Source organism: Schistocerca gregaria, chromosome 9, assembly GCF_023897955.1.
Source record: "Schistocerca gregaria isolate iqSchGreg1 chromosome 9, iqSchGreg1.2, whole genome shotgun sequence".
Taxonomy (NCBI): Eukaryota; Metazoa; Arthropoda; class Insecta; order Orthoptera; family Acrididae; genus Schistocerca; species Schistocerca gregaria.
This window is the reverse complement of record NC_064928.1, coordinates 45,445,393-45,517,481: the sequence shown is the minus strand read 5'-3', so window position 1 is coordinate 45,517,481 and position 72,089 is coordinate 45,445,393.

Sequence of the window (72,089 nt, the reverse complement as noted above, 5' to 3'; positions counted from 1 at the left end):
GAGAAAATAGCGGCTGGTGACTGTTGTATTCAATCCTGATGCAATTTCTGTGTTTCATCAACACTCTGATAGTCCACAGATTACACAATGCCTCCAGATGTGCATCGGAAACTACTACTGGTCTTCCAGGGAACGATCAAAGAGAAAACTGTTCGAGACATTACTCCCATAGAAGAAAGTGGGCATGGTGACTGTTGTCTTAAATCCCGATGCAAATTCTGTGTTTCATCAACACTCAGATAGTCCACAGATTACAGAATGCCTCCAGATGTGCATCGGAACTACTTGTTGTATTCAATCCCGAGGCAATTTCTGTGTTTCATCAACACTTTGAAGGTCCAAGGATTACAGATTGCGTTCAGATGTGCATCGGAAACTACTACCGGACTCCCAGGGAACGATCAAAGCGTAGACTGTATGAGACATTACTCCCATGGAGGAAAGTGCGCAAGGTGACTGTTGTATTCAATCCGAATACAATATCAGTGTTTCATCAACACTCTGATAGTCCACAGATTACAGAATGCCTCCAGATGTGCATCGGAAACTACTACTGGTCTTCCAGGGAACGATCAAAGCTTAGACTGTTTGAGACATTACTCCCATGGAGGAAAGTGCGCATGGTGACTGTTGTATTCAATCCCGATGCAATTTCTGTGTTTCATCAACACTCTGATAGTCCACAGATTACAGAGTGCCTCCAGATGTGCATCGGAAACTACTATTGGTCTTCCAGGGAACGAACAAAGCGTAGACTGTCTGATACATTACTCCCATGGAGGAAAGTGCGCGTGGGGACTGTTGTATTCAATCCAGATGCAATAACTGTGTTTCATCAACACTCTGATAGTCCACAGATTACAGAATGCCTCCAGATGTGCATCGGAAACTACTACTGGTCTTCCAGGGAACGATCAAAGCGTAGACTGTTTGAGACATTACTCCCATGGAGAAAATAGCGGCTGGTGACTGTTGTATTCAATCCTGATGCAATTTCTGTGTTTCATCAACACTCTGATAGTCCACAGATTACAGAATGCCTCCAGATGTGCATCGGAAACTACTACTGGTCTCCCTGGGAACGATCAAAGCGTAGACTCTTTGAGATATTAGTCCCATGGAGGTAAGTGCGCATGGTGACTGTTGTATTCAATCCCCAGGCAATTTCTGTGTTTCATCAGCAATTTGAACTTCCAAGGATTACAGAATGCTTCCAGATGTCCATCGGAAAGTACTACTGGTCTTCCAGGGAACGATCAAAGCGTAAACTGTTTGAGACATTACTCCCATGGAGGAAATAGCGGCTGGTGACTGTTGTATTCAATCCTGATGCAATTTCTGTGTTTCATCAACACTCTGATAGTCCACAGATTACAGAATGCCTTCGGATGTGCATCGGAAACTACTACTGGTCTTCCAGGGAACGATCAAAACTTAGACTGTTTGAGAAATTACTCCCATGGAGGAAGTGCGCATGAGGACTGTTGTATTCAATCCCGATGCAATTTCTGTGCTTCATCAACACTCAGATAGTCCACAGATTACAGAATGCCTCCAGATGTGCATCGGAAACTACTACTGGTCTTCCTGGGAACGATCAAAGCGTAGACTGTTTGAGATATTAGTCCCATGGAGGTAAGTGCGCATGGTGACTGTTGTATTCAATCCTAATACAATTTCTGTGTTTCATCAACACTCTGATAGTCCACAGATTACAGAATGCCCCTAGATGTGCATCGGAAACTACTACTGGTCTTCCAGGGAACGATCAAAGCGTGGACTGATTGAGACATTACTCCCATGGAGGTAAGTGCGCATGGTGAATGTTGTATTCAATCCTGATGCAATTTCTGTGTTTCATCAACACTCTGATAGTCCACAGATTACAGAATGCCTCCAGATGTGCATCGGAAACTACTACTGGTCTTCCAGGGAACGATCAAAGAGAAAACTGTTCGAGACATTACTCCCATAGAAGAAAGTGGGCATGGTGACTGTTGTATTAAATCCCGATGCAAATTCTGTGTTTCATCAACACTCAGATAGTCCACAGATTACAGAATGCCTCCAGATGTGCATCGGAACTACTTGTTGTATTCAATCCCGAGGCAATTTCTGTGTTTCATCAACACTTTGAAGGTCCAAGGATTACAGATTGCGTTCAGATGTGCATCGGAAACTACTACTGGACTCCCAGGGAACGATCAAAGCGTAGACTGTATGAGACATTACTCCCATGGAGGAAAGTGCGCAAGGTGACTGTTGTATTCAATCCAAATACAATATCAGTGTTTCATCAACACTCTGATAGTCCACAGATTACAGAATGCCTCCAGATGTGCATCGGAAACTACTACTGGTCTTCCAGGGAACGATCAAAGCGTAGACTGTTTGAGACATTACTCCCATGGAGGAAAGAGCGCATGGTGACTGTTGTATTCAATCCCCAGGCAATTTCTGTGTTTCATCAGCAATTTGAACTTCCAAGGATTACAGAATGCCTCCAGATGTCCATCGGAAAGTACTACTGGTCTTCCAGGGAACGATCAAAGCGTAAACTGTTTGAGACATTACTCCCATGGAGGAAATAGCGGCTGGTGACTGTTGTATTCAATCCTGATGCAATTTCTGTGTTTCATCAACACTCTGATAGTCCACAGATTACAGAATGCCTTCGGATGTGCATCGGAAACTACTACTGGTCTTCCAGGGAACGATCAAAACTTAGACTGTTTGAGAAATTACTCCCATGGAGGAAGTGCGCATGAGGACTGTTGTATTCAATCCCGATGCAATTTCTGTGCTTCATCAACACTCAGATAGTCCACAGATTACAGAATGCCTCCAGATGTGCATCGGAAACTACTACTGGTCTTCCTGGGAACGATCAAAGCGTAGACTGTTTGAGATATTAGTCCCATGGAGGTAAGTGCGCATGGTGACTGTTGTATTCAATCCTAATACAATTTCTGTGTTTCATCAACACTCTGATAGTCCACAGATTACAGAATGCCTCCAGATGTGCATCGGAAACTACTACTGGTCTTCCAGGGAACGATCAAAGCGTGGACTGATTGAGACATTACTCCCATGGAGGTAAGTGCGCATGGTGAATGTTGTATTCAATCCTGATGCAATTACTGTGTTTCATCAACACTCTGATAGTCCACAGATTACAGAATGCCTCCAGATGTGCATCGGAAACTACTACTGGTCTTCCAGGGAACGATCAAAGAGAAAACTGTTCGAGACATTACTCCCATAGAAGAAAGTGGGCATGGTGACTGTTGTATTAAATCCCGATGCAAATTCTGTGTTTCATCAACACTCAGATAGTCCACAGATTACAGAATGCCTCCAGATGTGCATCGGAACTACTTGTTGTATTCAATCCCGAGGCAATTTCTGTGTTTCATCAACACTTTGAAGGTCCAAGGATTACAGATTGCGTTCAGATGTGCATCGGAAACTACTACTGGACTCCCAGGGAACGATCAAAGCGTAGACTGTATGAGACATTACTCCCATGGAGGAAAGTGCGCAAGGTGACTGTTGTATTCAATCCGAATACAATATCAGTGTTTCATCAACACTCTGATAGTCCACAGATTACAGAATGCCTCCAGATGTGCATCGGAAACTACTACTGGTCTTCCAGGGAACGATCAAAGCTTAGACTGTTTGAGACATTACTCCCATGGAGGAAAGTGCGCATGGTGACTGTTGTATTCATTCCCGATGCAATTTCTGTGTTTCATCAACACTCTGATAGTCCACAGATTACAGAGTGCCTCCAGATGTGCATCGGAAACTACTACTGGTCTTCCAGGGAACGAACAAAGCGTAGACTCTCTGATACATTACTCCCATGGAGGAAAGTGCGCGTGGGGACTGTTGTATTCAATCCAGATGCAATAACTGTGTTTCATCAACACTCTGATAGTCCACAGATTACAGAATGCCTCCAGATGTGCATCGGAAACTACTACTGGTCTTCCAGGGAACGATCAAAGCGTAGACTGTTTGAGACATTACTCCCATGGAGGAAAGAGCGCATGGTGACTGTTGTATTCAATCCCCAGGCAATTTCTGTGTTTCATCAGCAATTTGAACTTCCAAGGATTACAGAATGCCTCGAGATGTCCATCGGAAACTACTACTGGTCTTCCAGGGAACGATCAAAGCGTAAACTGTTTGAGACATTACTCCCATGGAGAAAATAGCGGCTGGTGACTGTTGTATTCAATCCTGATGCAATTTCTGTGTTTCATCAACACTCTGATAGTCCACAGATTACAGAATGCCTCCAGATGTGCATCGGAAACTACTACTGGTCTTTCAGGGAACGAACAAAGCGTAGACTGTCTGATACATTACTCCCATGGAGGAAAGTGCGCGTGGGGACTGTTGTATTCAATCCAGATGCAATAACTGTGTTTCATCAACACTCTGATAGTCCACAGATACAGAATGCCTCCAGATGTGCATCGGAAACTACTACTGGTCTTCCAGGGAACGATCAAAGCGTAGACTGTTTGAGACATTACTCCCATGGAGGAAAGAGCGCATGGTGACTGTTGTATTCAATTCCCAGGCAATTTCTGTGTTTCATCAGCAATTTGAACTTCCAAGGTTTACAGAATGCCTCCAGATGTCCATCGGAAACTACTACTGGTCTTCCAGGAAACGATCAAAGCGTAGACTGTTTGAGAAATTAATCACATGGAGGAAAGTGGCGATGGTGACTGTTGTATTCAATCCCGATGCAATTTCTGTGTTTCATCAACACTCTGATAGTCCACAGATTACAGAATGCCTCCAGATGTGCATCGGAAACTACTACTGGTCTTCCAGGGAACGATCAAAGCGTAGACTGTTTGAGACATTACTCCCATGGAGGAAAGAGCTCATGGTGACTGTTGTATTCAATCCCCAGGCAATTTCTGTGTTTCATCAGCAATTTGAACTTCCAAGGATTACAGAATGCCTCCAGATGTCCATCGGAAACTACTACTGGTCTTCCAGGAAACGATCAAAGCGTAGACTGTTTGAGAAATTAATCACATGGAGGAAAGTGGCGATGGTGACTGTTGTATTCAATCCCGATGCAATTTCTTTGTTTCATCAACACTCTGATAGTCCACAGATTACAGAGTGCCTCCAGATGTGCATCGGAAACTACTACTGGTCTTCCAGGGAACGAACAAAGCGTAGACTGTCTGATACATTACTCCCATGGAGGTAAGTGCGAGTGGGGACTGTTGTATTCAATCCAGATGCAATAACTGTGTTTCATCAACACTCTGATAGTCCACAGATTACATAATGCCACCAGATGTGCATCGGAACTACTACTGGTCTTCCAGGGAACGATCAAAGCGTGGTCTGATTGACACATTACTCCCATGGAGGTAAGTGCGCATGGTGAATGTTGTATTCAATCCTGATGCAATTTCTGTTTTTCATCAACACTCTGATAGTCCACAGATTACAGAATGCCTCCAGATGTGCATCGGAAACTACTACTGGTCTTCCAGGGAACGATCAAAGAGAAAACTGTTCAAGACATTACTCCCATAGAAGAAAGTGGGCATGGTGACTGTTGTATTCAATCCCGATGCAACTTCTGTGTTTCATCAACACTCAGATAGTCCACAGATTACAGAATGTCTCCAGATGTGCATCGGAACTACTACTGATCTTCCAGGGAACGATCAAAGCGTAGACTGATTGAGACATTACTCCCATGGAGGAAAGTGCGCATGGTGACTGTTGTATTCAATCCCGAGGCAATTTCTGTGCTTCATCAACACTCTGATAGTCCACAGATTACAGAATGCCTCCAGATGTGCATCGGAACTACTACTGGTCTTCCAGGGAACGATCAAAGCGTGGTCTGATTGACACATTACTCCCATGGAGGTAAGTGCGCATGGTGAATGTTGTATTCAATCCTGATGCAATTTCTGTTTTTCATCAACACTCTGATAGTCCACAGATTACAGAATGCCTCCAGATGTGCATCGGAAACTACTACTGGCCTTCCAGGGAACGATCAAAGAGAACACTGTTCAAGACAATACTCCCATAGAAGAAAGTGGGCATGGTGACTGTTGTATTCAATCCCGATGCAACTTCTGTGTTTCATCAACACTCAGATAGTCCACAGATTACAGAATGCCTCCAGATGTGCATCGGAACTACTACTGGTCTTCCAGGGAACGATCAAAGCGTAGACTGATTGAGACATTACTCCCATGGAGGAAAGTGCGCATGGTGACTGTTGTATTCAATCCCGAGGCAATTTCTGTGTTTCATCAACTCTTTGAAGGTCCAAGGATTACAGATTGCGTTCAGATGTGCATCGGAAACTACTACTGGACTCCCAGGGAACGATCAATGCGTAGACTGTATGAGACATTTCTCCCATGGAGGAAAGTGCGCAAGGTGACTGTTGTATTCAATCCGAATACAATATCTGTGTTTCATCAACACTCTGCTAGTCCACAGATAACAGAATGCCTAAAGATGTGCATCGGAAACTACTACTGGTCTTCCAGGGAACGATCAAAGCGTAGTCTGTTTGATACATTACTCCCATGGAGGAAAGAGCGCATGGTGACTGTTGTATTCAATCCCCAGGCAATTTCTGTGTTTCATCAGCAATTTGAACTTCCAAGGATTACAGAATGCCTCCAGATGTGCATCGGAAACTACTACTGGTCTTCCTGGGAACGATCAAAGCGTAGACTGTTTGAGATATTAGTCCCATGGAGGTAAGTGCGCGTGGGGACTGTTGTATTCAATCCAGATGCAATAACTGTGTTTCATCAACACTCTGATAGTCCACAGATTACAGAATGCCTCCAGATGTGCATCGGAAACTACTACTGGTCTTCTAGGGAACGATCAAAGCGTGGTCTGATTGACACATTACTCCCATGGAGGTAAGTGCGCATGGTGAATGTTGTATTCAATCCCCAGGCAATTTCTGTGTTTCATCAACAGTCTGATAGTCCACAGATTACAGAATGCCTCCAGATGTGCATCGGAAACTACTACTGGTCTTCCAGGGAACGATCAAAGAGAAAACTGTTCGAGACATTACTCCCATAGAAGAAAGTGGGCATGGTGACTGTTGTATTAAATCCCGATGCAAATTCTGTGTTTCATCAACACTCAGATAGTCCACAGATTACAGAATGCCTCCAGATGTGCATCGGAACTACTTGTTGTATTCAATCCCGAGGCAATTTCTGTGTTTCATCAACACTTTGAAGGTCCAAGGATTACAGATTGCGTTCAGATGTGCATCGGAAACTACTACTGGACTCCCAGGGAACGATCAAAGCGTAGACTGTATGAGACATTACTCCCATGGAGGAAAGTGCGCAAGGTGACTGTTGTATTCAATCCGAATACAATATCAGTGTTTCATCAACACTCTGATAGTCCACAGATTACAGAATGCCTCCAGATGTGCATCGGAAACTACTACTGGTCTTCCAGGGAACGATCAAAGCTTAGACTGTTTGAGGCATTACTCCCATGGAGGAAAGTGCGCATGGTGACTGTTGTATTCAATCCCGATGCAATTTCTGTGTTTCATCAACACTCTGATAGTCCACAGATTACAGAGTGCCTCCAGATGTGCATCGGAAACTACTACTGGTCTTCCAGGGAACGAACAAAGCGTAGACTGTCTGATACATTACTCCCATGGAGGAAAGTGCGCGTGGGGACTGTTGTATTCAATCCAGATGCAATAACTGTGTTTCATCAACACTCTGATAGTCCACAGATTACAGAATGCCTCCAGATGTGCATCGGAAACTACTACTGGTCTTCCAGGGAACGATCAAAGCGTAGACTGTTTGAGACATTACTCCCATGGAGGAAAGAGCGCATGGTGACTGTTGTATTCAATCCCCAGGCAATTTCTGTGTTTCATCATCAATTTGAACTTCCAAGGATTACAGAATGCCTCCAGATGTCCATCGGAAACTACTACTGGTCTTCCATTGAACGATCAAAGCGTAAACTGTTTGAGACATTACTCCCATGGAGGAAACAGCGGCTGGTGACTGTTGTATTCAATCCTGATGCAATTTCTGTGTTTCATCAACACTCTGATAGTCCAGAGATTACAGAATGCCTCCAGATGTGCATCGGAAACTACTACTGGTCTTCCAGGGAACGAACAAAGCGTAGACTGTCTGATACATTGCTCCCATGGAGGAAAGTGCGCGTGGGGACTGTTGTATTCAATCCAGATGCAATAACTGTGTTTCATCAACACTCTGATAGTCCACAGATTACAGAATGCCTCCAGATGTGCATCGGAAACTACTAATGGTCTTCCAGGGAACGATCAAAGCGTAGACTGTTTGAGACATTACTCCCATGGAGGAAAGAGCGCATGGTGACTGTTGTATTCAATCCCCAGGCAATTTCTGTGTTTCATCAGCAATTTGAACTTCCAAGGATTACAGAATGCCTCCAGATGTCCATCGGAAACTACTACTGGTCTTCCAGGAAACGATCAAAGCGTAGACTGTTTGAGAAATTAATCACATGGAGGAAAGTGGCGATGGTGACTGTTGTATTCAATCCCGATGCAATTTCTGTGTTTCATCAACACTCTGATAGTCCACAGATTACAGAATGCCTCCAGATGTGCATCGGAAACTACTACTGGTCTTCCAGGGAACGATCAAAGCGTAGACTGTTTGAGACATTACTCCCATGGAGGAAAGAGCGCATGGTGACTGTTGTATTCAATCCCCAGGCAATTTCTGTGTTTCATCAGCAATTTGAACTTCCAAGGATTACAGAATGCCTCCAGATGTCCATCGGAAACTACTACTGGTCTTCCAGGGAACGATCAAAGCGTAAACTGTTTGAGACATTACTCCCATGGAGGAAATAGCGGCTGGTGACTGTTGTATTCAATCCTGATGCAATTTCTGTGTTTCATCAACACTCTGATAGTCCACAGATTACAGAATGCCTTCGGATGTGCATCGGAAACTACTACTGGTCTTCCAGGGAACGTTCAAAGCGTAGACTGTTTGAGACATAACTCCAATGGAGTAAAGTGCGCATGGTGAATGTTGTATTCAATCCCGATGCAATTTCTGTGTTTCATCAACACTCTGATAGTCCACAGATTACAGAATGCCTCCAGATGTGCATCGGAAACTACTACTGGTCTTCCAGGGAACGATCAAAGCGTAGACTGTTTGAGATATTAGTCCCATGGAGGTAAGTGCGCATGGTGACTGTTGTAATCAATCCCGATGCAATTTCTTTGTTTCATCAACACTCTGATAGTCCACAGATTACAGAATGCATCCAGATGTGCATCGGAAACTACGACTGGTCTTCCAGGTAACGATCAAAGCTTAGACTGTTTGAGACATTACTCCTATGGTGGAAAGTGCGCATGGTGACTGTTGTATTCATTCCCGATGCAATTTCTCTGTTTCATCAACACTCAGCTAGTCCATAGATAACAGAATGCCTCCAGATGTGCATCGGAAACTACTACTGGTCTTCCAGGGAACGATCAAAGCGTAGACTGTTTGAGCCATTACTCCGATGGAGGAAACTGCGCATGGTGACTGTTGTATTCAATCCCGATGCAATTTCTGTGTTTCATCAACACTCTGATAGTCCACAGATTACAGAATGCCTCCAGATGTGCAACGGAAACTACTACTGGAGTTCCAGGAATCGATCAAACCTTAGACTGTTTGAGGCATTACTCCCATGGAGGAAAGTGCGCATGGTGACTGTTGTATTGAATCCCGATTCAACTTCTGTGTTTCATCAACACTCTGATAGTCCACAGATTACAGAATGCCTCCAGATGTGCATCGGAAACTACTACTGGTCTTCCAGGGAACGATCACAGCGTAGACTGTTTGAGACATTATTCCCATGGCGGAAAGTGCGCATGGTGACTGTTGTATTCAAACCCGATGCAATTACAGAGTTTCATCAACACTCTGATAGTCCGCAGATTACAGAATGCCTCCAGATGTGCATCGGAAACTACTACTGGTCTTCCAGGGAACGTTCAAAGCGTATACTGTTTGAGACATAACTCCAATGGAGTAAAGTGCGCATGGTGAATGTTGTATTCAATCCCGATGCAATTTCTGTGTTTCATCAACACTCTGATAGTCCACAGATTACAGAATGCCTCCAGATGTACATCGGAAACTACTACTGGTCTTCCAAAGAACAATCAAATCGTAGACTGTCTGAGACATTACTCCGATGGAGGAAAGTGCGCATGGGGACTGTTGTATTCAATCCCGATGCAATTACTGTGTTTCATCAACACTCTGATAGTCCACAGATTACAGAATGCCTCCAGATGTGCATCGGAAACTACTACTGGTCTTCCAGGAAACGATCAAAGCGTAGACTGTTTGAGACATTAATCCCAGGGAGGAAAGTGCCGATGGTGACTGTTGTATTCAATTACGATGCAATTTCTGTGTTTCATCACCACTCTGATAGTCCACAGATTACAGAATGCCTCCAGATGTGCATCGGAAACTACTACTGGTCTTCCAGGGAACGATCAAAGCGTAGACTGATTGAGACATTACACCCATGGAGGAAAGTGCGCATGGTGACTGTTGTATTCAATCCCGAGGCAATTTCTGTGTTTCATCAACACTTTGAAGGTCCAAGGATTACAGATTGCGTTCAGATGTGCATCGGAAACTACTACTGGCTCCCAGGGAACGATCAAAGCGTAGACTGTATGAGACATTTCTCCCATGGAGGAAAGTGCGCAAGGTGACTGTTGTATTCTATCCGAATACAATATCTGTGTTTCATCAACACTCTGATAGTCCACAGATTACAGAATGCCTCCAGATGTGCATCGGAAACTACTACTGGTCTTCCAGGGAACGATCAAAGCTTAGACTGTTTGAGACATTACTCCCATGGAGGAAAGTGCGCATGGTGACTGTTGTATTCATCCCGATGCAATTTCTGTGTTTCATCAACACTCTGATAGTCCACAGATTACAGAGTGCCTCCAGATGTGCATCGGAAACTACTACTGGTCTTCCAGGGAACGAACAAAGCGTAGACTGTCTGATACATTACTCCCATGGAGGAAAGTGCGCATGGGGACTGTTGTATTCAATCCAGATGCAATAACTGTGTTTCATCAACACTCTGATAGTCCACAGATTACAGAATGCCTCCAGATGTGCATCGGAAACTACTACTGGTCTTCCAGGGAACGATCAAAGCTTAGACTGTTTGAGACATTACTCCCATGGAGGAAAGAGCGCATGGTGACTGTTGTATTCAATCCCCAGGCAATTTCTGTGTTTCATCAGCAATTTGAACTTCCAAGGATTACAGAATGCCTCCAGATGTCCATCGGAAACTACTACTGGTCTTCCAGGGAACGATCAAAGCGTAAACTGTTTGAGACATTACTCCCATGGAGGAAATAGCGGCTGGTGACTGTTGTATTCAATCCTGATGCAATTTCCGTGTTTCATCAACACTCTGATAGTCCAAAGATTACAGAATGCCTTCGGATGTGCATCGGAAACTACTACTGGTCTTCCAGGGAACGATCAAAACTTAGACTCTTTGTGAAATTACTCCCATGGAGGAAGTGCGCATGGGGAATGTTGTATTCAATCCCGATGCAATTTCTGTGCTTCATCAACACTCAGATAGTCCACACATTACAGAATGCCTCCAGATGTGCATCGGAAACTACTACTGGTCTCCAGGGAACGATCAAAGCGTAGACTGTTTGAGATATTAGTCCCATGGAGGTAAGTGCGCATGGTGACTGTTGTATTCAATCCTAATACAATTTCTGTGTTTCATCAACACTCTGATAGTCCACAGATTAAAGAATGCCTCCAGATGTGCATCGGAAACTACTACTGGTCTTCCAGGGAACGATCAAAACTTAGACTGTTTGAGAAATTACTCCCATGGAGGTAGTGCGCATGGGGACTGTTGTATTCAATCCCGATGCAATTTCTGTGCTTCATCAACACTCAGATAGTCCACACATTACAGAATGCCTCCAGATGTGCATCGGAAACTACTACTGGTCTTCCTGGGAACGATCAAAGCGTAGACTGTTTGAGATATTAGTCCCATGGAGGTAAGTGCGCATGGTGACTGTTGTATTCAATCCCGATGCAATTTATTTGTTTCATCAACACTCTGATAGTCCACAGATTACAGAATGCATCCAGATGTGCATCGGAAATTACTACTGGTCTTCCAGGGAACGATCAAAGAGTAAAGTGTTTGAGACATTACTCCCATGGAGGTAAGTGCGCATGGTGACTGTTGTATTCAATCCCAATGCAATATCAGTGTTTTATCAATACTCTGATAGTCCACAGATTAGACAATGCCTCCAGATGTGCATCGGAAACTACTACTGGTCTTCCAGGGAACGATCAAAGCGTAGACTGTTTGAGACATTACTTCCATGGAGGAAAGTGCGCATGGTGACTGTTGTATTCAATCCCGATACAATTTCTGTGCTTCATCAACACTTTGAAGGTCCAAGGATTACAGAATGCCTACAGATGTGCATCGGAAACTACAACTGGTCTTGCAGGGAACGATCAAAGCGTAGACTGTTTGAGACATTACTCCCATGGAGGAAAGTGCCGATGGTGACTGTTGTATTCAATCCCGATGCAATTTCTGTGTTACATCAACACTCTGATAGTCCACAGAATACAGAATGCCTCCAGATGTGCATCGGAAACTACGACTGGTCTTCCTGGTAACGATCAAAGCTTAGACTGTTTGAGACATTACTCCCATGGTGGAAAGTGCGCATGGTGACTGTTGTATTCATTCCCGATGCAATTTCTCAGTTTCATCAACACTCAGATAGTCCATAGATAACAGAATGCCTCCAGATGTGCATCGGAAACTACTAGTGGTCTTCCAGGGAACGATCAAAGCGTAGACTGTTTGAGCCATTACTCCCATGGAGGAAACTGCGCATGGTGACTGTTATATTCAATCCCGATGCAATTTCTGTGTTTCATCAACACTCTGATAGTCCACAGATTACAGAATGCCTCCAGGTGTGCAACGGAAACTACTACTGGAGTTCCAGGAATCGATCAAACCGTAGACTGTTTGAGGCATTACTCCCATGGAGGTAAGTGCGCATGGTGACTGTTGTACTGAATCCCGATTCAACTTCTGTGTTTCATCAACACTCTGATAGTCCACAGATTACAGAATGCCTCTAGATGTGCATCGGAAGCTACTACTGGTCTTCCAGGGAACGATCACAGCGTAGACTGTTTGAGACATTACTCCCATGGCGGAAAGTGGGCATGGTGACTGTTGTATTCAAACCCGATGCAATTAAAGAGTTTCATCAACACTCTGATAGTCCGCAGATTACAGAATGCCTCCAGATGTGCATCGGAAACTACTACTGGTCTTCCAGGGAACGTTCAAAGCGTAGACTGTTTGAGACATAACTCCAATGGAGGAAAGTGCGCATGGTGAAAGTTGTATTCAATCCCGATGCAATTTCTGTGTTTCATCAACACTCTGATAGTCCACAGATTACAGAATGCCTCCAGATGTGCATCGGAAACTACTACTGGTCTTCCAAAGAACAATCAAATCGTAGACTGTCTGAGACATTACTCCGATGGAGGAAAGTGCGCATGGGGACTGTTGTATTCAATCCCGATGCAATTACTGTGTTTCATCAACACTCTGATAGTCCACAGACTACAGAATGCCTCCAGATGTGCATGGGAAACTACTACTAGTCTTCCAGGAAACGATCAAAGCGTAGACTGTTTGAGACATTACTCCCATGGAGGAAAGTGCCGATGGTGACTGTTGTATTCAATTACGATGCAATTTCTGTGTTTCATCATCACTCTGATAGTCCACAGATTACAGAATGCCTCCAGATGTGCATCGGAAACTACTACTGGTCTTCCAGTGAACGATCAAAGCGTTGACTGTTTGAGACATTACTCCCATTAAGGAAAGTGCGCATGGTGGCTGTTGTATTCTATCCCGAGGCAACTTCTTTGTTTCATCAACACTTTGAAGGTATAAGGATTACAGAATGCCTCCAGATGTGTATCGGAAACTACTACTGGTCTTCCAGGGAACGATCAAAACGTAGACTGTTTGAGACATAACTCCCATGGAGGAAATAGCGCCTGGTGACTGTTGTATTCAATCCCGCTGCAGTTTCTGTGTTTCGTCAACACTCTGATAGTCCACAGATTACAGAATGCCTTCTGATGTGCATCGGAAACTACTACTGGTCTTCCAGGGAACGATCAAACTTAGACTGTTTGAGATATTACTCCCATGGAGGAAAGTGCGCATGGTAACTGTTGTATTCAATCCCGATGCAATTTCTGTATTTCATCAACACTCAGATAGTCCACAGATTACAGAATGCCCCCAGATATGCATCGGAAACTACTACTGGACTTCCTGGGAACGATCAAAGCGTAGACTGTTTGAGATATTACTCCCATGGAGGAGAGTGCGCATAGTGACTGTTGTATTCAATCCCGATGCAATTTCTGTGTTTCATCAACACTCTGATAGTCCACAGATTACAGAACGCCCCCAGATGTGCATCGGAAACTACTACTGGTCTTCCAGGGAACGATCAATGCGTAGACCGTTTGAGACATTAAACCCATGGAAGAAATAGCGCCTGGTGACTGTTGTATTCAATCCCGATGCAATTTCTGTGTTTCATCAATACTGTGATAGTTTACAGATTACAGAATGCCTTCAGATGTGCATCGGAAACTACTACTGGTCTTCCAGGGAACGATAAAAGCTTAGACTGTTTGAGATATTACTCCCATGGAGGAAAGTGCGCATGGCGACTGTTGTATTCAATCCCGATGAAATTTCTCTGTTTCATCAACACTCAGATAGTCCACAGATTACAGAATCACCCCAGATGTGCATCGGAAACTACTACTGGTTTTCCTGGGAACGATCAAAGCGTAGACTGTTTGGGACATTAGTCCCATGGAGGAGAGTGCGCATGGTGACTGTTGTATTCAATCCCGATGCAATCTCTGTGTTTCATCAACACTCTGATAGTCCACAGATTACAGAATGCCTCCAGATGTGCATCGGAAACTACTACTGGTGTTCCACCGAACGATCAAAACGTAGACTGTTTGAGATATTACTCCAATGGAGGAAAGTGTGCATGGTGACTGTTGTATTCAATCCCGATGCAATTTTGGTTTCATCAACACTCTGATAGTCCACAGATTACAGAATGCTTCTAGATGTGCATCGGAAGCTACTACTGGTCTTCCAGGAAGCGATCAAAGCGTAGACTGTTTGAGACATTACTCCCATGGTGGTAAATGCGCATGGTGACTGTTGTATTCAATCCCGATACAATTTCTGTGTTTCATCAACACTCTGATAGTCCACAGATTACAGATTGCCTCCAGATGTGCATCGGAAACTACTACTGGTCTTCCAGGGAACGATCAAAGCGTAGACTCTTTGAGACATTACTCCCATTGAAGAAAGTACGCATGGTGACGGTTGTACTCAATCCCGATGCAATTTCTGTGTTTCTTCAACACTCAGATAGTCCACAGAATACAGAATGCCTCCAGATGTGCATCGGAACTACTACTGGTCTTCCAGGGAACGATCAAAGCTTAGACTGATTGAGACATTACTCCCATGGAGGAAAGTGCGCATGGTGATTGTTGTATTCAATCCCGAGGCAATTTCTGTGTTTCATCAACACTTTGAAAGTCCAAGGATTACAGATTGCGTTCAGATGTGCATCGGAAACTACTACCTGACTCCCAGGGAACGATCAAAGCGTAGACTGTTTGAGCCATTACTCCCATGGAGGAAACTGCGCATGGTGACTGTTGTATTCAATCCCGATGCAATTTCTGTGTTTCATCAACACACTGATAGTCCACAGATTACAGAATGCCTCCAGAAGTGCAACGGAAACTACTACTGGAGTTCCAGGATTCGATCAAACCGTAGACTGTTTGAGGCATTACTCCCATGGAGGTAAGTGCGCATGGTGACTGTTGTATTGAATCCCGATTCAACTTCTGTGTTTCATCAACACTCTGATAGTCCACAGATTACAGAATGCCTCCAGATGTGCATCGGAAACTACTACTGGTCTTCCAGGGAACGATCACAGCGTAGACTGTTTGAGACATTACTCCCATGGCGGAAAGTGCGCATGGTGACTGTTGTATTCAAACCCGATGCAATTACAGAGTTTCATCAACACTCTGATAGTCCGCAGATTACAGAATGCCTCCAGATGTGCATCGGAAACTACTACTGGTCTTCCAGGGAACGTTCAAAGCGCAGACTGTTTGAGACATAACTCCAATGGAGAAAAGTGCGCATGGTGAATGTTGTATTCAATCCCGATGCAATTTCTGTGTTTCATCAACACTCTGATAGTCCACACATTACAGAATGCCTCCAGATGTGCATCGGAAACTACTACTGGTCTTCCAAAGAACAATCAAATCGTAGACTGTCTGAGACATTACTCCGATGGAGGAAAGTGCGCATGGGGACTGTTGTATTCAATCCCGATGCAATTACTGTGTTTCATCAACACTCTGATAGTCCACAGATTACAGAATGCCTCCAGATGTGCATCGGAAACTACTACTAGTCTTCCAGGAAACGATCAAAGCGTAGACTGTTTGAGACATTACTCCCATGGAGGAAAGTGCCGATGGTGACTGTTGTATTCAATCCCGATGCAATTTCTGTGTTTCATCAACACTCTGATAGTCCACAGAATACAGAATGCCTCCAGATGTGCATCGGAAACTACGACTGGTCTTCCAGGTAACGATCAAAGCTTAGACTGTTTGAGACATTACTCCCATGGTGGAAAGTGCGCATGGTGACTGTTGTATTCATTCCCGATGCAATTTCTCAGTTTCATCAACACTCAGATAGTCCATAGATAACAGAATGCCTCCAGATGTGCATCGGAAACTACTAGTGGTCTTCCAGGGAACGATCAAAGCGTAGACTGTTTGAGCCATTACTCCCATGGCGGAAAGTGCGCATGGTGACTGTTGTATTCAAACCCGATGCAATTACAGAGTTTCATCAACACTCTGATGGTCCGCAGATTACAGAATGCCTCCAGATGTGCATCGGAAACTACTACTGGTCTTCCAGGGAACGTTCAAAGCGTAGACTGTTTGAGACATAACTCCAATGGAGGAAAGTGCGCATGGCGAAAGTTGTATTCAATCCCGATGCAATTTCTGTGTTTCATCAACACTCTGATAGTCCACAGATTACAGAATGCCTCCAGATGTGCATCGGAAACTACTACTGGTCTTCCAAAGAACAATCAAATCGTAGACTGTCTGAGACATTACTCCGATGGAGGAAAGTGCGCATGGGGACTGTTGTATTCAATCCCGATGCAATTACTGTGTTTCATCAACACTCTGATAGTCCACAGACTACAGAATGCCTCCAGATGTGCATGGGAAACTACTACTAGTCTTCCAGGAAACGATCAAAGCGTAGACTGTTTGAGACATTACTCCCATGGAGGAAAGTGCCGATGGTGACTGTTGTATTCAATTACGATGCAATTTCTGTGTTTCATCAACACTCTGATAGTCCACAGATTACAGAATGCCTCCAGATGTGCATCGGAAACTACTACTGGTCTTCCAGGGAACGATCAAAGCGTTGACTGTTTGAGACATTACTCCCATTAAGGAAAGTGCGCATGGTGACTGTTGTATTCTATCCCGAGGCAACTTCTGTGTTTCATCAACACTTTGAAGGTATAAGGATTACAGAATGCCTCCAGATGTGTATCGGAAACTACTACTGGTCTTCCAGGGAACGATCAAAACGTAGCCTGTTTGAGACATAACTCCCATGGAGGAAATAGCGCCTGGTGACTGTTGTATTCAATCCCGCTGCAGTTTCTGTGTTTCGTCATCACTCTGATAGTCCACAGATTACAGAATGCCTTCTGATGTGCATCGGAAACTACTACTGGTCTTCCAGGGAACGATCAAACATAGACTGTTTGAGATATTACTCCCATGGAGGAAAGTGCGCATGGTAACTGTTGTATTCAATCCCGATGCAATTTCTGTATTTCATCAACACTCAGATAGTCCACAGATTACAGAATGCCCCCAGATATGCATCGGAAACTACTACTGGACTTCCTGGGAACGATCAAAGCGTAGACTGTTTGAGATATTACTCCCATGGAGGAGAGTGCACATAGTGACTGTTGTATTCAATCCCGATGCAATTTCTGTGTTTCATCAACACTCTGATAGTCCACAGATTACAGAATGCCTCCAGATGTGCATCGGAAACTACTACTGGTGTTCCAGGGAACGATCAAAGTGCAGACTGTTTGAGACATTACTCCCATGGAGGAAAGTGCGCACGGTGACTGTTGTATTCAATCCCGAATAAATTTCTGTGTTTCATCCACTTTGACGGTCCAAGGATTACAGAATGCCTCCAGATGTGCATCGAAAACTACTACTGGTCTTCCAGGGAACGATCAAAGCGTAGACTGTTTGAGGCATCACTCCCATGGAGGAAATAGCGCCTGGTGACTGTTGTATTCAATCCCGATGCAATTTCTGTGTTTCATCAACACTCAGATAGTCCACAGATTACAGAACGCCCCCAGATGTGCATCGGAAACTACTACTGGTCTTCCAGGGAACGATCAATGCGTAGACTGTTTGAGACATTACACCCATGGAAGAAATAGCGCCTGGTGACTGTTGTATTCAATCCCGATGCAATTTCTGTGTTTCATCAATACTGTGATAGTTTACAGATTACAGAATGCCTTCAGATGTGCATCGGAAACTACTACTGGTCTTCCAGGGAACGATAAAAGCTTAGACTGTTTGAGATATTACTCCCATGGAGGAAAGTGCGCATGGCGACTGTTGTATTCAATCACGATGCAATCTCTCTGTTTCATCAACACTCAGATAGTCCACAGATTACAGAATCACCCCAGATGTGCATCGGAAACTACTACTGGTTTTCCTGGGAACGATCAAAGCGTAGACTGTTTGAGACATTAGTCCCATGGAGGAGAGTGCGCATGGTGACTGTTGTATTCAATCCCGATGCAATTTCTGTGTTTCATCAACACTCTGATAGTCCACAGATTACAGAATGCCTCCAGATGTGCATCGGAAACTACTACTGGTGTTCCACCGAACGATCAAAACGTAGACTGTTTGAGATATTACTCCAATGGAGGAAAGTGTGCATGGTGACTGTTGTATTCAATCCCGATGCAATTTTGGTTTCATCAACACTCTGATAGTCCACAGATTACAGAATGCTTCCAGATGTGCATCGGAAGCTACTACTGGTCTTCCAGGAAGCGATCAAAGCGTAGACTGTTTGAGACATTACTCCCATGGTGGTAAATGCGCATGGTGACTGTTGTATTCAATCCCGATACAATTTCTGTGTTTCATCAACACTCTGATAGTCCACAGATTGCAGATTGCCTCCAGATGTGCATCGGAAACTACTACTGGTCTTCCAGGGAACGATCAAAGCGTAGACTCTTTGAGACATTACTCCCATTGAAGAAAGTGCGCATGGTGACAGTTGTACTCAATCCCGATGCTATTTCTGTGTTTCTTCAACACTCAGATAGTCCACAGATTACAGAATGCCTCCAGATGTGCATCGGAAGCTACTACTGGTCTTCCAGGGAACGATCACAGCGTAGACTGTTTGAGACATTACTCCCATGGCGGAAAGTGCGCATGGTGACTGTTGTATTCAAACCCGATGCAATTACAGAGTTTCATCAACACTCTGATAGTCCGCAGATTACAGAATGCCTCCAGATGTGCATCGGAAACTACTACTGGTCTTCCACGGAACGTTCAAAGCGTAGACTGTTTGAGACATAACTCCAATGGAGGAAAGTGCGAATGGTGAAAGTTGTATTCAATCCCGATGCAATTTCTGTGTTTCATCAACACTCTGATAGTCCACAGATTACAGAATGCCTCCAGATGTGCATCTGAAACTACTACTGGTCTTCCAAAGAACAATCAAATCGTAGACTGTCTGAGACATTACTCCGATGGAGGAAAGTGCGCATGGGGACTGTTGTATTCAATCCCGATGCAATTACTGTGTTTCATCAACACTCTGATAGTCCACAGACTACAGAATGCCTCCAGATGTGCATGGGAAACTACTACTAGTCTTCCAGGAAACGATCAAAGCGTAGACTGTTTGAGACATTACTCCCATGGAGGAAAGTGCCGATGGTGACTGTTGTATTCAATTACGATGCAATTTCTGTGTTTCATCAACACTCTGATAGTCCACAGATTACAGAATGCCTCCAGATGTGCATCGGAAACTACTACTGGTCTTCCAGGGAACGATCAAAGCGTTGACTGTTTGAGACATTACTCCCATTAAGGAAAGTGCGCATGGTGACTGTTGTATTCTATCCCGAGGCAACTTCTGTGTTTCATCAACACTTTGAAGGTATAAGGATTACAGAATGCCTCCAGATGTGTATCGGAAACTACTACTGGTCTTCCAGGGAACGATCAAAACGTAGACTGTTTGAGACATAACTCCCATGGAGGAAATAGCGCCTGGTGACTGTTGTATTCAATCCCGCTGCAGTTTCTGTGTTTCGTCAACACTCTGATAGTCCACAGATTACAGAATGCCTTCTGATGTGCATCGGAAACTACTACTGGTCTTCCAGGGAACGATCAAACTTAGACTGTTTGAGATATTACTCCCATGGAGGAAAGTGCGCATGGTAACTGTTGTATTCAATCCCGATGCAATTTCTGTATTTCATCAACACTCAGATAGTCCACAGATTACAGAATGCCCCCAGATATGCATCGGAAACTACTACTGGACTTCCTGGGAACGATCAAAGCGTAGACTGTTTGAGATATTACTCCCATGGAGGAGAGTGCGCATAGTGACTGTTGTATTCAATCCCGATGCAATTTCTGTGTTTCATCAACACTCTGATAGTCCACAGATTACAGAATGCCTCCAGATGTGCATCGGAAACTACTACTGGTGTTCCAGGGAACGATCAAAGTGTAGACTGTTTGAGACATTACTCCCATGGAGGAAAGTGCGCACGGTGACTGTTGTATTCAATCCCGAATAAATTTCTGTGTTTCATCCACTTTGACGGTCCAAGGATTACAGAATGCCTCCAGATGTGCATCGGAAACTACTACTGGTCTTCCAGGGAACGATCAAAGCGTAGACTGTTTGAGACATCACTCCCATGGAGGAAATAGCGCCTGGTGACTGTTGTATTCAATCCCGATGCAATTTCTGTGTTTCATCAACACTCAGATAGTCCACAGATTACAGAACGCCCCCAGATGTGGATCGGAAACTACTACTGGTCTTCCAGGGAACGATCAATGCGTAGACTGTTTGAGACATTACACCCATGGAAGAAATAGCGCCTGGTGACTGTTGTATTCAATCCCGATGCAATTTCTGTGTTTCATCAATACTGTGATATTTTACAGATTACAGAATGCCTTCAGATGTGCATCGGAAACTACTACTGGTCTTCCAGGGAACGATAAAAGCTTAGACTGTTTGAGATATTACTCCCATGGAGGAAAGTGCGCATGGCGACTGTTGTATTCAATCCCGATGCAATTTCTCTGTTTCATCAACACTCAGATAGTCCACAGATTACAGAATCACCCCAGATGTGCATCGGAAACTACTACTGGTTTTCCTGGGAACGATCAAAGCGTAGACTGTTTGAGACATTAGTCCCATGGAGGAGAGTGCGCATGGTGACTGTTGTATTCAATCCCGATGCAATTTCTGTGTTTCATCAACACTCTGATAGTCCACAGATTACAGAATGCCTCCAGATGTGCATCGGAAACTACTACTGGTGTTCCACCGAACGATCAAAACGTAGACTGTTTGAGATATTACTCCAATGGAGGAAAGTGTGCATGGTGACTGTTGTATTCAATCCCGATGCAATTTTGGTTTCATCAACACTCTGATAGTCCACAGATTACAGAATGCTTCCAGATGTGCATCGGAAGCTACTACTGGTCTTCCAGGAAGCGATCAAAGCGTAGACTGTTTGAGACATTACTCCCATGGTGGTAAATGCGCATGGTGACTGTTGTATTCAATCCCGATACAATTTCTATGTTTCATCAACACTCTGATAGTCCACAGATTACAGATTGCCTCCAGATGTGCATCGGAAACTACTACTGGTCTTCCAGGGAACGATCAAAGCGTAGACTCTTTGAGACATTACTCCCAGTGAAGAAAGTGCGCATGGTGACAGTTGTACTCAATCCCGATGCAATTTCTGTGTTTCTTCAACACTCAGATAGTCCACAGATTACAGAATGCCTCCAGATGTGCATCGGAACTACTACTGGTCTTCCAGGGAACGATCAAAGCTTAGACTGATTGAGACATTACTCCCATGGAGGAAAGTGCGCATGGTGATTGTTGTATTCAATCCCGAATCAATTTCTGTGTTTCATCAACACTTTGAAAGTCCAAGGATTACAGATTGCGTTCAGATGTGCATCGGAAACTACTACCTGACTCCCAGGGAACGATCAAAGCGTAGACTGTTTGAGCCATTACTCCCATGGAGGAAACTGCGCATGGTGACTGTTGTATTCAATCCCGATGCAATTTCTGTGTTTCATCAACACACTGATAGTCCACAGATTACAGAATGCCTCCAGATGTGCAACGGAAACTACTACTGGAGTTCCAGGAATCGATCAAACCGTAGACTGTTTGAGGCATTACTCCCATGGAGGTAAGTGCGCATGGTGACTGTTGTATTGAATCCCGATTCAACTTCTGTGTTTCATCAACACTCTGATAGTCCACAGATTACAGAATCCCTCCAGATGTGCATCGGAAACTACTACTGGTCTTCCAGGGAACGATCACAGCGTAGACTGTTTGAGACATTACTCCCATGGCGGAAAGTGCGCATGGTGACTGTTGTATTCAAACCCGATGCAATTACAGAGTTTCATCAACACTCTGATAGTCCGCAGATTACAGAATGCCTCCAGATGTGCATCGGAAACTACTACTGGTCTTCCAGGGAACGTTCAAAGCGTAGACTGTTTGAGACATAACTCCAATGGAGGAAAGTGCGCATGGTGAATGTTGTATTCAATCCCGATGCAATTTCTGTGTTTCATCAACACTCTGATAGTCCACACATTACAGAATGCCTCCAGATGTGCATCGGAAACTACTACTGGTCTTCCAAAGAACAATCAAATCGTAGACTGTCTGAGACATTACTCCGATGGAGGAAAGTGCGCATGGGGACTGTTGTATTCAATCCCGATGCAATTACTGTGTTTCATCAACACTCTGATAGTCCACAGATTACAGAATGCCTCCAGATGTGCATCGGAAACTACTACTGGTGTTCCACCGAACGATCAAAACGTAGACTGTTTGAGATATTACTCCAATGGAGGAAAGTGTGCATGATGACTGTTGTTTTCAATCCCGATGCAATTTTGGTTTCATCAACACTCTGATAGTCCACAGATTACAGAATGGTTCCAGATGTGCATCGGAAGCCACTACTGGTCTTCCAGGAAGCGATCAAAGCGTAGACTGCTTGAGACATTACTCCCATGGTGGTAAATGCGCATGGTGACTGTTGTATTCAATCCCGATACAATTTCTGTGTTTCATCAACACTCTGATAGTCCACAGATTACAGAATGCCTCCAGATGTGCATCGGAAACTACTACTGGTCTTCCAGGGAACGATCAAAGGGTAAACTGTTTGAGACATTACTCCCATGAAGGTAAGTGCGCATGGTGACTGTTGTATTCAATCCCGATGCAATTTCTGTGCTTCATCAACACTCTGATAGTCCACAGATTACAGATTGCCTCCAGATGTGCATCGGAAACTACTACTGGTCTTCCAGGGAACGATCAAAGCGTAGACTCTTTGAGACATTACTCCCATTGAAGAAAGTGCGCATGGTGACAGTTGTACTCAATCCCGATGCAATTTCTGTGTTTCATCAACACTCTGATAGTCCACAGATTACAGAATGCCTCCAGATGTGCATCGGAACTACTACTGGTCTTCCAGGGAACGAACAAAGCGTAGACAGTCTGATACTTTACTCCGATGGAGGAAAGTGCGCATTGGGACTGTTGTATTCAATCCCGATGCAATAACTGTGTTTCATCAACACTCTGATAGTCCACAGATTACAGAATGCCTTCAGATGTGCATCGGGAACTACTACTGGTCTTGCAGGAAACGATCAAAGCGTAGACTGTTTGAGAAATGAATCCCATGGAGGAAAGTGGCGATGGTGACTGTTGTATTCAATCCCGATGCAATTTCTGTGTTTCATCAACACTGTGATAGTCCACAGATTACAGAAAGCCTTCGGATGTGCATCGGAAACTACTACTGGTCTTCCAGGGAACGATGAAAACTTAGACTGTTTGAGAAATTACTCCCATGGAGGAAAGTGCGCATAGTTACTGTTGTATTCAATCCCGATGCAATTTCTGTGTTTCATCAACACTCAGATAGTCCACAGATTACAGAATGCCTCCAGAAGTGCATCGGAAACTACTACTGGCCTTCCTGGGAACGATCAAAGCGTAGACTGTTTGAGACATTAGTCCCATGGAGGAGAGTGCGCATGGTGCCTGTTGTATTCAATCCCGATGCAATTTCTGTGTTTCATCAATACTCTGATAGTCCACAGATTACAGAATGCCTCCAGATGTGCATCGGAAACTACTACTGGTCTTCCAGGGAACGATCAAAGTGTAGGCTGTCTGAGACATTACTCCCATGGAGGAAAGTGCGCATGGTGACTGTTGTATTCAATCCCGTTGCAATTTCTGTGTTTCATAAACACTCTGATAGTCCACAGATTACAGAATGCCTCCAGATGTGCATCGGAAACTACTACTTGTCTTCCAGGGAACGATCAAAGCGTAGACTGACTGATACATTACTCCCATGGAGGAAAGTGCGCATGGGGTCTGTTGTATTCAATCCCGATGCAATATCTGTGTTTCATCAACACTCTGATAGTTAACAGATTACAGAATGCCTCCAGATGTGCATCGGGAACTACTACTGGTCTTCCAGGACACGGTCAAAGCGTAGACTGTTTGAGAAATTACTCCCATGGAGGAAAGTGCGCATGGTGACTGTTGTATTCAAGCCCCGATGCAATTTCTGTGTTTCATCAACACTGTGATAGTCCACAGATTACAGAATGCCTCCAGATGTGCATCGGAAAGTACTACTGGAGTTCCAGGAAACGATCAAACCGTAGACTGTTTGAGGCATTACTCCCATGGAGGAAAGTGCGCATGGTGAATGTTGTATTGAATCCCGATGCAACTTCTGTGTTTCATTAACACTCTGATAGTCCACAGATTACAGAATGCTTCCAGATGTGCATCGGAAACTACTACTGGTCTTCCAGGGAACGATCAAAGCGTAGACTATTTGAGACATTACTCCCATGGCGGAAAGTGCGCATGGTGACTGTTGTATTCAATCCCGATGCAATTTCTCTGTGTCATCAACACTCTGATAGTCCGGAGATTACAGAATGCCTCCAGATGTGCATCGAAAACTACGACTGGTCTTCCAGGTAACGATCAAAGCTTAGACTGTTTGAGACATTACTCCCATGGAGGAAAGTGCGCGTGGTGACTATTGTATTCATTCCCGATGCAATTTCTCTGTTTCATCAACACTCAGATAGTCCATAGATTACAGAATGCCTCCAGATGTGCATCGGAAACTACTACTGGTCTTCCAGGGAACGATCAAAGCGTAGACTGTTTGAGCCATTACTCCCATGGAGGAAAGTGCGCATGGTGACTGTTGTATTCAATCCCGATGCAATTTCTGTGTTTCATCAACACTCTGATAGTCCACAGATTACAGAATGCCTTCAGATGTGCATCGGAAACTATTACTGGTCTTTCAGGGAACGATCAAAACGTAGACTGTCTGAGACATTACTCCCATGGAGGAAAGTGCGCATGGTGACTGTAGTATTCAATCCCGATGCAATTTCTGTGTTTCATCAACAGTCTGATAGTCCACAGATTACAGGATGCCTCCAGATGTGCATCGGAAACTACTACTGGACTACCAGGAAACGAACAAACCGTAGACTGTTTGAGGCATTACTCCCATGGAGGAAAGTGCGCATGGCTACTGTTGTATTAAATCCCGATGCAATTTCTGTGTTTCATCAACACTCTGATAGTCCACAGATTACAGAATGCCTCCAGATGTGCATCGGAAACTACTACTGGTGTTCCAGCTAATGATCAAAGGGTAGACTGTTTGAGACAATATTCCCGTGGAGGAAAGTGAGCATGGTGACTGTTGTATTCAATCGCGATGCAATATCTGTGTTTCATCAACACTCAGATAGTCCACAGATTACAGAATGCCTCCAGATGTGCATCGTAAACTACTACTGGTCTTCCAGTGAACGATCACAGCGTAGACTGTTTGAGACATTACTCCCTTGGGGGAAAGTACGCATGGTGACTGTTGTATTCAATCCCGATGCAATTACAGTGTTTCATCAACACTCTGATAGTCCGGAGATTACAGAATACCTCCAGATGTGCATCTGAAACTACTACTGGTCTTCCAGGGAACGATCAAAGCGTAGACTGTTTGAGACATTACTCCCATGGGGGAAAGTGCGCATGGTGGCTGTTGTATTGAATCCCGATGCAATTTCTGTGTTTCATCAACACTCTGATAGTCCACAGATTACAGAATGCCTCCAGATGTCTATCGGAAAATACTACTGGTCTTCCAGGAAACGATCAAAGCGTAGACTGTTTGAGACATTACTCCCATGGAGGTAAGTGCGCATGGTGACTGTGTAATACAATCCCGATGCAATTTCTGTGTTTCATCAACACTCAGATAGTCCACAGACTTCAGAATGCCTCCAGATGTGAATCGGAAACTACTACTGGTCTTCCAGGGGACGATCAAAGCGTAGACACTTTGAGACATTACTCGCATGGCGGAAAGTGCGCATGGTGACAGTTGTATTCAATCCCAATGCATTTTCTGTGTTTCATCAACACTCTGATAGTCCACTGATTCTAGAATGCCTCCAGATGTGCATCGAAAACTAATACTGGTCTTCTAGGGAACAATCAATTCGTAGACTGTTTGAGACATTACTCCCATGGCGTAAAGTGCGCATGGTGACTGTTGTATGCAATCCCGATGCAATTTCTGTGTTTCATCAACACTCTGATGGTCCAAGGATTACAGAATGCCTCCAGATGTGCATCGGAAACTACTACCGGTCTTCCAGGGAACGATCAAAGCGTAGACTGTTTGAGACACAACTCTCAATTAGGAAAGTGCGCCTGGTGACTGTTGCATTCAATCCCGATGCAATTTCTGTGTTCCATCAACACTTTGATAGTCCACAGATTACAGAATGCCTTCAGATGTGCATCGGAAACCACTATTGGTTTTCCAGGGAACGATCAAAGCGTAGACTGTTTGAGACATTACTCCCATGGAGGAAAGTGCGCATGGTGACTGTTGTATTCCATCCCGATTCATTTCTGTGTTTCATCAACACTCTGATAGTCCACAGTTTACAGAATGCTTCCAGTTGTGCATCGGAAACTACTACTGGTCTTCCAGGAAACGATCAAAGCTTAGACTGTTTGAGACATTACTCCCATGGAGGTAAGTGCTCATGGTGTCTGTTGTATTCAATCCCGATGCAATTTCTTTGTTTCATCAACACTCTGATAGTCCACAGATTACAGAATGCCTCCAGATGTACATCGGAAACTACTACTGGTCTTCCAGGGAGCGATCAAAGAGTAAACTGTTTCAGACATTACTCCCATGGAGGTAAGTGCGCATGGTGACTGTTGTATTCAATCCCGATACAATATCAGTGTTTCATCAACACTCTGATAGTCCACAGATTACAGAATGCCTTCAGATGTGGATCGAAACTACTACTGGTCTTCCAGGTAACGATCAAAGCGTAGACTGTTTGAGACATTAGTCCCATGGACGAAACTGGGCATGGTGACTGTTGTATTCAAACCCGAAGCAATGTCTGTGTTTCATCAACACTCTGATAGTCCACAGATTACGGAATGCCTCCAGATGTGCATCGGAAACTACTACTGGTCTTCCAGGAAACGATCAAAGCGTAGACTGTCTGAGACATTACTCCCATGGAGGTAAGTGCGCATGGTGACTTTCTAATTCAATCCCGATGCAATTTCTGTGTTTCATCAACACTCTGATAGTCCACAGATTTCAGAATGCCTCCAGATGTGAATCAGAAACTACAACTGGTCTTCCAGGGAACGATCAAAGCGTAGACTGTTTGAGACATTACTCCCATGGCAGAAAGTGCGCATGGTGACTGTTGTATTCAATCCCGATGCAATTTCTGTGTTTCATCAACACTCTGTTAGTCCACTGATTGCAGAATGCCTCCAGATGTGCATCGGAAACTACTACTAGTCTTCTAGGGAACGATCAAATCGTAGACTGTTTGAGACATTACTCCCATGGCGGAATGTGCGCATGGTGACTGTTGTATTGAATCCCGATGCAATTACAGTGTTTCATCAACACTCTGATAGTCCTCAGATTACAGAATGCCTCCAGATGTGCATCGGAAACTACTACTGGTCTTCCAGGGAACGATCAAACCGTAGACTGTTTGAGACATTACTCCCATGGAGGTAAGTGCGCATGGTGAATGTTGTATTCAATCCCGATGCAATTTCTGTGTTTCATCAACACTTTGAAGGTCCAAGGATTACAGAATGCCTCCAGATGTGCATCGGAAACTACTACAGATCTTGCAGGGAACGATCAAAGCGTAGACTGTTTGAGACATTACTCCCATGGCGGAAAGTGCGCATGGTGACTGTTGTATTCAATCCCGATGCAATTTCTGTGTTTCATCAACACTCGGATAGTCCACAGAATACAGAATGCCTCCAGATGTGCATCGGAAACTACTACTGGTCGTCCAGGTAACGATCAAAGCTTAGACTGTTTGAGACATTACTCTTATGGAGGAAAGTGCCCATGGTGACTGTTGTATTCAATCCCGATGCAATTTCTGTGTTTCATCAACACGCAGATAGTCCACAGATTACAGAATGCCTCCAGATGTGCATCGGAAACTACTACTGGTCTTCCAGGGAACGATCAAAGCGTAGACTGTTAGTGCCATTAATCCCATGGAGGAAAGTGCGCATGGTGACTTTTGTATTCAATCAAGATGCAATCTCTGTGTTTCATCAACTCTCTGATAGTCCACAGATTACAGAATGCCTCCAGATGTGCATCGGAAACTACTACTGGTCTTCCAGGGAACGATCAAATCGTAGACTGTCTGAGACATTACTCCCATGCAGGAAAGTGCGCATGGTGACTGTTGTATTCATTCCCGATGCAATTACTGTGTTTCATCAACACTCTGATAGTCCACAGATTACAGAATGCCTCCAGATGTGCATCGAAAACTACTACTGGAGTTCCAGGAAACGATCAAACCGTAGACTGTTTGAGGCATTACTCTCATGGAGGTATGTGCGCATGGTGACTGTTGTATTGAATCCCGAGGCAACTTCTGTGTTTCATCAACACTCTGATAGTCCACAGATTACAGAATGCGTCCAGATGTGCATCGAAAACTACTACTGGTCTTCCAGGGAACGATCAAAGCGTAGACTGTTTGAGACATTACTCCCATGGCGGAAAGTGCGCATGGTGACTTGTATTCAATCCCGATGCAATTACAGTGTTTCATCAACACTCTGATAGTCCGGAGATTACAGAATGCCTCCAGATGTGCATCGGAAACTACTACTGGTCTTCCAGGTAACGATCAAAGCTTAGACTGTTTGACACATTACTCCCATGGAGGAAAGTGCGCATGGTGACTGTTGCATTCAATCCCGATGCAATTTCTGTGTTTCATCAACACTCAGATAGTCCACAGATTACAGAATGCCTCCAGATGTGCATGGGAATCTACTACTGGTCTTCCACTGAACGATCAAAGCGTAGACTGTTTCAGCCATTACTCCCATTGGGGGAAGTGCGCATGGTGACTGTTGTATTCAATGCCGATGCAATTACTGTGTTTCATCAACACTCTGATAGTCCACAGATTACAGAATGCCTCCAGATGTGCATCGGAAACTTCTACTGGTCTTCCAGGGAACGATCAAAGCGTAGACTGTCTGAGACATTACTCCCATGGAGGAAAGTGCGCATGGTGACTGTTGTATTGAATCCCGATGCAACTTCTGTGTTTCATCAACACTCTGATAGTCCACAGATTCCAGAATGCCTCCAGATGTGCATCGGAAACTACTACTGGTCTTCCAGGAAACGATCAAAGCGTAAACTGTTTGAGAAATTACTCCCATGGAGGAAAGTGCCGATGGTGACTGTTGTATTCAATCCCGATGCAATTTCTGTGTTTCATCAACACTCTGATAGTCCACAGATTACAGAATGCCTCCAGATGTGCATCGGAAACTACTACTGGTCTTCCAGGGAACGATCAAAGCGTATACTGTTTGAGACATTACTCCCATGGAGGAAAGTGCGCATGGTGACTGTTGTATTCTATCCTGAGGCAATTTCTGTGTTTCATCAACACATAGAAGGTCCAAGGATTACAGAATGCCTCCAGATGTGCATCGGAAACTACTACTGGTCTTCCAGGGAACGATCAAAGCGTAGACTGTTAGAGACATTACTCCCATGGAGGAAATAGCGCCTGGTGACTGTTGTATTCAATCCCGATGCAATTTCCGTGATTCATCAACACTGTGATAGTCCACAGATTACAAAATGCCTTCAGATGTGCATAGGAAACTACTACTGGTCTTCCAGGGAACGATCAAAGCTTAGACTGTTTGAGATATTACTACCATGGAGGAAAGTGCACATGGCGACTGTTGTATTCAATCCCGATGCAATTTCTGTGTTACATCAACACTCAGATAGTCCACAGATTACAGAATGCCCCCCGATGAGCATCGGAAACTACTACTGGTTTTCCTGGGAACGATCAAAGCGTAGACACTTTGAGACATTATTCCCATGGAGGAGAGTGTGCTAGGTGACAGTTGTATTTAATCCAGATGCAATTTCCGTGTTTCATCAACACTCTGATAGTCCACAGATTACAGAATGCCTCCAGATGTGCATCGGAAACTACTACTGGTCTTACAGCGAACGATCAAAGCGTAGACTGTTTGAGACATTACTCCCATGGAGGAAAGTGCGCATGCTGACTGTTGTATTCAATCCCGAGGCAATTTCTGTGTTTCATCAACACGCAGATAGTCCACAGATTACAGAATGCCTCCAGATGTGCATCGGAAACTACTACTGGACTACCAGGGAACGATCAAAGCGTAGACTGTTTGAGACATTACTCCCATTGAGGAAGTAGCGCCTGGTGACTGTTGTATTCAGTCCAAATGCAATTTCTGTGTTTCATCAACACTCTGTAGTCCACAGATTACAGAATGCCTCCAGATGTGCATCGGAAACTACTACTGGTCTTCCAGGGAACGATCAAAGCTTAGACTGTTTGAGACATTACTCCCATGGAGGAGAGTGGCGATGGTGACTGTTGTATTCAATCCCGATGCAATTTCTGTGTTTCATCAACACTCTGATAGACCACAGATTACAGAATGCCTTCGGATGTGAATCGGAAACTACTACTGGTCTTCCAGGGAATGATCAAAGGTTAGACTGTTTGAGAAATTACTCCCATGGAGGAAAGTGCGCATGGTGACTATTGTATTCAATCCCGATGCAATTTCTCTGTTTCATCAACACTCAGAGAGTCCACAGATTACAGAATGCCACCAGATGTGCATCGGAAACTACTACTGGTCTTCCTGGGTACGATCAAAGCGTAGACTCTTTGAGACATTACTCCCATAGAGGAGAGTGCGCATAGTGACTGTTGTATTCAATCCCGATGCAATTTCTGTGTTTCATCAATACTCTGATAGTCCACCGATTACAGAATGCCTCCACATGTGCATCGGAAACTACTACTGGTCTTCCAGGGAACGATCAAAGTGTAGACTGTCTGAGACATTACTCCCATGGAGGAAAGTGCGCATGGTGACTGTTGTATTCAATCCCGATGCAATTACTGTGTTTCATCAACACTCTGATGGTCCACAGATTACAGAATGCCTCCTGATGTGCATCGGAAACTACTACTGCTCTTCCAGGAAACGATCAAAACGTAGACTGTTTGAGACATTACTCCCATGGAGGAAAGTGCGTATGGTGACTGTTGTATTCAATCCCGAATCAATTTCTGTGGTTAATCAACACATTGAAGGTCCAAGGATTACAGAATGCCTCCAGATGTGCATCGGAAACTACTACTGGTCTTCCAGGGAACGATCAAAGCGTAGACTGTTTGAGACATTACTCCCATGGAGGAAAGTGCGCATGGTGACTGTTGTATTCAATCCCGAGGCAATTTCTGTGTTTCATCAACACATTGAAGGTCCAAGGATTTCAGATCGCGTACAGATGTGCATCGGAAACTACTACTGGACTCCCAGGGAACGATCAAAGCGTAGACTGTTTGAGACATTACTCCCATTGAGGAAGTAGCGCCTGGTGACTGTTGTATTCAATCCTAATGCAATTTCTGTGTTTCATCAACACGCTGATAGTCCACAGATTGCAGAATGCCTCAAGATGTGCATCGGAAGCTACTACTGGTCTTCCAGGGAACGAACAAAGTGTAGACTGTTTCAGCCATTACTCCCATGGAGGAAAGTGCGCATGGTGACTGTTGTATTCAATGCCGATGCAATTACTGTGTTTCATCAACTCTCTGATAGTCCACAGATTACAGAATGCCTCCAGATGTGCATCGGGAACTACTACTGGTCTTCCAGGAAACGATCAAGGCGTAGACTGTTTGAGAAATTAATCACATGGAGGAAAGTGGCGATGGTGACTGTTGTATTCAATCCCGCTGCAATTTCTGTGTTTCATCAACACTCTGATAGTCCACAGATTACAGAATGCCTCCAGATGTGCATCGGAAACTACTACTGGTCTTCCAGGGAACGATCAAAGCGTAGACTCTTTGAGACATTACTCCCATGGAGGAAAGTGCGCATGGTGACTATTGTATTCAATCCCGAGGCAATTTCTGTGTTTCATCAACAATTGGAAGGTCCAAGGATTACAGAATGCTTCCAGATGTCCATCGGAAACTACTACTTGTCTTCCAGGGAACGATCAAAGCGTAGACTCTTTGAGACATTACTCCCATGGAGGAAATAGCGGCTGGTGACTGTTGTATTCAATCCCGATGCAATTTCTGTGTTTCATCAACACTCTGATAGTCCACAGATTACAGAATGCCTCCAGATGTGCATCGGAAACTACTACTGGTCTTCCACGGAACGATCAAAATGTAGACTGTCTGAGACATTACTCCCATGGAAGAATGTGCGCATGGTGACTGTTGTATTCAATGCCGATGCCATTTTTGTGTTTCATAAATACTCTGATAGTCCTCAGATTACAGAATGCCTCCAGATGTGCATCGGAAACTACTACTGGTCTTCCAGGACACGATCAAAGCGTAGACTGTTTGAGAAATTACTCCCATGGAGGAATGTGTTGATGGTGACTGTTGTATTCAATCCCGATGCAATTTCTGTGTTTCATCAACACTCTGATAGTCCACAGATTACAGAATGCCTCCAGATGTGCATCGGAAACTACTACTGGTCTTCCAGGGAACGATCAAAGCGTAGACTGTTTGAGACATTACTCCCATGGAGGAAAGTGCGCATGGTGACTGTTGTATTCTATCCTGAGGCAATTTCTGTGTTTCATCAACACATAGAAGGTCCAAGGATTACAGAATGCCTCCAGATGTGCATCGGAAACTACTACTGGTCTTCCAGGGAACGATTAAAGCGTAGACTGTTTGAGACATTACTCCCATGGAGGAAATAGAGCCTGGTGACTGTTGTATTCAATCCCGATGCAATTTCTGTGTTTCATCAACACTCTGATAGACCACAGATTACAGAATGCCTTCGGATGTGCATCGGAAACTACTACTGGTCTTCCAGGGAACGATCAAAGCTTAGACTGTTTGAGAAATTACTCCCATGGAGGAAAGTGCGCATGGTGACTATTGTATTCAATCCCGATGCAATTTCTGTGTTTCATCAACACTCAGATAGTCCACAGATTACAGAATACCTCCAGATGTGCATCGGAAACTACTACAGGTCTTCCTGGGATCGATCAAAGCGTAGACTGTTTGAGACATTTCTCCCATGGAGGAAAGTGCGCATGATGACTGTTGTATTCAATCCCGATGCAATTACCGTGTTTCAACAACACTCTGATAGTCCGCAGATTACAGAATGCCACCAGATGTGCATCGGAAACTACTACTGGTCATCGAGCTAACGATCAAAAACGTAAACTGTTTGAGACACTACTCCCATGGGGGAAAGTGCGCATGGTGAGTGTTGTATCCAATCCCGAAGCAATTTCTGTGTTTCATCAACACTCTGATACTCCACAGATTACAGAATGCCTCCAGATGTGCATCGGAATCTACTACTGGTCTTCCTTGGAACGATCAAAGCGTAGACTGTTTGAGACATTACTCCCATGGAGGAAAGTGCGCATGGTTACTGTTGTAATCAATCCGATGCAATTTTGGTTTCATCTACACTCTGAGAGTCCACAGATTACAGTATGGCTCCAGATGTGCATCGGAAACTACTACTGGTCTTCCAGGAAACGATCAAAGCGTAGACTTTTTGAGACATTACGCCCATGGAGGTAAGTGCGCATGGTGACTGTTGTATTCAATCCCGATGCAATTTCTTTGTTTCATCGACACTCTGATAGTCCACAGATTATAGAATGCATCCAGATGTGCATCGGAAACTACTACTGGTCTTCCAGGGAACGATCAAAGAGTAAACTGTTTGAGACATTACTCCCATGGAGGTAAGTGTGCATGGTGACTGTTGTATTCAATCCCGAAGCAATATCAGTGTTTCATTAATACCCTGATAGTCCGCAGATTACAGAATGCCTCCAGATGTGCATCGGAAACTACTACTGCTCTTCCAGGAAACGATCAAAGCGTAGACTGTTTGAGACATTACTCCCAATGAGGAAACTGCGCATGGTGACTGTTGTATTCAATATCGATGCAATTTCTGTGTTTCATCAACACTCTGATAGTCCACAGATTACGGAATGCCTCCAGATGTGCATCGGAAACTACTACTGGTCTTCCAGGGACCGATCAAAGCGTAGACTGTTTGAGACATTACATCCATGGAAAAAAGTGCGCATGGTGACTGTTGTATTCAATCCCGATGCAATTTCTGTGTTTCATCAACACTTTGAAGGTCCAAGGATTACAGAATGCCTCCAGATGTGCATCGGAAACTACTACTGGTCTTGCAGGGAACGATCAAAGCGTAGCCTGTTTGAGACATTACTACCATGGAGGAAAGTGCGGATGGTGACTGTTGTATTCAATCCCGATGCCATTTCTGTGTTTCATCAACACTCTGATAGTCCACAGAATACAGAATGCCTCCAGATGTGCATCGGAAACTACTACTGGTCTTCCAGGTAACGATCAAAGCGTAGACTGTCTGAGACATTACTCCCATGGAGGTAAGTGCGCATGGTGACTTTCTAATTCAATCCCGATGCATTTTCTGTGTTTCATCAACACTCTGATAGTCCACAGATTTCGGAATGCCTCCAGATGTTAATCGGAAACTACTACTGGTCTTCCAGGGAACGATCAAAGCGTAGACTGTTTGAGACATTACTCCCATGGCAGAAAGTGCGCATGGTGACTGTTGTATTCAATCCCGATGCAATTTCTGTGTTTCATCAACACTCTGATAGTCCACTGATTGCAGAATGCCTCCAGATGTGCATCGGAAACTACTACTAGTCTTCTAGGGAACGATCAAATCGTAGACTGTTTGAGACATTACTCCCATGGCGGAAAGTGCGCATGGTGACTGTTGTATTGAATCCCGATGCAATTACAGTGTTTTATCAACACTCTGATAGTCCTCAGATTACAGAATGCCTCCAGATGTGCATCGGAAACAACTACTGGTCTTCCAGGGAACGATCAAAGCGTAGACTGTTTGAGACATTACTCCCATGGCAGAAAGTGCGCATGGTGTCTGTTGTATTCAATCCCGATGCAATTACTGTGTTTCATCAACACTCTGATAGTCCACAGATTACAGAATGCCTCCAGATGAGCCTCAGAAACTACTACTGGAGTTCCAGGAAACGATCAAAGTGTAGACTGTTTGAGGCATTACTCCCATGGAGGAATGTGCGCATGGTGACTGTTGTATTGTGTCCCGATGCAACTTCTGTGTTTCATCAACACTCTGATAGTCCACAGATTCCAGAATGCCTCCAGATGTGCATCGGAAACTACTACTGGTCTTCCAGGAAACGTTCAAAGCGTAAACTGTTTGAGAAATTACTCCCATGGAGGAAAGTGCCGGTGGTGACTGTTGTATTCAATCCCGATGCAATTTCTGTGTTTCATCAACACTCTGATAGTCCACAGATTACAGAATGCCTCCAGATGTGCATCGGAAACTACTACTGGTCTTCCAGGGAACGATCAAAGCGTATACTGTTTGAGACATTACTCCCATGGAGGAAAGTGCGCATGGTGACTGTTGTATTCTATCCAGAGGCAATTTCTGTGTTTCATCAACACATTGAAGGTCCAAGGATTACAGAATGCCTCCAGATGTGCATCGGAAACTACTACTGGTCTTCCAGGGAACGATCAAAGCGTAGACTGTTAGAGTCATTACTTCCATGGAGGAAATAGCGCCTGGTGACAGTTGTATTCAATCCGATGCAATTTCCGTGTTTCATCAACACTGTGATAGTCCACAGATTACAGAATGCCTTCAGATGTGCATCGGAAACTACTACTGGTCATCCAGGGAACGATCAAAGCTTAGACTGTTTGAGATATTACTACCATGGAGGAAAGTGCGCATGGCGACTGTTGTATTCAATCCCGATGCAATTTCTGTGTTACATCAACACTCAGATAGTCCACAGATAACAGAATGCCCCCCCATGTGCATCGGAAACTACTACTGGTTTTCCTGGGAACGATCAAATCGTAGACACTTTGAGACATTATTCCCATGGAGGAGAGTGTGCTAGGTGACAGTTGTATTTAATCCAGATGCAATTTCCGTGTTTCATCAACACTCTGATAGTCCACAGATTACAGAATGCCTCCAGATGTGAATCGGAAACTACTACTGGTCTTACAGCGAACGATCAAAGCGTAGACTGTTTGAGACATTACTCCCATGGAGGAAAGTGCGCATGCTGACTGTTGTATTCAATCCCGAGGCAATTTCTGTGTTTCATCAACACTTTGAAGGTCCAAGGATTACAGATTGCGTACAGATGTGCATCGGAAACTACTACTGGACTCCCAGGGAACGATCAAAGCGTAGACTGTTTGAGACATTACTCGCATTGAGGAAGTAGCGCCTGGTGACTGTTGTATTCAGTCCAAATGCAATTTCTGTGTTTCATCAACACTCTGATAGTCCACAGATTACAGAATGCCTCCAGATGTGCATCGGAAACTACTACTGGTCTTCCAGGGAACGATCAAAGCTTAGACTGTTTGAGACATTACTCCCATGGAGGAAAGTGGCGATGGTGACTGTTGTATTCAATCCCGATGCAATTTCTGTGTTTCATCAACACTCTGATAGTCCACAGATTACAGAATGCCTCCCGATGTGCATCGGAAACTACTACAGGTCTTCCAGGGAACGAACAAAGCGTAGACTGTCTGATACATTACTCCCATGGAGGAAAGTGCGCATGGGGACTGTTGTATTCAATCCCGCTGCAATAACTGTGTTTCATCAACACTCTGATAGTCCACAGATTACAGAATGCCTCCAGATGTGCATCAGGAACTACTACTGGTCTTCCAGGAAACGATAAAAGCGTAGACTGTTTGAGAAATTAATCGCATGGAGGAAAGTGGCGATGGTGACTGTTGTATTCAATTACGATGCAATTTCTGAGTTTCATCAACACTCTGATAGTCCACAGATTACAGAATGCCTCCAGATGTGCATCGGAAACTACTACTGGTCTTCCAGCGAACGATCAAAGCGTAGACTGTTTGAGACATTACTCCCATGGAGGAAAGTGCGCATGGTGAATATTGTATTCAATCCGGAGGCAATTTCTGTGTTTCATCAACAATTTGAAGGTCCATAGACTACAGAATGCCTCTAGATGTCCATCGGAAACTACTACTGGTCTTCCAGGGAACGATCAAAGCGTAGACTGTTTGAGACATTACTCCCATGGAGGAAAGTGCGTATGGTGACTGTTGTATTCAATCCCGAATCAATTTCTGTGTTTAATCAACACTTTGAAGGTCCAAGGATTACAGAATGCCTCCAGATGTGCATCGGAAACTACTACTGGTCTTCCAGGGAACGATCAAAGCGTAGACTGTTTGAGACATTACTCCCATGGAGGAAAGTGCGCATGATGACTGTTGTATTCATTCCCAAGGCAATTTCAGTGTTTCATCAACGCTTTGAAGGTCCAAGGTGTACAGAATGCCTCCAGATGTGCATCGGAAACTACTACTGGTCTTCCAGGGAACGATTAAAGCGTAGACCGTTTGAGACATTACTCCCATGGAGGAAATAGAGCCTGGTGACTGTTGTATTCAATCCCGAAGCAATTTCTGTGTTTCATCAACACTCTGATAGACCACAGATTACAGAATGCCTTCGGATGTGCATCGGAAACTACTACTGGTCTTCCAGGGAACGATCAAAGCTTAGACTGTTTGAGAAATTACTCCCATGGAGGAAAGTGCGCATGGTGACTATTGTATTCAATCCCGATGCAATTTCTGTGTTTCATCAACACTCAGATAGTCCACAGATTACAGAATACCTCCAGATGTGCATCGGAAACTACTACAGGTCTTCCTGGGATCGATCAAAGCGTAGACTGTTTGAGACATTTCTCCCATGGAGGAAAGTGCGCATGATGACTGTTGTATTCAATCCCGATGCAATTACCGTGTTTCAACAACACTCTGATAGTCCGCAGATTACAGAATGCCACCAGATGTGCATCGGAAACTACTACTGGTCATCGAGCTAACGATCAAAAACGTAAACTGTTTGAGACACTACTCCCATGGGGGAAAGTGCGCATGGTGAGTGTTGTATCCAATCCCGAAGCAATTTCTGTGTTTCATCAACACTCTGATAGTCCACAGATTACAGAATGCCTCCAGATGTGCATCGGAATCTACTACTGGTCTTCCTTGGAACGATCAAAGCGTAGACTGTTTGAGACATTACTCCCATGGAGGAAAGTGCGCATGGTTACTGTTGTAATCAATCCGATGCAATTTTGGTTTCATCTAAACTCTGAGAGTCCACAGATTACAGTATGGCTCCAGATGTGCATCGGAAACTACTACTGGTCTTCCAGGAAACGATCAAAGCGTAGACTTTTTGAGACATTACGCCCATGGAGGTAAGTGCGCATGGTGACTGTTGTATTCAATCCCGATGCAATTTCTTTGTTTCATCGACACTCTGATAGTCCACAGATTATAGAATGCATCCAGATGTGCATCGGAAACTACTACTGGTCTTCCAGGGAACGATCAAAGAGTAAACTGTTTGAGACATTACTCCCATGGAGGTAAGTGTGCATGGTGACTGTTGTATTCAATCCCGAAGCAATCTCAGTGTTTCATTAATACCCTGATAGTCCACAGATTACAGAATGCCTCCAGATGTGCATCGGAAACTACTACTTCTCTTCCAGGAAACGATCAAAGCGTTGACTGTTTGAGACATTACTCCCAATGAGGAAACTGCGCATGGTGACTGTTGTATTCAATATCGATGCAATTTCTGTGTTTCATCAACACTCTGATAGTCCACAGATTACGGAATGGCTCCAGATGTGCATCGGAAACTACTACTGGTCTTCCAGGGACCGATCAAAGCGTAGACTGTTTGAGACATTACATCCATGGAAAAAAGTGCGCATGGTGACTGTTGTATTCAATCCCGATGCAATTTCTGTGTTTCATCAACACTTTGAAGGTCCAAGGATTACAGAATGCCTCCAGATGTGCATCGGAAACTACTACTGGTCTTGCAGGGAACGATCAAAGCGTAGCCTGTTTGAGACATTACTACCATGGAGGAAAGTGCGGATGGTGACTGTTGTATTCAATCCCGATGCCATTTCTGTGTTTCATCAACACTCTGATAGTCCACAGAATACAGAATGCCTCCAGATGTGCATCGGAAACTACTACTGGTCTTCCAGGTAACGATCAAAGCGTAGACTGTCTGAGACATTACTCCCATGGAGGTAAGTGCGCATGGTGACTTTCTAATTCAATCCCGATGCATTTTCTGTGTTTCATCAACACTCTGATAGTCCACAGATTTCGGAATGCCTCCAGATGTTAATCGGAAACTACTACTGGTCTTCCAGGGAACGATCAAAGCGTAGACTGTTTGAGACATTACTCCCATGGCAGAAAGTGCGCATGGTGACTGTTGTATTCAATCCCGATGCAATTTCTGTGTTTCATCAACACTCTGATAGTCCACTGATTGCAGAATGCCTCCAGATGTGCATCGGAAACTACTACTAGTCTTCTAGGGAACGATCAAATCGTAGACTGTTTGAGACATTACTCCCATGGCGGAAAGTGCGCATGGTGACTGTTGTATTGAATCCCGATGCAATTACAGTGTTTCATCAACACTCTGATAGTCCTCAGATTACAGAATGCCTCCAGATGTGCATCGGAAACTACTACTGGTCTTCCAGGGAACGATCAAAGCGTAGACTGTTTGAGACATTACTCCCATGGCAGAAAGTGCGCATGGTGTCTGTTGTATTCAATCCCGATGCAATTACTGTGTTTCATCAACACTCTGATAGTCCACAGATTACAGAATGCCTCCAGATGAGCCTCAGAAACTACTACTGGAGTTCCAGGAAACGATCAAAGTGTAGACTGTTTGAGGCATTACTCCCATGGAGGAATGTGCGCATGGTGACTGTTGTATTGTGTCCCGATGCAACTTCAGTGTTTCATCAACACTCTGATAGTCCACAGATTCCAGAATGCCTCCAGATGTGCATCGGAAACTACTACTGGTCTTCCAGGAAACGATCAAAGCGTAAACTGTTTGAGAAATTACTCCCATGGAGGAAAGTGCCGGTGGTGACTGTTGTATTCAATCCCGATGCAATTTCTGTGTTTCATCAACACTCTGATAGTCCACAGATTACAGAATGCCTCCATATGTGCATCGGAAACTACTACTGGTCTTCCAGGGAACGATCAAAGCGTATACTGTTTGAGACATTACTCCCATGGAGGAAAGTGCGCATGCTGACTGTTGTATTCAATCCCGAGGCAATTTCTGTGTTTCATCAACACTTTGAAGGTCCAAGGATTACAGATTGCGTACAGATGTGCATCGGAAACTACTACTGGACTCCCAGGGAACGATCAAAGCGTAGACTGTTTGAGACATTACTCGCATTGAGGAAGTAGCGCCTGGTGACTGTTGTATTCAGTCCAAATGCAATTTCTGTGTTTCATCAACACTCTGATAGTCCACAGATTACAGAATGCCTCCAGATGTGCATCGGAAACTACTACTGGTCTTCCAGGGAACGATCAAAGCTTAGACTGTTTGAGACATTACTCCCATGGAGGAAAGTGGCGATGGTGACTGTTGTATTCAATCCCGATGCAATTTCTGTGTTTCATCAACACTCTGATAGTCCACAGATTACAGAATGCCTCCCGATGTGCATCGGAAACTACTACTGGTCTTCCAGGGAACGAACAAAGCGTAGACTGTCTGATACATTACTCCCATGGAGGAAAGTGCGCATGGGGACTGTTGTATTCAATCCCGCTGCAATAACTGTGTTTCATCAACACTCTGATAGTCCACAGATTACAGAATGCCTCCAGATGTGCATCAGGAACTACTACTGGTCTTCCAGGAAACGATAAAAGCGTAGACTGTTTGAGAAATTAATCGCATGGAGGAAAGTGGCGATGGTGACTGTTGTATTCAATTACGATGCAATTTCTGAGTTTCATCAACACTCTGATAGTCCACAGATTACAGAATGCCTCCAGATGTGCATCGGAAACTACTACTGGTCTTCCAGCGAACGATCAAAGCGTAGACTGTTTGAGACATTACTCCCATGGAGGAAAGTGCGCATGGTGAATATTGTATTCAATCCGGAGGCAATTTCTGTGTTTCATCAACAATTTGAAGGTCCATAGATTACAGAATGCCTCTAGATGTCCATCGGAAACTACTACTGGTCTTCCAGGGAACGATCAAAGCGTAGACTGTTTATGACATTACTCCCATGGAGGAAATAGCGTCTGGTGACTGTTGTATTCAATCCCGATGCAATTTCTGTGTTTCATCAACACTCTGATAGACCACAGATTACAGAATGCCTTCAGATGTGCATCGGAAACTACTACTGGTCTTCCAGGGAATGATCAAAGGTTGGACTGTTTGAGAAATTACTCCCATGGAGGAAAGTGCGCATGGTGACTATTGTATTCAATCCCGATGCAATTTCTCTGTTTCATCAACACTCAGAGAGTCCACGGATTACAGAATGCCACCAGATGTGCATCGGAAACTACTACTGGTCTTCCTGGGAACGATCAAAGCGTAAACTGTTTGAGACATTACTCCCATAGAGGAGAGTGCGCATAGTGACTGTTGTATTCAATCCCGATGCAATTTCTGTGTTTCATCAATACTCTGATAGTCCACCGATTACAGAATGCCTCCACATGTGCATCGGAAACTACTACTGGTCTTCCAGGGAACGATCAAAGTGTAGACTGTCTGAGACATTACTCCCATGGAGGAATGTGCGCATGGTGACTGTTGTATTCAATCCCGATGCAATTACTGTGTTTCATCAACACTCTGATGGTCCACAGATTACAGAATGCCTCCTGATGTGCATCGGAAACTACTACTGGTCTTCCAGGGAACGAACAAAGCGTAGACTGTCTGATACATTACTCCCATTGAGGAAAGAGCGCAAGGGGACTGTTGTATTCAATCCCGATGCAATAACTGTGTTTCATCAACACTCTGATAGTCCACAGATTACAGAATGCCTCCAGATGTGCATCGGGAACTACTACTGGTCTTCCAGGAAACGATCAAGTCGTAGACTGTTTGAGAAATTAATCACATGGAGGAAAGTGGCGATGGTGACTGTTGTATTCAATCCCGCTGCAATTTCTGTGTTTCATCAACACTCTGATAGTCCACAGATTACAGAATGCCTCCAGATGTGCGTCGGAAACTACTACTGGTCTTCCAGGGAACGATCAAAGCGTAGACTCTTTGAGACATTACTCCCATGGAGGAAAGTGCGCATGGTGACTATTGTATTCAATCCCGAGGCAATTTCTGTGTTTCATCAACAATTTGAAGGTCCAAGGATTACAGAATGCTTCCAGATGTCCATCGGAAACTACTACTGGTCTTCCAGGGAACGATCAAAGCGTAGACTGTTTGAGACATTACTCCCATGGAGGAAATAGCGGCTGGTGACTGTTGTATTCAATCCCGATGCAATTTCTGTTTTTCATCAACACTCTGATAGTCCACAGATTAGAGAATGCCTTCGGATGTGCATCGGAAACTACTACTGGTCTTCCAGGGAACGATCAAAGCTTAGACTGTTTGAGAAATTACGCCCATGGAGGAAAGTGCGCATGGTGACTATTGTATTCAATCCCGATGCAATTTCTGTGTTTCATCAACACTGAGATAGTCCACAGATTACAGAATGCCTCCAGATGTGCATCGGAAACTACTACTGGTCTTTTTGGGAACGATCAAAGCATAGACTGTTTGAGACATTACTCCCATGGAGGAGAGTGCGCATGGTGACTGTTGTATTCAATCCCGATGCAATTTCTGTGTTTCATCAATACTCTGATAGTCCACAGATTGCAGAATGCCTCCAGATGTGCATCGGAAACTACTACTAGTCTTCTAGGGAACGATCAAATCGTAGACTGTTTGAGACATTACTCCCATGGCGGAAAGTGCGCATGGTGACTGTTGTTTTCAATCCCAATGCAATTACAGTGTTTCATCAACACTCTGATAGTCCTCAGATTACAGAATGCCTCCAGATGTGCATCGGAAACTACTACTGGTCTTTTTGGGAACGATCAAAGCGTAGACTGTTTGAGACATTACTCCCATGGAGGAAAGTGCGTATGGTGACTGTTGTATTCAATCCCGAATCAATTTCTGTGTTTAATCAACACTTTGAAGGTCCAAGGATTACAGAATGCCTCCAGATGTGCATCGGAAACTACTACTGGTCTTCCAGGGAACGATCAAAGCGTAGACTGTTTGAGACATTACTCCCATGGAGGAAAGTGCGCATGATGACTGTTGTATTCAATCCGAAGGCAATTTCCGTGTTTCATCAACACTTTGAAGGTCCAAATAGTACAGAATGCCTCCAGATGTGCATCGGAAACTACTACTGGTCTTCCAGGGAACGATTAAAGCGTAGACTGTTTGTGACATTACTCCCATGGAGGAAATAGAGCCTGGTGACTGTTGTATTCAATCCCGATGCAATCTCTGTGTTTCATCAACACTCTGATAGACCACAGATTACAGAATGCCTTCGGATGTGCATCGGAAACTACTACTGGTCTTCCAGGGAACGATCAAAGCTTAGACTGTTTGAGACATTACTCCCATGGCAGAAAGTGCGCATGGTGACTGTTGTATTCAATCCCGATGCAATTTCTGTGTTTCATCAACACTCTGATAGTCCACTGATTGCAGAATGCCTCCAGATGTGCATCGGAAACTACTACTAGTCTTCTAGGGAACGATCAAATCGTAGACTGTTTGAGACATTACTCCCATGGCGGAAAGTGCGCATGGTGACTGTTGTATTCAATCCCGATGCAATTACAGTGTTTCATCAACACTCTGATAGTCCTGAGATTACAGAATGCCTCCAGATGTGCATCGGAAACTTCTACTGGTCTTCCAGGTAACGATCAAAGCGTAGACTGTCTGAGACATTACTCCCATGGACGTAAGTGCGCATGGTGACTTTCTAATTCAATCCCGATGCAATTTCTGTGTTTCATCAACACTCTGATAGTCCACAGATTTCGGAATGCCTCCAGATGTGAATCGGAAACTACTACTGGTCTTCCAGGGAACGATCAAAGCGTAGACTGTTTGAGACATTACTCCCATGGCAGAAAGTGCGCATGGTGACTGTTGTATTCAATCCCGATGCAATTTCTGTGTTTCATCAACACTCTGATAGTCCACTGATTGCAGAATGCCTCCAGATGTGCATCGGAAACTACTACTAGTCTTCTAGGGAACGATCAAAACGTAGACTGTTTGAGACATTACTCCCATGGCGGAAAGTGCGCATGGTGACTGTTGTATTGAATCCCGATGCAATTACAGTGTTTCATCAACACTCTGATAGTCCTCAGATTACAGAATGCCTCCAGATGTGCATCGGAAACTTCTACTGGTCTTCCAGGGAACGATCAAAGCGTAGACTGTCTGAGACATTACTCCCATGGAGGAAAGTGCACATGGTGACTGTTGTATTCAATCCCGATGCAATTACTGTGTTTCATCAACACTCTGATAGTCCACAGATTACAGAATGCCTCCAGATGAGCCTCAGAAACTACTACTGGAGTTCCAGGAAACGATCAAAGTGTAGACTGTTTGAGGCATTACTCCCATGGAGGAATGTGCGCATGGTGACTGTTGTATTGAATCCCGATGCAACTTCTGTGTTTCATCAACACTCTGATAGTCCACAGATTACAGAATGCCTCCTGATGTGCATCGGAAACTACTACTGCTCTTCCAGGAAACGATCAAAACGTAGACTGTTTGAGACATTACTCCCATGGAGGAAAGTGCGTATGGTGACTGTTGTATTCAATCCCGAATCAATTTCTGTGTTTAATCAACACTTTGAAGGTCCAAGGATTACAGAATGCTTCCAGATGTCCATCGGAAACTACTACTGGTCTTCCAGGGAACGATCAAAACGTAGACTGTTTGAGACATTACTCCCATGGAGGAAATAGCGGCTGGTGACTGTTGTATTCAATCCCGATGCAATTTCTGTGTTTCATCAACACTCTGATAGTCCACAGATTAGAGAATGCCTTCGGATGTGCATCGGAAACTACTACTGGTCTTCCAGGGAACGATCAAAGCTTAGACTGTTTGAGAAATTACTCCCATGGAGGAAAGTGCGCATGGTGACTATTGTATTCAATCCCGATGCAATTTCTGTGTTTCATCAACACTGAGATAGTCCACAGATTACAGAATGCCTCCAGATGTGCATCGGAAACTACTACTGGTCTTTTTGGGAACGATCAAAGCGTAGACTGTTTGAGACATTACTCCCATGGAGGAGAGTGCGCATGGTGACTGTTGTATTCAATCCCGATGCAATTTCTGTGTTTCATCAATACTCTGATAGTCCACAGATTGCAGAATGCCTCCAGATGTGCATCGGAAACTACTACTAGTCTTCTAGGGAACGATCAAATCGTAGACTGTTTGAGACATTACTCCCATGGCGGAAAGTGCGCATGGTGACTGTTGTATTCAATCCCGATGCAATTACAGTGTTTCATCAACACTCTGGTAGTCCTCAGATTACAGAATGCCTCCAGATGTGCATTGGAAACTACTACTGGTCTTTTTGGGAACGATCAAAGCGTAGACTGTTTGAGACATTACTCCCATGGAGGAAAGTGCGTATGGTGACTGTTGTATTCAATCCCGAATCAATTTCTGTGTTTAATCAACACTTTGAAGGTCCAAGGATTACAGAATGCCTCCAGATGTGCATCGGAAACTACTACTGGTCTTCCAGGGAACGATCAAAGCGTAGACTGTTTGAGACATTACTCCCATGGAGGAAGTGCGCATGATGACTGTTGTATTCAATCCCAAGGCAATTTCCGTGTTTCATCAACACTTTGAAGGTCCAAGGAGTACAGAATGCCTCCAGATGTGCATCGGAAACTACTACTGGTCTTCCAGGGAACGATTAAAGCGTAGACTGTTTGAGACATTACTCCCATGGAGGAAATAGAGCCTGGTGACTGTTGTATTCAATCCCGATGCAATTTCTGTGTTTCATCAACACTCTGATAGACCACAGATTACAGAATGCCTTCGGATGTGCATCGGAAACTACTACTGGTCTTCCTGGGAACGATCAAAGCTTAGACTGTTTGAGACATTACTCCCATGGCAGAAAGTGCGCATGGTGACTGTTGTATTCAATCCCGATGCAATTTCTGTGTTTCATCAACACTCTGATAGTCCACTGATTGCAGAATGCCTCCAGATGTGCATCGGAAACTACTACTAGTCTTCTAGGGAACGATCAAATCGTAGACTGTTTGAGACATTACTCCCATGGCGGAAAGTGCGCATGGTGACTGTTGTATTCAATCCCGATGCAATTACAGTGTTTCATCAACACTCTGATAGTCCTCAGATTACAGAATGCCTCCAGATGTGCATCGGAAACTTCTACTGGTCTTCCAGATAACGATCAAAGCGTAGACTGTCTGAGACATTACTCCCATGGAGGTAAGTGCGCATGGTGACTTTCTAATTCAATCCCGATGCAATTTCTGTGTTTCATCAACACTCTGATAGTCCACAGATTTCGGAATGCCTCCAGATGTGAATCGGAAACTACTACTGGTCTTCCAGGGAACGATCAAAGCGTAGACTGTTTGAGACATTACTCCCATGGCAGAAAGTGCGCATGGTGACTGTTGTATTCAATCCCGATGCAATTTCTGTGTTTCATCAACACTCTGATAGTCCACTGATTGCAGAATGCCTCCAGATGTGCATCGGAAACTACTACTAGTCTTCTAGGGAACGATCAAATCGTAGACTGTTTGAGACATTACTCCCATGGCGGAAAGTGCGCATGGTGACTGTTGTATTGAATCCCGATGCAATTACAGTGTTTCATCAACACTCTGATAGTCCACAGATTGCAGAATGCCTCTAGATGTGCATCGGAAACTACTACTAGTCTTCTAGGGAACGATCAAAGCGTTGACTGTTTGAGACATTACGCCCATGGCGGAAAGTGCGCATGGTGACTGTTGTATTGAATCCCGATGCAATTGCAGTGTTTCGTCAACACTCTGATAGTCCTCAGATTACAGAATGCCTCCAGATGTGCATCGGAAACTTCTACTGGTCTTCCAGGGAACGATCAAAGCGTAGACTGTCTGAGACATTACTCCCATGGAGGAAAGTGCGCATGGTGACTGTTGTATTCAATCCCGATGCAATTACTGTGTTTCATCAACACTCTGATAGTCCACAGATTACAGAATGCCTCCAGATGTGCATCGGAAACTACTACTGGTCTTCCAGGAAACGATCAAAGCGTAAACTGTTTGAGAAATTACTCCCATGGAGGAAAGTGCCGATGGTGACTGTTGTATTCAATCCCGATGCAATTTCTGTGTTTCATCAACACTCTGATAGTCCACAGATTACAGAATGCCTCCAGATGTGCATCGGAAACTACTACTGGTCTTCCAGGGAACGATCAAAGCGTATACTGTTTGAGACATTACTCCCATGGAGGAAAGTGCGCATGGTGACTGTTGTATTCTATCCTGAGGCAATTTCTGTGTTTCATCAACACATTGAAGGTCCAAGGATTACAGAATGCCTCCAGATGTGCATCGGAAACTACTACTGGTCTTCCAGGGAACGATCAAAGCGTAGACTGTTAGAGACATTACTCCCATTGAGGAAATAGCGCCTGGTGACTGTTGTATTCAATCCCGATGCAATTTCCGTGTTTCATCAACACTGTGATAGTCCACAGATTACAGAATGCCTTCAGATGTGCATCGGAAACTACTACTGGTCTTCCAGGGAACGATCAAAGCTTTGACTGTTTGAGATATTACTACCATGGAGGAAAGTGCGCATGGCGACTGTTGTATTCAATCTCGATGCAATTTCTGTGTTACATCAACACTCAGATAGTCCACAGATTACAGAATGCCCCCCGATGTGCATCGGAAACTACTACTGGTCTTCCAGGGAACGAACAAAGCGTAGACTGTTTGAGACATTACTCCCATGGAGGAAAGTGCGCATGCTAACTTTTGTATTCAATCCCGAGGCAATGTCTGTGTTTCATCAACAATTTGAAGGTCCAAGGATTACAGATTGCGTACAGATGTGCATCGGAAGCTACTACTGGACTCCCAGGGAACGATCAAAGCGTAGACTGTTTGAGACATTACTCCCATTGAGGAAGTAGCGCCTGGTGACTGTTGTATTCAGTCCAAATGCAATTTCTGTGTTTCATCAACACTCTGATAGTCCACAGATTACAGAATGCCTCCAGATGTGCATCGGAAACTACTACTGGTCTTCCAGGGAACGATCAAAGCTTAGACTGTTTGAGACATTACTCCCATGGAGGAAAGTGGCGATGGTGACTGTTGTATTCAATCCCGATGCAATTTCTGTGTTTCATCAACACTCTGATAGTCCACAGATTACAGAATGCCTCCAGATGTGCATCGGAAACTACTACTGGTCTTCCAGGGAACGAACAAAGCGTAGACTGTCTGATACATTACTCCCATGGAGGAAAGTGCGCATGGAGACTGTTGTATTCAATCCCGCTGCAATAACTGTGTTTCATCAACACTCTGATAGTCCACAGATTACAGAATGCCTCCAGATGTGCATCAGGAACTACTACTGGTCTTCCAGGAAACGATAAAAGCGTAGACTGTTTGAGAAATTAATCCCATGGAGGAAAGTGGCGATGGTGACTGTTGTATTCAATCCCGATGCAATTTCTGTGTTTCATCAACACTCTGATAGTCCACAGATTACAGAATGCCTCCAGATGTGCATCGGAAACTACTACTGGTCTTCCAGCGAACGATCAAAGCGTAGACTGTTTGAGACATTACTCCCATGGAGGAAAGTGCGCATGGTGAATATTGTATTCAATCCGGAGGCAATTTCTGTGTTTCATCAACAATTTGAAGGTCCATAGATTACAGAATGCCTCTAGATGTCCATCGGAAACTACTACTGGTCTTCCAGGGAACGATCAAAGCGTAGACTGTTTATGACATTACTCCCATGGAGGAAATAGCGTCTGGTGACTGTTGTATTCAATCCCGATGCAATTTCTGTGTTTCATCAACACTCTGATAGACCACAGATTACAGAATGCCTTCGGATGTGCATCGGAAACTACTACTGGTCTTCCAGGGAATGATCAAAGGTTAGACTGTTTGAGAAATTACTCCCATGGAGGAAAGTTCGCATGGTGACTATTGTATTCAATCCCGATGCAATTTCTCTGTTTCATCAACACTCAGAGAGTCCACAGATTACAGAATGCCACCAGATGTGCATCGGAAACTACTACTGGTCTTCCTGGGAACGATCAAAGCGTAGACTGTTTGAGACATTACTCCCATAGAGGAGAGTGCGCATAGTGACTGTTGTATTCAATCCCGATGCAATTTCTGTGTTTCATCAATACTCTGATAGTCCACCGATTACAGAATGCCTCCACATGTGCATCGGAAACTACTACTGGTCTTCCAGGGAACGATCAAAGTGTAGACTGTCTGAGACATTACTCCCATGGAGGAAAGTGCGCATGGTGACTGTTGTATTCAATCCCGATGCAATTACTGTGTTTCATCAACACTCTGATAGACCACAGATTACAGAATGCCTTCGGATGTGCATCGGAAACTACTACTGGTCTTCCAGGAAACGATCAAAGCGTAAACTGTTTGAGAAATTACTCCCATGGAGGAAAGTGCCGATGGTGACTGTTGTATTCAATCCCGATGCAATTTCTGTGTTTCATCAACACTCTGATAGTCCACAGATTACAGAATGCCTCCAGATGTGCATCGGAAACTACTACTGGTCTTCCAGGGAACGATCAAAGCGTATACTGTTTGAGACATTACTCCCATGGAGGAAAGTGCGCATGGTGACTGTTGTATTCTATCCTGAGGCAATTTCTGTGTTTCATCAACACATTGAAGGTCCAAGGATTACAGAATGCCTCCAGATGTGCATCGGAAACTACTACTGGTCTTCCAGGGAACGATCAAAGCGTAGACTGTTAGAGACATTACTCCCATGGAGGAAATAGCGCCTGGTGACTGTTGTATTCAATCCCGATGCAATTTCCGTGTTTCATCAACACTGTGATAGTCCACAGATTACAGAATGCCTTCAGATGTGCATCGGAAACTGCTACTGGTCTTCCAGGGAACGATCAAAGCTTAGACTGTTTGAGATATTACTACCATGGAGGAAAGTGCGCATGGCGACTGTTGTATTCAATCCCGATGCAATTTCTGTGTTACATCAACACTCAGATAGTCCACAGATTACAGAATGCCCCCCGATGTGCATCGGAAACTACTACTGGTTTTCCTGGGAACGATCAAATCGTAGACACTTTGAGACATTATTCCCATGGAGGAGAGTGTGCTAGGTGACAGTTGTATTTAATCCAGATGCAATTTCCGTGTTTCATCAACACTCTGATAGTCCACAGATTACAGAATGCCTCCAGATGTGCATCAGAAACTACTACTGGTCTTACAGCGAACGATCAAAGCGTAGACTGTTTGAGACATTACTCCCATGGAGGAAAGTGCGCATGCTGACTGTTGTATTCAATCCCGAGGCAATGTCTGTGTTTCATCAACACTTTGAAGGTCCAAGGATTACAGATTGCGTACAGATGTGCATCGGAATCTACTACTGGACTCCCAGGGAACGATCAAAGCGTAGACTGTTTGAGACATTACTCCCATTGAGGAAGTAGCGCCTGGTGACTGTTGTATTCAGTCCAAATGCAATTTCTGTGTTTCATCAACACTCTGATAGTCCACAGATTACAGAATGCCTCCAGATGTGCATCGGAAACTACTACTGGTCTTCCAGGGAACGATCAAAGCTTAGACTGTTTGAGACATTACTCCCATAGAGGAAAGTGGCGATGGTGACTGTTGTATTCAATCCCGATGCAATTTCTGTGTTTCATCAACACTCTGATAGTCCACAGATTACAGAATGCCTCCAGATGTGCATCGGAAACTACTACTGGTCTTCCAGGGAAAGAACAAAGCGTAGACTGTCTGATACATTACTCCCATGGAGGAAAGTGCGCATGGGGACTGTTGTATTCAATCCCGCTGCAATAACTGTGTTTCATCAACACTCTGATAGTCCACAGATTACAGAATGCCTCCAGATGTGCATCAGGAACTACTACTGGTCTTCCAGGAAACGATAAAAGCGTAGACTGTTTGAGAAATTAATCCCATGGAGGAAAGTGGCGATGGTGACTGTTGTATTCAATCCCGATGCAATTTCTGTGTTTCATCAACACTCTGATAGTCCACAGATTACAGAATGCCTCCAGATGTGCATCGGAAACTACTACTGGTCTTCCAGCGAACGATCAAAGCGTAGACTGTTTGAGACATTACTCCCATGGAGGAAAGTGCGCATGGTGAATATAGTATTCAATCCGGAGGCAATTTCTGTGTTTCATCAACAATTTGAAGGTCCATAGATTACAGAATGCCTCTAGATGTCCATCGGAAACTACTACTGGTCTTCCAGGGAACGATCAAAGCGTAGACTGTTTATGACATTACTCCCATGGAGGAAATAGCGTCTGGTGACTGTTGTATTCAATCCCGATGCAATTTCTGTGTTTCATCAACACTCTGATAGACCACAGATTACAGAATGCCTTCGGATGTGCATCGGAAACTACTACTGGTCTTCCAGGGAATGATCAAAGGTTAGACTGTTTGAGAAATTACTCCCATGGAGGAAAGTGCTCATGGTGACTATTGTATTCAATCCCGATGCAATTTCTCTGTTTCATCAACACTCAGAGAGTCCACAGATTACAGAATGCCACCAGATGTGCATCGGAAACTACTACTGGTCTTCCTGGGAACGATCAAAGCGTAGACTGTTTGAGACATTACTCCCATAGAGGAGAGTGCGCATAGTGACTGTTGTATTCAATCCCGATGCAATTTCTGTGTTTCATCAATACTCTGATAGTCCACCGATTACAGAATGCCTCCACATGTGCATCGGAAACTACTACTGGTCTTCAAGGGAACGATCAAAGTGTAGACTGTCTGAGACATTACTCCCATGGAGGAAAGTGCGCATGGTGACTGTTGTATTCAATCCCGATGCAATCACTGTGTTTCATCAACACTCTGATGGTCCACAGATTACAGAATGCCTCCTGATGTGCATCGGAAACTACTACTGCTCTTCCAGGAAACGATCAAAACGTAGACTGTTTGAGACATTACTCCCATGGAGGAAAGTGCGTATGGTGACTGTTGTATTCAATCCCGAATCAATTTCTGTGATTAATCAACACTTTGAAGGTCCAAGGATTACAGAATGCCTCCAGATGTGCATCGGAAACTACTACTGGTCTTCCAGGGAACGATCAAAACTTAGACTGTTTGAGACATTACTCCCATGGAGGAAAGTGCGCATGGTAACTGTTGTATTCAATCCCGAGGCAATTTCTGTGTGTCATCAACACTTTGAAGGTCCAAGGATTTCAGATCGCGTACAGATGTGCATCGGAAACTACTACTGGACTCCCAGGGAACGATCAAAGCGTAGACTGTTTGAGACATTACTCCCATTGAGGAAGTAGCGCCTGGTGACTGTTGTATTCAATCCTAATGCAATTTCAGTGTTTCATCAACACGCTGATAGTCCACAGATTACAGAATGCCTCAAGATGTGCATCGGAAACTACTACTGGTCTTCCAGGGAACGAACAAAGCGTAGACTGTCTGATACATTACTCCCATTGAGGAAAGTGCGCATGGGGACTGTTGTATTCAATCCCGATGCAATAACTGTGTTTCATCAACACTCTGATAGTCCACAGATTACAGAATGCCTCCAGATGTGCATCGGGAACTACTACTGGTCTTCCAGGAAACGATCAAGGCGTAGACTGTTTGAGAAATTAATCACATGGAGGAAAGTGGCGATGGTGACTGTTGTATTCAATCCCGCTGCAATTTCTGTGTTTCATCAACACTTTGAAGGTCCAAGGATTACAGAATGCCTCCAGATGTGCATCGGAAACTACTACTGGTCTTGCAGGGAACGATCAAAGCGTAGACTGTTTGAGACATTACCACCATGGAGGAAAGTGCGGATGGTGACTGTTGTATTCAATCCCGATGCCATTTCTGTGTTTCATCAACACTCTGATAGTCCACAGAATACAGAATGCCTCCAGATGTGCATCGGAAACTACTACTGGTCTTCCAGGTAACGATCAAAGCGTAGACTGTCTGAGACATTACTCCCATGGAGGTAAGTGCGCATGGTGAATTTCTAATTCAATCCCGATGGAATTTCTGTGTTTCATCAACACTCTGATAGTCCACAGATTTCAGAATGCCTCCAGATGTGAATCGGAAACTACTACTGGTCTTCCAGGGAACGATCAAAGCGTTGACTGTTTGAGACATTACTCCCATGGCAGAAAGTGCGCATGGTGACTGTTGTATTCAATCCCGATGCAATTTCTGTGTTTCATCAACAGTCTGATAGTCCACTGATTGCAGAATGCCTCCAGATGTGCATCGGAAACTACTACTAGTTTTCTAGGGAACGATCAAATCGTAGACTGTTTGAGACATTACTCCCATGGCGGAAAGTGCGCATGGTGACTGTTGTATTGAATCCCGATGCAATTACAGTGTTTCATCAACACCCTGATAGTCCTCAGATTACAGAATGCCTCCAGATGTGCATCGGAAACTACTACTGGTCTTAGAGGGAACGATCAAACCGTAGACTGTTTGAGACATTACTCCCATGGAGGTAAGTGCGCATGGTGAATGTTGTATTCAATCCCGATGCAATTTCTGTGTTTCATCAACACTCTGATAGTCCACAGATTACGGAATTCCTCCAGATGTGCATCGGAAACTACTACTGGTCTTCCAGAGAAAGATCAAAGCGTAGACTGTTTGAGACATTACTTCCATGGAGGAAAGTGCGCATGGTGACTGTTGTATTCAATCCCGATGCAATTTCTGTGTTTCATCAACACTTTGAAGGTCCAAGGATTACAGAATGCTTCCAGATGTGCATCGGAAACTACTACTGATCTTGCAGGGAACGATCAAAGCGTAGACTGTTTGAGACATTACTCCCATGGCGGAAAGTGCGCATGGTGACTGTTGGATTCAATGCCGATGCAATTACTGTGTTTCATCAACACTCTGATAGTCCACAGATTACAGAATGTCTCCAGATGTGCATCGGAAACTTCTACTGGTCTTCCAGGGAACGATCAAATCTTAGACTGTTTGAGACATTACTCCCATGGAGGAAAGTGCGCATGGTGACTGTTGTATTCAATCCCGATGCAATTACTGTGTTTCATCAACACGCAGATAGTCCACAGATTACAGAATGCCTCCAGATGAGCCTCAGAAACTACTACTGGAGTTCCAGGAAACGATCAAAGTGTAGACTGTTTGAGACATTACTCCCATGGAGGAAAGTGCCGATGGTGACTGTGGTATTCAATCAAGATGCAATCTCTGTGTTTCATCAACACTCTGATAGTCCACAGATTACAGAATGCCTCCAGATGTGCATCGGAAACTACTACTGGTCTTCCAGGGAACGATCAAATCGTAGACTGTCTGAGACATTACTCCCATGGAGGAAAGTGCGCATGGTGACTGTTGTATTCATTCCCGATGCAATTTCTGTGTTTCATCAACACATTGAAGGTCCAAGGATTACAGAATGCCTCCAGATGTGCATCGGAAACTACTACTGGTCTTCCAGGGAACGATCAAAGCGTAGACTGTTAGAGACATTACTCTCATGGAGGAATGTGTGCATGGTGACTGTTGTATTGAATCCCGAGGCAACTTCTGTGTTTCATCAACACTCTGATAGTGCCCAGATTACAGAATGCGTCCAGATGTGCATCGAAAACTACTACTGGTCTTCCAGGGAACGATCAAAGCGTAGACTGTTTGAGACATTACTCCCATGGAGGAAAGTGCGCATGGTGACTGTTGTATTCTATCCTGAGGCAATTTGTGTATTTCATCAACACATTGAAGGTCCAAGGATTACAGAATGCCTCCAGATGTGCATGGGAAACTACTACTGTTCTTCCAGGGAACGATCAAATCGTAGACTGTTTCAGCCATTACTCCCATGGAGGAAAGTGCGCATGGTGACTGTTGTATTCAATGCCGATGCAATTACTGTGTTTCATCAACACTCTGATAGTAAACAGATCACAGAATGCCTCCAGATGAGCCTTAGAAACTACTACTGGAGTTCCAGGAAACGATCAAAGTGTAGACTGTTTGAGGCATTACTCCCATTGAGGAATGTGCGCATGGTGACTGTTGTATTGAATCCCGATGCAACTTCTGTGTTTCATCAACACTCTGATAGTCCACAGATTACAGAATGCCCCCCGATGTCCATCGGAAACTACTACTGGTTTTCCTGGGAACGATCAAAGCGTAGACCCTTTGAGACATTATTCCCATGGAGGAGAGTGTGCTAGGTGACGGTTGTATTTAATCCAGATGCAATTTCCGTGTTTCATCCACACTCTGATAGTCCACAGATTACAGAATGCCTCCAGATGTGCATCGGAAACTACTACTGGTCTTACAGCGAACGATCAAAGCGTAGACTGTTTGAGACATTACTCCCATGGAGGAAAGTGCGCATGCTGACTGTTGTATTCAATCCCGATGCAATTACTGTGTTTCATCAACACGCAGATAGTCCACAGATTACAGAATGCCTCCAGATGAGCCTCAGAAACTACTACTGGAGTTCCAGGAAACGATCAAAGTGTAGACTGTTTGAGACATTACTCCCATGGAGGAAAGTGCCGATGGTGACTGTGGTATTCAATCAAGATGCAATCTCTGTGTTTCATCAACACTCTGATAGTCCACAGATTACAGAATGCCTCCAGATGTGCATCGGAAACTTCTACTGGTCTTCCAGGAAACGATCAAAGCGTAAACTGTTTGAGACATTACTCCCATGGAGGAAAGTGCCGATGGTGACTGTTGTATTCAATCCCGATGCAATTTCTGTGTTTCATCAACACTCTGATAGTCCACAGATTACAGAATGCCTCCAGATGTGCATCGGAAACTACTACTGGTCTTCCAGGGAACGATCAAAGCGTATACTGTTTGAGACATTACTCCCATGGAGGAAAGTGCGCATGGTGACTATTGTATTCTATCCTGAGGCAATTTCTGTGTTTCATCAACACATTGAAGGTCCAAGGATTACAGAATGCCTCCAGATGTGCATCGGAAACTACTACTGGTCTTCCAGGGAACGATCAAAGCGTAGACTGTTAGAGACATTACTTCCATGGAGGAAATAGCGCCTGGTGACTGTTGTATTCAATCCCGATGCAATTTCCGTGTTTCATCAACACTGTGATAGTCCACAGACTACAGAATGCCTTCAGATGTGCATCGGAAACTACTACTGGTCTTCCAGGGAACGATCAAAGCGTATACTGTTTGAGACATTACTCCCATGGAGGAAAGTGCGCATGGTGACTGTTGTATTCTATCCTGAGGCAATTTCTGTGTTTCATCAACACATTGAAGGTCCAAGGATTACAGAATGCCCCCAGATGTGCATGGGAAACTACTACTGGTCTTCCAGGGAACGATCAAAGCGTAGACTGTTTCAGCCATTACTCCCATGGAGGAAAGTGCGCATGGTGACTGTTGTATTCAATGCCGATGCAATTACTGTGTTTCATCAACACTCTGATAGTCCACAGATTACAGAATGCCTCCAGATGTATATCGGAAACTGCTACTGGTCTTCCAGGGAACGATCAAAGCGTAGACTGTCTGAGACATTACTCCCATGGAGGAAAGTGCGCATGGTGACTGTTGTATTCAATCCCGATGCAATTACTGTGTTTCATCAACACTCTGATAGTCCACAGATTATAGAATGCCTCCAGATGAGCCTCAGAAACTACTACTGGAGTTCCAGGAAACGATCAAAGTGTAGACTGTTTGAGGCATTACTCCCATGGAGGAATGTGCGCATGGTGACTGTTGTATTGAATCCCGATGCAACTTCTGTGATTCATCAACACTCTGATAGTCCACAGATTACAGAATGCCCCCCGATGTGCATCGGAAACTACTACTGGTTTTCCTGGGAACGTTTAAAGCTTAGACACTTTGAGACATTATTCCCATGGAGGAGAGTGTGCTAGGTGACGGTTGTATTTAATCCAGATGCAATTTCCGTGTTTCATCAACACTCTGATAGTCCACAGATTACAGAATGCCTCCAGATGTGCATCGGAAACTACTACTGGTCTTACAGCGAACGATCAAAGCGTAGACTGTTTGAGTCATTACTCCCATGGAGGAAAGTGCGCATGCTGACTGTTGTATTCAATCCCGAGGCAATTTCTGTGTTTCATCAACACTTTGAAGGTCCAAGGATTACAGATTGCGTACAGATGTGCATCGGAAACTACTACTGGACTCCCAGGGAACGATCAAAGCGTAGACTGTTTGAGACATTACTCCCATTGTGGAAGTAGCGCCTGGTGACTGTTGTATTCAGTCCAAATGCAATTTCTGTGTTTCATCAACACTCTGATAGTCCACAGATTACAGAATGCCTCCAGATGTGCATCGGAAACTACTACTGGTCTTCCGGGGAACGATCAAAGCTTAGACTGTTTGAGACATTACTCCCATGGAGGAAAGTGGCGATGGTGACTGTTGTATTCAATCCCGATGCAATTTCTGTGTTTCATCAACACTCTGATAGTCCACAGATTACAGAATGCCTCCAGATGTGCATCGGAAACTACTACTGGTCTTCCAGGGAACGAACAAAGCGTAGACTGTCTGATACATTACTCCCATGGAGGAAAGTGCGCATGGGGACTGTTGTATTCAATCCCGCTGCAATAACTGTGTTTCATCAACACTCTGATAGTCCACAGATTACAGAATGCCTCCAGATGTGCATCAGGAACTACTACTGGTCTTCCAGGAAACGATCAAAGCGTAGACTTTTTGAGAAATTAATCCCATGGAGGGAAGTGGCGATGGTGACTGTTGTATTCAATCCCGATGCAATTTCTGTGTTTCATCAACACTCTGATAGTCCACAGATTACAGAATGCCTCCAGATGTGCATCGGAAACTACTACTGGTCTTCCAGCGAACGATCAAAGCGTAGACTGTTTGAGACATTACTCCCATGGAGGAAAGTGCGCATGGTGAATATTGTATTCAATCCGGAGGAAATTTCTGTGTTTCATCAACAATTTGAAGGTCCATAGATTTAAGAATGCCTCTAGATGTCCATCGGAAACTACTACTGGTCTTCCAGGGAACGATCAAAGCGTAGACTGTTTGGGACATTACTCCCATGGAGGAAATAGCGTCTGGTGACTGTTGTATTTAATCCCGATGCAATTTCTGTGTTTCATCAACACTCTGATAGACCACAGATTACATAATGCCTTCGGATGTGCATCGGAAACTACTACTGGTCTTCCAGGGAATGATCAAAGGTTAGACTGTTTGAGAAATTACTCCCATGGAGGAAAGTGCGCATGGTGACAATTGTATTCAATCCCGATGCAATTTCTCTGTTTCATCAACACTCAGAGAGTCCACAGATTACAGAATGCCACCAGATGTGCATCGGAAACTACTACTGGTCTTCCTGGGAACGATCAAAGCGTAGACTGTTTGAGACATTACTCCCATAGAGGAGAGTGCGCATAGTGACTGTTGTATTCAATCCCGATGCAATTTCTGTGTTTCATCAATACTCTGATAGTCCACCGATTACAGAATGCCTCCACATGTACATCGGAAACTACTACTGGTCTTCCAGGGAACGATCAAAGTGTAGACTGTCTGAGACATTACTCCCATGGAGGAAAGTGCGCATGGTGACTGTTGTATTCAATCCCGATGCAATTACTGTGTTTCATCAACAATCTGATGGTCCACAGATTACTGAATGCCTCCTGATGTGCATCGGAAACTACTACTGCTCTTCTAGGAAACGATCAAAACGTAAACTGTTTGAGACATTACTCCCATGGAGGAAAGTGCGTATGGTGACTGTTGTATTCAATCCCGAATCAATTTCTGTGTTTAATCAACACTTTGAAGGTCCAAGGATTACAGAATGCCTCCAGATGTGCATCGGAAACTACTACTGGTCTTCCAGGGAACGATCAAAACGTAGACTGTTTGAGACATTACTCCCATGGAGGAAAGTGCGCATGGTGACTGTTGTATTCAATCCCGAGGCAATTTCTGTGTTTCATCAACACTTTGAAGGTCCAAGGATTTCAGATCGCGTACAGATGTGCATCGGAAACTACTACTGGACTCCCAGGGAACGATCAAAGCGTAGACTGTTTGAGACATTACTCACATTGAGGATGTAGTGCCTGGTGACTGTTGTATTCAATCCTAATGCAATTTCTGTGTTTCATCAACACGCTGATAGTCCACAGATTACAGAATGCCTCAAGATGTGCATCGGAAACTACTACTGGTCTTCCAGTTAACGAACAAAGCGTAGACTGTCTGATACATTACTCCCATTGAGGAAAGTGCGCATGGGGACTGTTGTATTCAATCCCGATGCAATAACTGTGTTTCATCAACACTCTGATAGTCCACAGGTTACAGAATGCCTCCAGATGTGCATCGGGAACTACTACTGGTCTTCCAGGAAACGATCAAGGCGTAGACTGTTTGAGAAATTAATCACATGGAGGAAAGTGGCGATGGTGACTGTTGTATTCATTCCCGCTGCAATTTCTGTGTTTCATCAACACTCTGATAGTCCACAGATTACAGAATGCCTCCAGATGTGCGTCGGATACTACTACTGGTCTTCCAGGGAACGATCAAAGCGTAGACTCTTTGAGACATTACTCCCATGGAGGAGAGTGCGCATGGTGACTGTTGTATTCAATCCCGATGCAATTTCTGTGTTTCATCAATACTCTGACAGTCCACAGATTACAGAATGCCTCCAGATGTGCATCGGAAACAACTACTGGTCTTCCACGGAACGATCAAAATGTAGACTGTCTGAGACGTTACTCCCATGGAGGAATGTGCGCATGCTGACTGTTGTATTCAATGCCGATGCCATTTCTGTGTTTCATAAACACTCTGATAGTCCACAGATTACAGAATGCCTCCAGATGTGCATCGGAATCTACTACTGGTCTTCCATGAAACGATCAAAGCGTAAACTGTTTGAGACATTACTCCCATGGAGGAAAGTGCCGATGGTGACTGTTGTATTCAATCCCGATGCAATTTCTGTGTTTCATCAACACTCTGATAGTCCACAGATTACAGAATGCCTCCAGATGTGCATCGGAAACTACTACTGGTCTTCCAGGGAACGATCAAAGCGTATAATGTTTGAGACATTACTCCCATGGAGGAAAGTGCGCATGGTGACTGTTGTATTCTATCCTGAGGCAATTCCTGTGTTTCATCAACACATTGAAGGTCCAAGGATTACAGAATGCCTCCAGATGTGCATCGGAAACTACTACTGGTCTTCCAGGGAACGATCAAAGCGTAGACTGTTAGAGACATTACTCCCATGGAGGAAATAGCGCCTGGTGAATGTTGTATTCAATCCCGATGCAATTTCCGTGTTTCATCAACACTGTGATAGTCCACAGATTACAGAATGCCTTCAGATGTGCATCGGAAACTACTACTGGTCTTCCAGGGAACGATCGAAGCTTAGACTGTTTGAGATATTACTACCATGGAGGAAAGTGCGCATGGCGACTGTTCTATTCAATCCCGATGCAATTTCTGTGTTACATCAACACTCAGATAGTCCACAGATTACAGAATGCCCCCCGATGTGCATCGGAAACTACTACTGGTGTTCCTGGGAACGATCAAAGCGTAGACACTTTGAGACATTATTCCCATGGAGGAGAGTGTGCTTGGTGACGGTTGTATTTTATCCAGATGCAATTTCCGTGTTTCATTAACACTCTGATAGTCCACAGATTACAGAATGCCTCCAGATGTGCATCGGAAACTACTACTGGTCTTACAGCGAACGATCAGAGCGTAGACTGTTTGAGACATTACTCCCAAGGAGGAAAGTGCGCATGCTGACTGTTGTATTCAATCCCGAGGCAATTTCTGTGTTTCATCAACACTTTGAAGGTCCAAGGATTACAGATTGCGTACAGATGTGCATCGGAAACTACTACTGGACTCCCAGGGAACGATCAAAGCGTAGACTGTTTGAGACATTACTCCCATTGAGGAAGTAGCGCCTGGTGACTGTTGTATTCAGTCCAAATGCAATTTCTGTGTTTCATCAACACTCTGATAGTCCACAGATTACAGAATGCCTCCAGATGTGCATCGGAAACTACTTCTGGTATTCCAGGGAACGATCAAAGCTTAGACTGTTTGAGACATTACTCCCATGGAGGAAAGTGGCGATGGTGACTGTTGTATTCAATCCCGATGCAATTTCTGTGTTTCATCAACACTCTGATAGTCCACAGATTACAGAATGCCTCCAGATGTGCATCGGAAACTACTACTGGTCTTCCAGGGAACGAACAAAGCGTAGACTGTCTTATACATTACTCCCATGGAGGAAAGTGCGCATGGGGACTGTTGTATTCAATCCCGCTGCAATAACTGTGTTTCATCAACACTCTGATAGTCCACAGATTACAGAATGCCTCCAGATGTGCATCAGGAACTACTACTGGTCTTCCAGGAAACGATCAAAGCGTAGACTGTTTGAGAAATTAATCCCATGGAGGAAAGTGGCGATGGTGACTGTTGTATTCAATCCCGATGCAATTTCTGTGTTTCATCAACACTCTGATAGTCCACAGTTTACAGAATGCCTCCAGATGTGCATCGGAAACTACTACTGGTCTTCCAGCGAACGATCAAAGCGTAGACTGTTTGAGACATTACTCCCATGGAGGAAAGTGCGCATGGTGAATATTGTATTCAATCCGGAGGCAATTTCTGTGTTTCATCAACAATTTGAAGGTCCATAGATTACAGAATGCCTCTAGATGTCCATCGGAAACTACTACTGGTCTTCCAGGGAACGATCAAAGCGTAGACTGTTTGGGACATTACTCCCATGGAGGGAATAGCGTCTGGTGACTGTTGTATTCAATCCCGATGCAATTTCTGTGTTTCATCAACACTGTGATAGACCACAGATTACAGAATGCCTTCGGATGTGCATCGGAAACTACTACTGGTCTTCCAGGGAATGATCAAAGGTTAGACTGTTTGAGAAATTACTCCCATGGAGGAAAGTGCGCATGGTGACTATTGTATTCAATCCCGATGCAATTTCTCTGTTTCATCAACACTCAGAGAGTCCACAGATTACAGAATGCCACCAGATGTGCATCGGAAACTACTACTGGTCTTCCTGGGAACGATCAAAGCGTAGACTGTTTGAGACATTACTCCCATAGAGGAGAGTGCGCATAGTGACTGTTGTATTCAATCCCGATGCAATTTCTGTGTTTCATCAATACTCTGATAGTCCACCGATTACAGAATGCCTCCACACGTGCATCGGAAACTACTACTGGTCTTCCAGGGAACGATCAAAGTGTAGACTGTCTGAGACATTACTCCCATGGAGGAAAGTGCGCATGGTGACTGTTGTATTCAATCCCGATGCAATTACTGTGTTTCATCAACACTCTGATGTTCCACAGATTACTGAATGCCTCCTGATGTGCATCGGAAACTACTACTGCTCTTCCAGGAAACGATCAAAACGTAGACTGTTTGAGACATTACCCCCATGGAGGAAAGTGCGTATGGTGACTGTTGTATTCAATCCCGAATCAATTTCTGTGTTTAATCAACACTTTGAAGGTCCAAGGATTACAGAATGCCTCCAGATGTGCATCGGAAACTACTACTGGTCTTCCAGGGAACAATCAAAACGTAGACTGTTTGAGACATTACTCCCATGGAGGAAAGTGCGCATTGTGACTGTTGTATTCAATGTCGAGGCAATTTCTGTGTTTCATCAACACTTTGAAGGTCCAAGGATTTCAGATCGCGTACAGATGTGCATCGGAAACTACTACTGGACTCCCAGGGAACGATCAAAGCGTAGACTGTTTGAGACATTACTCCCATTGAGGAAGTAGCGCCTGGTGACTGTTGTATTCAATCATAATGCAATTTCTGTGTTTCATCAACACGCTGATAGTCCACAGATTACAGAATGCCTCAAGATGTGCAACGGAAACTACTACTGGTCTTCCAGGGAACGAACAAAGCGTAGACTGTCTGATACATTACTCCCATTGAGGAAAGTGCGCATGTGGACTGTTGTATTCAATCCCGATGCAATAACTGTGTTTCATCAACACTCTGATAGTCCACAGATTACAGAATGCCTCCAGATGTGCATCGGGAACTACTACTGGTCTTCCAGGAAACGATCAAGGCGTAGACTGTTTGAGAAATTAATCACATGGAGGAAAGTGGCGATGGTGACTGTTGTATTCAATCCCGCTGCAATTTCTGTGTTTCATCAACACTCTGATAGTCCACAGATTACAGAATGCCTCCAGATGTGCGTCGGAAACTACTACTGGTCTTCCAGGGAACGATCAAAGCGTAGACTCTTTGAGACATTACTCCCATGGAGGAAAGTGCGCATGGTGACTATTGTATTCAATCCCGAGGCAATTTCTGTGTTTCATCAACAATTTGAAGGTCCAAGGATTACAGAATGCTTCCAGATGTCCATCGGAAACTACTACTGGTCTTCCAGGGAACGATCAAAGCGTAGACTGTTTGAGACATTACTCCCATGGAGGAAATAGCGGCTGGTGACTGTTGTATTCAATCCCGATGCAATTTCTGTGTGTCATCAACACTCTGATGGTCCACAGATTAGAGAATGCCTTCGGATGTGCATCGGAAACTACTACTGGTCTTCCAGGGAACGATCAAAGCTTAGACTGTTTGAGAAATTACTCCCATGGAGGAAAGTGCGCATGGTGACTATTGTATTCAATCCCGATGCAATTTCTGTGTTTCATCAACACTCAGATAGTCCACAGATTACAGAATGCCTCCAGATGTTCATCGGAAACTACTACTGGTCTTTTTGGTAACGATCGAAGCGTAGACTGTTTGAGACATTACTCCCATGGAGGAGAGTGCGCATGGTGACTGTTGTATTCAATCCCGATGCAATTTCTGTGTTTCATCAATACTCTGATAGTCCACAGATTACAGAATGCCTCCAGATGTGCATCGGAAACTACTACTGGTCTTGCAGGACACGATCAAAGCGTAGACTGTTTGAGAAATTACTCCCATGGAGGAATGTGTTGATGGTGACTGTTGTATTCAATCCCGATGCAATTTCTGTGTTTCATCAACACTCTGATAGTCCACAGATTACAGAATGCCTCCAGATGTGCATCGGAAACTACTACTGGTCTTCCAGGGAACGATCAAAGCTTAGACTGTTTGAGAAATTACTCCCATGGAGGAAAGTGCGCATGGTGACTGTTGTATTCAATCCCAAGGCAATTTCCGCGTTTCATCAACACTTTGAAGGTCCAAGGAGTACAGAATGCCTCCAGATGTGCATCGGAAACTACTACTGGTCTTCCAGGGAACGATCAAAGCGTAGACTGTTTGAGATATTACTCCCATTTAGGAAATAGAGCCTGGTGACTGTTGTATTCAATCCCGATGCAATTTCTGTGTTTCATCAACACTCTGATAGACCACAGATTACAGAATGCCTCCAGATGTGATCGGAAACTACTACTGGTCTTCCAGGGAACGATCAAAGCTTAGACTGTTTGAGAAATTACTCCCATGGAGGAAAGTGCGCATGGTGACTATTGTATTCAATCCCGATGCAATTTCTGTGTTTCATCAACAATTTGAAGGTCCAAGGATTACAGAATGGTTCCAGATGTCCATCGGAAACTACTACTGGTCTTCCAGGGAACGATCAAAGCGTAGACTGTTTGAGACATTTCTCCCATGGAGGAAAGTGCGCATGATGACTGTTGTATTCAATCCCGATGCAATTACCGTGTTTCAACAACACTCTGATAGTCCGCAGATTACAGAATGCCACCAGATGTGCATCGGAAACTACTACTGGTCTTCGAGCTAACGATCAAAAACGTAAACTGTTTGAGACACTACTCCCATGGGGGAAAGTGCGCATGGTGAGTGTTGTATCCAATCCCGAAGCAATTTCTGTGTTTCATCAACACTCTGATAGTCCACAGATTACAGAATGCCTCCAGATGTGCATCGGAAACTACTACTGGTCTTCCTTGGAACGATCAAAGCGTAGACTGTTTGAGGCATTACTCCCATGGAGGAAAGTGCGCATGGTGACTGTTGTAATCAATCCGATGCAATTTTGGTTTCATCTACACCCTGAGAGTCCACAGATTACAGTATGGCTCCAGATGTGCATCGGAAACTACTACTGGTCTTCCAGGAAACGATCAAAGCGTAGACTTTTTGAGACATTACGCCCATGGAGGTAAGTGCGCATGGTGACTGTTGTATTCAATCCCGATGCAATTTCTTTGTTTCATCGACTCTCTGATAGTCCACAGATTATAGAATGCCTCCAGATGTGCATCGGAAAATACTACTAATCTTCCAGGGAACGATCAAAGAGTAAACTGTTTGAGACATTACTCCCATGGAGGTAAGTGTGCATAGTGACTGTTGTATTCAATCCCGAAGCAATATCAGTGTTTCATTAATACTCTGATAGTCCACAGATTACAGAATGCCTCCAGATGTGCATCGGAAACTACTACTGCTCTTCCAGGAACCGATCAAAGCGTAGACTGTTTGAGACATTACTCCCAATGAGGAAACTGCGCATGGTGACTGTTGTATTCAATATCGATGCAATTTCTGTGTTTCATCAACACTCTGATAGTCCACAGATTACGGAATGCCTCCAGATGTGCATCGGAAACTACTACTGGTCTTCCAGGGACCGATCAAAGCGTAGACTGTTTGAGACATTACTTCCATGGAAAAAAGTGTGCATAGTGACTGTTGTATTCAATCCCGAAGCAATATCAGTGTTTCATTAATACTCTGATAGTCCACAGATTACAGAATGCCTCCAGATGTGCATCGGAAACTACTACTGCTCTTCCAGGAAACGATCAAAGCGTAGACTGTTTGAGACATTACTCCCAATGAGGAAACTGCGCATGGTGACTGTTGTATTCAATATCGATGCAATTTCTGTGTTTCATCAACACTCTGATAGTCCACAGATTACGGAATGCCTCCAGATGTGCATCGGAAACTACTACTGGTCTTCCAGGGACCGATCAAAGCGTAGACTGTCTGATACATTACTCCCATGGAGGAAAGTGCGCATGGGGACTGTTGTATTCAATCCCGATGCAATAACTGTGTTTCATCAACACTCTGATAGTCCACAGGTTACAGAATGCCTCCAGATGTGCATCAGGAACTACTACTTTTCTTCCAGGAAACGATCAAAGCGTAGACTGTTTGAGAAATTAATCCCATGGATGAAAGTGACGATGGTGACTGTTGTATTCAATCCCGATGCAATTTCTGTGTTTCATCAACACTCTGATATTCCACAGATTGCAGAATTCCTCCAGATGTGCATTGGAAACTAATACTGGTCTTCCAGGGAACGATCAAAGCGTAGACTGTTTGAGACATTACTCCCATGGCGGAAAGTGCGCATGGTGACTGTTGTATTCAATCCCGATGCAATTGCAGTGTTTCATCAACACTCTGATAGTCCGCAGATTACAGAATGCATCCAGATGTGCATCGGTAACTACTACTGGTCTTCCAGGGAACGATCAAAGCGTAGACTATTTGAGACATAACTCCCATGGAGGAAAGTGCCGATGGTGAATGTTGTATTCAATAACGATGCAATTTCTGTGTTTCATCAACACTCTGATAGTCCACAGATTACAGAATGGCTCCAGATGTGCATCGGAAACTACTACTGGTCGTCCAGGGATCGATCAAAGCGTAGACTGTTTGAGACATTACTCCCATAGGGGAAAGTGCGCATGGTGACTGTTGTATTCAATCCCGAGGCAATTTCTGTGTTTCATCAACACTCTGATGGTCCAAGGATTACAGAATGCCTCCAGATGTGCATCGGAAGCTACTACTGGTCTTCCAGGGAACGATCAAAGCGTAGACTGTTTGAGACATTACTCCCATGGAGGAAATAGCGTCTGGTGTCTGTTGTATTCAATCCCGATGCAATTTCTGTGTTTCATCAACACTCTGATAGACCACAGATTACAGAATGCCTTCGGATGTGCATCGGAAACTACTACTGGTCTTCCAGGGAACGATCAAAGCTTAGACTGTTTGAGAAATTACTCCCATGGAGGAATGTGCACATGTTGACTGTTGTATTGAATCCCGATGCAACTTCTGTGTTTCATCAACACTCTGATAGTCCACAGATTACAGAATGCCTCCAGATGTGCATCGGAAACTACTACTGGTCTTCCAGGGAACGATCAAAGCGTAGACTGTTTGAGACATTACTCCCATGGCGGAAAATGCACATGGTGACTGTTGTATTCAATCCCGATGCAATTACAGTGTTTCATCAACACTCTGATAGTCCGCAGATTACAGAATGCCTCCAGATATGCATCGGAAACTACTACTGGTCTTCCAGGGAACGATCAAAGCGTAGACTGTTTGAGACATAACTCCCATGGAGGAAAGAGCCGATGGTGAATGTTGTATTCAATCCCGATGCAATTTCTGTGTTTCATCAACACTCTGATAGTCCACAGATTACAGAATGGCTCCAGATGTGCATCGGAAACTACTACTGGTCTTCCAGGGAACGATCAAAGCGTAGACTGTTTGAGAAATTACTCCCATGGAGGAAAGTGCGCATGATGACTGTTGTATTCTATCCTGAGGCAATATCTGTGTTTGATCAACACTTTGAAGGTCCAAGGATTACAGAATGCCTCCAGATGTGCATCGGAAACTACTACTGGTCTTCAAGGACACGATCAAAACGTAGACTGTTTGAGACATTACTCCCATGGAGGAGAGTGCGCATGGTGACTGTTGTATTCAATCCCGCTGCAGTTTCTGTGTTTCATCTGCACTCTGATGGTCCACTGATTACAGAATGCCTTCAGATGGGCATCGGAAACTACTACTGGTCTTACAGGGAACGATTAAAGCTTAGATTGTTTGAGATATTACTCCCATGGAGGAAAGTGCTCATGGTGACTGTTGTATTCAATCCCGATGCAATTTCTGTGTTTCATCAACACTCAGATACTCCACAGATTACAGAATGCCCCCAGATGTGCATCGGAAACTACTACTGGTCTTCCTGGGAACGATCAAAGCGTAGACTGTTTGAGACATTACTCCCATGGAAGAGAGTCCGCATGGTGACTGTTGTATTCAATCCCGATACAATTTCTGTGTTTCATCAACACTCTGATAGTCCGCAGATTACTGAATGCCTCCAGATGTGCATCGGAAACTACTACTGGTGTTCCAGGGAACGATCAAAGTGTAGACTGTTTGAGACATTACTCCCATGGAGGAAAGTGCGTATGGTGACTGTTGTATTCAATCCCGAATCAATTTCTGTGTTTAATCAACACTTTGAAGGTCCAAGGATTACAGAATGCCTCCAGATGTGCATGGGAAACTACTACTGGTCTTCCAGGGAACGATCAAAACGTAGACTGTTTGAGACATTACTCCCATGGAGGAAATAGCGCCTGGTGACTGTTGTATGCAATCCCGATGCAATTTCTGTTTTTCATCAACACTGTGATAGTCCACAGATTGCAGAATGCCTTCAGATGTGCATCGGAAACTACTACTGCTGTTCCAGAGAACGATCAAAGCTTAGACTGTTTGAGATATTACTCCCATGGAGGAAAATGCGCATGGCGGCTGTTGTATTCAATCCCGATGCAATTTCTATGTTTCATCAACACTCAGATAGTACACAGATTACAGAATGCCCCCAGATGTGCGTCGGAAACTACTACTGGTTTTCCTGGGAACGATCAAAGCGTAGACTGTTTGAGACATTACCCCCATGGAGGAGAGTGCGCATGTGAATCGGAAACTACTACTGCTGTTCCAGAGAACGATCAAAGCTTAGACTGTTTGAGATATTACTCCCATGGAGGAAAATGCGCATGGCGGCTGTTGTATTCAATCCCGATGCAATTTCTATGTTTCATCAACACTCAGATAGTACACAGATTACAGAATGCCCCCAGATGTGCGTCGGAAACTACTACTGGTTTTCCTGGGAACGATCAAAGCGTAGAGTGTTTGAGACATTACCCCCATGGAGGAGAGTGCGCATGGTGACTGTTGTATTCAATCCCGATGCAATTTCCGTGTTTCATCAACACTGTGATAGTCCACAGATTACAGAATGCCTTCAGATGTGCATCGGAAACTACTACTGCTGTTCCAGAGAACGACCAAAGCTTAGACTGTTTGAGATATTACTCACATGGAGGAAAATGCGCATGGCGGCTGTTGTATTTAATCCCGATGCAATTTCTGTGTTTCATCAACACTCTGATAGTCCACAGATTACAGAATGCCCCCAGATGTGCATCGGAAACTACTACTGGACTCCCAGGGCACGATCAAAGCGTAGACTGTTTGAGACATTACTCCCATTGAGGAAGTAGCGCCTGGTGACTGTTGTATTCAATCCTAATGCAATTTCTGTGTTTCATCAACACGCTGATAGTCCACAGATTATATAATGCCTCAAGATGTGCATCGGAAACTACTACTGGTCTCCCAGGGAACGGTCAAAGCTTAGACTGTTTGAGACATTACTCCCATGGAGGAAAGTGCGCATGGTGACAGTTGTATTCAATCCCGATGCAATTTCTGTGTTTCATCAATACTCTGATAGTCCACAGATTACAGAATGCCTCCAGATGTGCATCGGAAACTACTACTGGTCTTCCAGGGAACGAACATACCGTAGACTGTCTGATACATTACTCCCATTGAGGAAAGTGCGCATGGGGACTGTTGTATTCAATCCCGATGCAATTTCTGTGTTTCATCAACACTCTGATAGTCCACAGATTAGAGAATGCCCTCGGATGTGCATCGGAAACTACTACTGGTCTTCCAGGGAACGATCAAAGCTTAGAATGTTTGAGAAATTACTCCCATGGAGGAAAGTGCGCATGGTGACTATTGTATTCAATCCCGATGCAATTTCTGTGTTTCATCAACACTCAGATAGTCCACAGATTACAGAATGCCTCCAGATGTGCATCGGAAACTACTACTGGTCTTTTTGGGAACGATCAAAGAGTAGACTGTTTGAGACATTACTCCCGTGGAGGAGAGTGCGCATGGTGA